This window comes from Nicotiana tabacum, chromosome 11 (assembly GCF_000715075.1).
Source record: "Nicotiana tabacum cultivar K326 chromosome 11, ASM71507v2, whole genome shotgun sequence".
Classification (NCBI taxonomy): domain Eukaryota; kingdom Viridiplantae; phylum Streptophyta; class Magnoliopsida; order Solanales; family Solanaceae; genus Nicotiana; species Nicotiana tabacum.
In genome coordinates, this window is record NC_134090.1 from 105,905,007 (window position 1) to 105,977,095 (window position 72,089).

Sequence of the window (72,089 nt, forward strand, 5' to 3'; positions counted from 1 at the left end):
CAATGACCAGGTTGACCCAGAAGGGTGCCCAGTTCAAGTGGTCGGACGAGTGTGAGGCGACCTTTTAGAAGCTCAAGACAGCTTTGACTACGGCGCCGGTGTTGGTTTTGCCCACATGTTCAGGGCCATATACGGTTTATTATGACACATCTCGTATTGAACTTGGTGCGGTGTTGATGCAGGATGGCAAGGTCATTACTTATGTTTTGCGACAGTTGAAGATTCATGATAAGAATTATCCAGTTCATGATTTGGAGTTAGCAGCCATTGTTCACGCGTTGAAGATTTGGAGGTATTATTTGTATGGCGTGTCATGTGAGGTATTCACGGATCACAAGAGTCTACAGTATTTGTTTAAGTAGAAGGAGCAAAATTTGAGGCAGAGAAGGTGGTTGGAGCTATTGAAAGACTATGATATCACCATCTTATATCATCCGGGAAAGGCCAATATAATGGCCGATGCCTTGAGTAGAAAGTCAGCCAGTATGGGTAGTCTTGCCTATATTCTGGTCGGTGAGAGACCCCTTGCTTTGGATGTTTAGGCTTTGGACAATCAGTTCGTGAGGTTGGATGTTTCTGAGCCCAGCTGTGTGTTAGCTTGCACAGTCGCTCGTTCTTCATTATTTGAGCATATCCGAGATCAGCAGTATGATGATCCTCATTTGCTTGTCCTTAGAGACACAATGCGGCACGGAGATGCCAAGTAGGTTACAGTTGGAAATGATGGAGTTTTGAGGATACAGGGTCGAGTTTGCGTGCCAAATGTGGATGGATTTCGAGAGTTGATTTTAGAGGAGACTCATAGTTCCCGGTACTCTATTCATCCAGGCGCCGCTAAGATGTATCAGGATTTGTGATAGTATTATTGGTGGAAAAGGATGAAGAAGGATATTTTTACATATGTGGCTTGGTGTTTGAATTGTTAGCATGTAAAGTACGAGCATCAGAGACCTGGTGGTTTGTTCCAAAAGATTGAGATTCCTGAGTGGAAGTGGGAGTGTATCACTATGGACTTTGTTGTTGGACTTCCACAGACTCAAAGGAAGTTCGATGAAATGTGGATTATTGTTGATAGGCTGACCAAGTCAGCACATTTCATTCCTGTGGCAGTTTCCTATTCTTCTGAGAGGTTAGCTGAGATCTACATCCGGGAGATTGTTTGTCTTCATGGTATGCCCGTGTCTATCATTTCAAACCGAGGTACGCAGTTTACCTTACATTTTTGGAGGGCATTTCAGCGTGAGTTGGGCACACGGGTCAAGTTAAGAACAATATTTCATCCTCATACGGACGGGCAGTCCGAGCGCACTATTCAAATTTTGGAAGATATGCTCCGAGCTTGTGTCATTTACTTTTGAGGCTCGTGGGATAATATCTTGCCTTTAGTGGAGTTTGCCTACAACAACAGCTACCAATCGAGCATCCAGATGGCTCCTTATGAGGCTTTATATGGTAGGTGGTGTCGGTCACCGATTGGATGGTTTGAGCCGGGAGAGGCTTGGTTGTTGGGTACGGATCTAGTACAGGATGTCTTGGATAAGGTCAGGATCATTCAGGATAGGCTTCGTACAGCTCAATCCAGGCATAAAGGTTATGTCGATCGTAAGGTTCGTGATGTGGCATTCATGGTCGGTGAGCGGGTGTTGCTTCGGGTGTCGCCTATGAAGGGTGTGATGTGATTTGCGAAGAGGGGCAAGCTTAGCCCTAGATTTATTGGTCCTTTTGAGATTCTTGATCGAGTGGGAGATGTGGCTTACAGACTTGCGTTGCCGCCGAGTTTATCAACTATGCATCCAGTGTTTCATAAGTCCATGCTTCGGAAGTATCACGGCGATCCATCCCATGTGTTAGATTTCAGCACTGTCCAGTTGGACAATGATTTGTGCTATGAGGAGGTGCTGATAGCTATTCTAGACCGGAGGTTCGTCAGTTGAGATCGAAGAGTTTTCCTTCTGTTCGTGTTCAGTGGAGAGGTCAGCCTGCCGAAGCAGCTACCTGGGAGTCCGAGTCCGATATGCGGAGCCAATATCCCCATCGTTTCTCCGACTCAGGTACTTTTTTTATGTTTGTTCTAGGACGAACTGTTGTTTTAGAGGTGGAGAATGTTTGAAAGTAAATTCTATATTCCAAGGCCTTAAAACCCTCCTTTTATCTCACCTCGATTTGCGTGCACAGTCCGGGTGCGTTTCCGGAAAGCTTTTATGTGAAAACTAAATGAAATAAGGAAATTGGCTTTTAAAATTGGATAAAGTTGACTTTGGTCAACATTCTTAGTAAACGAACCCGGACTCGTGATCTGACGGTCTTGTAGGGTCCGTAGTAAAATATGGCACTTAGGCGCATGCCCGGAATTTAATTTCGAGGTCCCAAGCCCGAAAAATAAATTTTTAAAGAAAATTGTTTTTTGGAAAATATAAAGCTTTTTAGAAGTGAATTGATGAATTTTCTTGATTGTATCGGGCCCGTATCTTGGTTCCGGAGCTCGGTACAAGTTTGAAATAATAATTAAGTTGAATCTGTAAAATTTGGTAAAGATCAAAATTGGTTGGTATAAAACGGATCTATAGTTGAGAAAATAGTAATTTTGATATTTTTGAGCGATTTCATGAATTTGAGGTTTAATTCATAGTTGTTGATGTTATTTTGATGATTTGGTTGCACGAGCAAGTCCGTATGATATTTTTGGACTTGCGCGCATGTTTGGTTTGGAGCCCCGAGGGCTCGAGTGAGTTTTGAATAGGCCACGGATTGAAATTGGACTTAGGAGCAAGTGCTGGTATCTAGTATTTTTGCCCAGGCCTCTGATCTCGCAATTGCGAGATCAGGCTTCGCAATTGCGAAGTGGATAGGCTTGGTAAATGCGACCCAAGTATCGCAAATGCGAACCAAGCCTGGGCAAGCTCTTTTCGCAAATGCGAACATTGGGTGGGAATTGCAAAGCCCTCCCAATCACAAATGCGATGTTTCCTTTGCAATTGCGAAGGTGGCAGGATTTTTCCATGGTCGCAAATGTGATAAATTCTTCGCATTTACGAAGACAACAGGTTCTGAAGGGGTTCGCAATTGCGAACCTTGGTCGCAATTGCGACATCTGTGACCAGTTAATATGGACTTAGACGCATTTCTCTTCATTTTTCGAACTCTCTCAAACCCTAAGCTCTCTTGGGCAATTTTCTAAAGAAAAGTTCTTCTCCAAATTAATTGTAAGTCATTTCTAACTCGTTTTCTTCAATCCATAACATCTTTTTACATGATTTTAACTCAAAATCAAGGGTTTTCATGGGGGAAATTGGGTGTTTTGGGTAGAAGTTAGGATTTTCAATTTTTGGGAATTTGGACCTCGATTTGGGGTTCGATTTCAAAACAAATTATATATTTGAGTTCGTGGGTGAATGGGTAATCGGGTTTTGGTTCGAACCTCGGGTTTTACCATGTGGGCCCTAGGTCGAATTTTGACTTTTTGGGAAAATCTTTAGAAAACCTATTTTTCATGCATTAGAATTGATTCATTTAGCATTTATTGATATCGTTAAGTAAATTGTGGCTAGATACAAGTGAATTGGTGGTGGAAACAAGAAGTAAAGCGATAGTTGAGGCTTGAATTTTGTTTGTGGCATTGAGGTAAGTGTTTAGTCTAACCTTAGCTAGAGGGATTAGGAGTTGTGTCTTATTTGCTGTGTGTTAATTATTGAGTACGACGTATAGGCATAGTGACAAGCATCGATACATCGGTGTCAAGCATGCCCGTGAGTCTTATCCTATGATTAATGTGACTCCATTTCATATTCTTCATGCTTTATATGATGATTTCTATTGTTGAACAACGCTTGTGGAAGTATTATTGGTAATTGAACATTGCAGAGCGTTGGCTAAAGTTGAGAATTGAGTTGTGAAGTAATTGTGGAAAAGATAAGAGGTTTATGATATTGTCTCCCTTGCCGGGATGTTATTGCTTTTGATATTATCTCCCTTGTCGGGATGTTATTACTCATGATATTATTTCCCTTGCCGGGATATTGTTGTTATGCTATTATTCCCTTGTCGGGATCTTATTGTGATATTATTGATTCCCTTGCCCAAATTGCTTTGTGATTGTTGCTTGCGTGAGGAAGAGTGTAAAGCACGAAAGGTGATGTCGTGCCGATATTGTGAGGAAAAAGCACGAAGGGTGATGCCGTTCCGCACGATGTACAATGTCGTACCATGATATGAGTGATAATGCACGAAGGATAATTCTGTGTCATGATTATGTGAGGTAAAAGCACGAGGGTGATGTCGTGCCGATTCTATTGATTTTTATGGCGAGGATGAGAGTAAAAGCACGAAGAGTGATGTCGTACACATGTTATTGAGTTCTTAATTCTTGCTGATAATTGAATTATGCCTTTCTTTACATTCTTCTATTGGTTTTTTGTTGTTATCTGATATTTCCCGCAACATGTTTCCCTCTCCCATATTTAGCTGTAAATTTCTGCCTTTATTTTTTTTCTGTATATGAATTAACTGCACAAGTTTATTTGGTAGTCTTGTCATAGACTCATCACTACTTCACCGAGGTTTGGCTAGGCACTTACCAGTACATGGGGTCGGTTGTGCCGATACTACACTCTGCACTATATGCAGATCCCGGTGCTGCAGCTTTTGGACCATAGTGAGGTTGCTGCTTTTAGTTCATCAGGCGACCCGAGGTTGTCCTGCTGGCGTCCGCAGGCCTTGGCGTCTCCTTCTATCTTTCCATACCATTTTTTATGTATTTCAAAAACAACTTTGTATTTATTTTTCAGACCCCTATTTGTAGTATTTCTAGACAGTCTGTGAGAATGTGACACCAGTTTTGGGTAGCTTTTGTTTATGGATTTGTAACGGTATAATTTTAAATTGTTACATTTCGTTCTTCCGCTTTATTATTTCTGTTGTTTATAAAATATTAACTCACAATTGTTAAGGGATAAAAATGAAAAGGGTTAAATAACTGTAATGATTGGCTTGCCTAGCTTTCACTAGTAGGCGTCATAACGACTCTCGAGAGTTAGAAATCCGGGTCATGACATGATCCAACAGTTAAGATTAAATCTCTAGGCATTAAAAAATTAAAGAGGAAATAGATTTAAAAATCTTGGGTCGTTGATATAAGAAACGGACAACCCAAATTAGTTATGTCTGTTTTGTGAGTATGGGACACAAGTGACGTGGCATGAGCGGATTAGCTTAGAGAGAAGGTTGTGGATTGCCAAAGTGAAAAGTGAGGGTGTACTTGGACTCGGTTAATTACATATTGGGATTGTGTTGGGGTCAAATTTAATTTAGAAAATAGCCAATTTGTGTTTAGGAGTGCATTTGCAATTATAGCCATTTAGTTTTTAACCTTTTTGTAATTAATTTAAATAAACTTAATTATTTTCTATAAAAATATAGTAAAATTATATTATCAAATATACTACTAATTATTATAATTAATTGCTTATAAAATACTTTGGTTTCTAAATTATGACACTAATTTTGAATTATTAGCATAGTAATCTAATTATTTGAATTTTGATGAATAATTTATTAAATTACTTATAGAGGCCTATGTGATATGTATAAAAAATTATTTTAATAATCTAAAAATAGAAAGCATGGCATTTTTATAATTATAGTTATAACATTGAATTATAAATTTCAAAATCACTAATACTAAATTAATTTTGATAAAATAGGTGTTATTGATTGAAAATATTCATTGTAAATTATTAAGTATAAATAAATTAATTTTAAAAGGATGGGTCAAAATTTGCCGTCGACAGCTACTAACCTATGTAATAAAAATAAAAAGCTAAAAAATCAAGAAGTTAAACAGTAAACTAAGATACTACTACTACTAATCTAAAGAGAGGCCCCTACTCCACACTTGAAAAGTACAGTGTCCCCCTAATGCAAAATTAAACAAAATAGTGGGGGTGGGGGTGAGGGGGAGAGACAAGAAACTCCCTAGTCAATCATCTAGGTTGTCTCCCTCGTCGAAGAAGGCTCTATCAGCTTCCTCCCAGCCATCAACCTCATCTCTGAGGTCCTCTCCAGTGGCATCCTCATCATTGATTGTCAGCTCCTCCTCCTCTTGTGCCGAGTGCTCAGGGGTATTGATATCCTCATCAGAAGGTACACCCTGTCCCACACCATTCCTTAGCAGTTGTTGTGCATGTGTACAACAACATCATCAACAACAACAACAAATTCAGTGTAATCCCAGAAGTTAAATCTGGGGAGAGTAGTGAGTACGCAGCTTTATCCCTATCTTGTATAGGTAGAAAGGTTGTTTATGATAGATCCTTGGCTCCAAGAAAGCATGAAAAATCACAACAATTGAGTCCACTCCTCCAGAGTACCAATTATACCCCATATCTGCAACTATAGGTCTAGCATCCCATAAAAATAAGCCATGAAGCTGTCGTCACGAGCCTGATGCTTGGTGGTGGTCAATGAAGTCCCATCATCCTCATATTTCCCTTGTATACTAGTGATGTCTGTGGCTCGTGGTGCGGCAGGAATTATCATGTCAAACTTTGGCTCCTCAGCTACCTTCTTATCCCCCAAGTACTAAGTCAACAAAGTTTTAAAGAATATCCGGTCAACCTTGCTCCTTCTAGTTTGAGCCATTTGATGGTGCATCAACTTTCCCTTTGTCACAACCCAAATCGGAGGGCCGCAACAGGCAACCAGTGCCTTACTCAACTGAATACCAACGTAACATATCTTTTTTGTCTCATTATCATGCGTAAATGTGCCAGAAAGGTCGTCATAAGATAACCAGAATAAAACATAAGAGAATACTCGACATAGGACGACCCAAGGTGTGCATCTATAGTTCTGTTGTAGTGTGTGTGTGTATATATATATATATATATATGCCATTGGAGCCACACACGAACTCACAATATCATTATATATATGCATTTTCAATATCCATAAAGAGATATGTCGCGACCCGCATCTCCCACCCTCGGGAGTCGTGATGGCACCTACTAATGTGAGCTAGGCAAGCCAATCCTCTAAACTAACTACTTCATTATCCGATTATTTCTTTTTAATAAATATAAGGCGATAACATGATAATATCTAAAATATAAATTTAAGCGGAAGACAACAATAAAATATCTGGAAGCTATGTCTATTATATTTACTCAAGCCTTAATCCTCCAAAACCTGGTGTCACAGTGTCACAGACTATCTAAGATTTCTATATACAAAATTCTGAAGAAATAACAGTACATTGTTTCTGAACAAAGGAAAATGAAACAAGAAATAGGGACAGAGGGAGACACCAGGGCTTGCGGACGCCTGCAGGTCTACCTTGGGTCTCCGCATGGACTGAAGGAAGCCTCCAAGCTACTGTCCAAGAGCAGCTCCGGGATCTGCACATAGTTCAGAGTGTAGTATCAACACAACCTACCCCATGTGCTGGTAAGTGTCCAGCCTAACCCCGGAAAAGTAGTGACGAGGATAGGCCTAGACTACCAAATAAACCTGTGCAGTTCAAATATATACATCGAAAAAGTAATACAGAAATAACCAACCAAGTATGGGAGGGGGAGCATGCTGTGGGGAAGATAACAATAATAGAAGGAACTTCAAATAAACGAAGGAAAATAACATAACTCGGATATCAACAAAGAATCAGAAATCGATAAATGCACGGCATCACCCTTCGTGCTTTTACTCTTGTCCTCACCAAAGCAATCATATAATAAAAATGTGCATGACATCACCCTTCGTGCTTTTACTCTCTTTCCTCACCATATAATCAATAAAATCGGCACGGAATGGTACATCATGCAGCACGGCATCACCCTTCGTGCTTTACGCTCTTTCCTCACAATCATACACGGCATCACCCTTCGTGCTTTACACTCTTTCCTCACAAAACAAACAATGCATGGCATCACCCTTCTTGCTTTAACTCTCTTCCTCACCCAAACAACAATCACAAACAATAGGGCAAGGGAATAAAAAAATTGCAATAAAATCCCGGCAAGGGAACAACAATTCAATAATTAAAAATCTCGGCAAGGGAACAACGTCAATAACGTCAACATCCCGGCAAGGGAGATAACAGATAAATCAACAATAGCCCGGCAAGTGTGACAACATAATAATCTCTTCTCTTTCTCACTTTTGCTTCACTATTCACTTCACAACTCGAGCCAATGCTCTAGAGGTTCAATTATCACTTATACTTTCAGAATTCATTATACAACTTGAGCCAATGCTCCTCAAGGTTCATAGATCACAATTCCTTCCACAAACTTTATACAACAAATAGAGACTACCATTAAGGCATGAAGGATACAACAAAGTCATGATAATCACAATATAAAGACTTACGGGCATGCTAGACACCAACGTATAGATACTCGTCACCATGCTATACGTCGTACTCACAATTACCACATAGCAAATAGGACTCAACTCCTAATCCCTCAAGCTAAGGTTAGACCAAACACTTACCTCGATGCCACGAACACAATTCACGATTCAATTATAGATTTACCCCTTGATTCCACCACCAATTCGCTCGTATCTAGTCACAAGTTACTTAATTACATCAATAAAAACCAAATGAATCAATTTGAATACATAAAAACGAGTTTTCTAAAGTTTTGCCCAAAAAGTCAAAAATTGCCCCCGGTTCCACATGGTCAAACCCCGAGGTTCAAACCAAAACCCGATTACCCATTCCCCCACGAACCCAAATATATAATTTGTTTTGAAATCGGACCTCAAATCGAGGTCCAAATCCCTAATTTTTGAAAAACCTAGGTACTACCCAAAACACCCAATTTCCCCCATGAAAATCATTGATTTTGAGTTGAAATCATGTTAAAAGATGTTAATGATTGAAGGAAATGAGTAAACATTAACTTACAATCGATTTGGAAGAAGCGTTGCTCTTGGAAAATCGTCCAAAGGAGTTTGTGTTTTGAAAAGATGTGAAAATGGGTTTAAAATTGTCTAAGTATAAAGTTGCAGGTCGCTGGTATGGGAAATGCGAACAGGGGTTCACAATTGCGAACCCTGACCTCTACTAAATTGGGAATTGCGAAACAGGGTTGGCATTTGCGAACCCTTCAGGGAAAACTGGACTTTCGCATTTGCGATCAACATGTCGCATTTGCGACTTGGGAATTGCGAAGAAAGGGTCGCATTTGCGACCTAAGGCTGAGCAGGGGAATTTCACATTTGCGATCGAAGCCTCGCATTTGCGAGCAAGACAGGCCTGGGCTGGTTTCGCATTTGCGAGCTCGCATTTGCGATTCGAAGCCCGCTGGGCACACCAGCTAAAATCTGCAACTTTTTTAAGTCTAAAAATCCACCCCGTGGCCTATTCAAAACTCACCCGAGCTCTCGGGGCTCCAAACCAAATATACACACAACCTCAAAATATCCTACGGACTTATTCGAGTACTCAAATCACCCAAATAACTTCATGAACATCGAATTAGACCTCAAGAGCAATGAAATTTCTCAAAACTCCTTAAATATCAAATTGGCATTTAAGGTCCAAATCACGTCAAATGGATTCCGTTTCTTACAAAACTTTACAGAATTATCTTAAATCATATGTAAGACCTGTACCGGGCACCGAAACCAAAATACGGGCCCAATACCAACATGTTCTAATCAAAATTCATTTCCAAAACCTTTAAACAATTTCAGAAAACAATTTTCTTTAAAAAATTCATTTCTCGGGCTTGGGACCTCAAAATTCGATTCCGGGCATACGCCTAAGTACCATATTTTCCTACGGACCCTCCAGGACAGTCAAATCACAGGTCCAGGGTTACCCAAAATGTTGACCAAAGTCAAATTAATTCATTTTATACAAAAATCATCATATTTTACAGATTTTCACGTATAGGCTTTCTAGTTACGCGCCCGGACTGCGCACGCAAAATGAGGTGATGCTAAATGAAGTTTTTAAGGCCTCGGAATGCAGAATTTCATTTTAAAACACGTGATGACCCTTTTGGGTTATCACAAGATATCATTAGCTTATCAAAATAAAGAAGGTCGTTAAACCTCCGAATACGATATGTGAGTTAACTCGTCAATATATAACGTCATAAGAAGTAGGAAATACCATCAAAATATATATCATTAGGAATCAAAGATCAATGATTAACATATCAGAGATACATCATGGAAGACAATTTATGGTAGGCTAGGAACTCACATTGTTAACTATATTTCGCACTCTAATTACTACATTTTGATTATATTTGAGCCTAATTGCTAGTACTTTGTACTTATTTCGTGTGCTATGCTGTGTAGGATGTGATTTCTAGTGGAGAAACAAGTTTGGAGATAAAATGAATGATTTGGAGCTTTGAAGTATGAGTAGAAGCCCAAAGAATTAAGACAAGATCATGTTCGAGGTTCGAGGACCAAGTCTGGATAACAAAAAATGAGAAGAGAAATTTACTATGAGAAAATTGCACTACCTCACCACGGGGCGCGCCGCGGGGTTCAAGGTGGTAGTGTAAAATTACTGCAAAGTGAAAAATTACAGCTCTCAGATAAAAGCCACAAGCATGGCGCATGGGACATGGTATGGTGCGCCGCGCCTGTACAAAATTCTCAGAGTAGTTTCCACTTTGGGTTGGAAAGGGTAGTTCCATTCGGATCCATTTCTACATGGTATAAATATACAGAAAACACGTTATTGAAGGGACTTTGGACCTATGAAAGATTGGAAAAGTATTGGAGACTCAAAGCACAAGGATCCATCATTCTTTCCTCAACCCAACACCCGAGTTTTGATTGAATTCATGTTTTCTTATTCTTTAACTCTATTTGTGATGACTTTCTCCATGATTATGGAGTAGTTTACTTTATGGTTTAATAGATATGGTATTTTGATTGATATATGTGGATTTTAACTCTAGTTCTTTGCATGAACTCATTTATGGAGCTTTGAATTGATCACAACTATATTCACTAGTTTATTAAATTGAAAGAGAAATATTTTGATGATTACACATTATTTTGTTTGGTTTAATTCAGTGATTCTTTTAAGTAATTGAAAGAGCTTGTTGAATTGTTGATTAAATCAAGATAGGAGAATATTCGAGCGACATTTTCCTAAAGACTAATGCGTTCTTTCATATTGTCATACTGCTTTATATTAGTTCACCTCATAGAGTTAAGATTTAATCGAGAGAGGAGTCTTGGCTACACATTTGAACCAATTATCGAGTGAATTCATGAGAATCATTAGAACAGTAGAGTGGATTGAACTAGAGCTAGATCCCAAATATCTATCTTGCACCTATTTCTCTCATTAATTATTTTGGTGTTGATCAACTCTTATCTTTCTGTGATAAATTGTTAATTGCTTTAGTTTTCATAGTTAATTTTAGTTATTAATCATCCCAACCAAAGTGTTTATCGTCCCGAATAGCGTTGAGCCAAAAATTATTTGAACATTATTTAAATCCAATCCATGTGAAAACTATTATTAAACTATACTATCTTTGGCTAGCGAGCATCAATTTCGTGTTGTGTTTTGCGCTCGTCAACAATGAACATGAGCTTCTATACTACTATTAGTAGAGTCATTTGTGAATATCATTCGCTTATATTTCGTTCGTTCGAAATCATGGAAAAAGAAAGAAAGAAGGTGCCTTAACATACCTTTATCATTTACTTAAGGACTTAATGTATATCTTCTCGAAAACTTCAATCTATATTAAGATATTAAAACTTATAGTTAATGTCATACAAGGACTTATAAACATGTTTCTAAGCTAGTAGGTCACTTATAGAAAATCGGACAGCATTTTCTCTATAACTTTCACTTTTATCCAATTCCAAACAACATCAACAACAACCAAAGAAATATCAATAACAACATAGTTCAGCTATACTTATCAATAACAAGCATAAAACATCATTAGCAAGACTATTATTCAACACGTCAACTGACAAGCTCGGATTGGAACCCATTACCATTATACCCCTTTTTGATCTTAACGTCAACCTACAACATAACCATCATATTACCAAACATATTCTTATAACTTTCCATCCTTGTATCCATCATTAACAACACAGTTCCAGCCCAATAAGAGTTTACAACAACAACAACAACAACAACAACAATAACTACTTTTAGGTCCTATATAACCATTCCTTCTTCTAGCTTGTAATAACATCTTCATAACCAACACTTAGACAGGCAATGTAAGGCCCCGTAAAAGTTCGTCAAGAATTTAAGTTTTTATGGTGCCAAGGTAAGCTAATATGCCACAACACGGTTTTTGGATTGCGCAATGCATCGTGGAGTTAGTACAAGAATTTGCAGAAAATGACAATTCTGTGGTCCATTATGCTATAGCGTGTCTATTCCGCTGACCCCCGGAATCACCACAGAATTATTCAGAAGCAACTCAAAATTTGAAGACCATTTTGTGGCCATTTTGCTGCCCGCAGATCTGATTTGCTACCGCAAAATTGCATCGCAAATCTGACCAGTCCGAATCCAGAATTTGAAGACCATTTTGTGGCCATTCTTTTGGCCTCAGATGTCACGACCCCAGTTCACCCTCCATGAACTGTCGTGATGGAACCTAGTCTCTACGACTAGGTAAGCCTAACAAATGCGGAACATAAACGAAACTTGCGGAAGAAATAATCAACAACCAAAATAACTGAATGGGAACAATAGTTATAATGCCGTTTGGCATATACAACAACAACATTCTCAAGGCCAAGTACACTATCCCAAAACCCGAAAACTCACGGAAACACAAGCCTTTGGAATATCTAACAGTCTAACTCTAGAATATCTAACAAGAAAGAAAATACAGAAGGGCAATGTTTAACAGCTAGAATAGAAAGGGACTTCTCGGTCCGTAGATGCGACAGATGTACCTCGAAGTCTCTAGAGCAGTCACCTCCCTCAAGGATGGTAGGCCTGAGTAGCGGTACCTGGATCTGCACATGAAAAACATGCGTAGAAAGGGTATGAGTCCACCACAGCGATACTCAGTAAGTGTCAAGCCTAACCTCGGTTGGGTAGTGACGAGGAAGGTCAGGACCCTACTAAGGTTAAATAAAATATAAAGATCGACAATATAGAACAGAACAATATAAATAAGTGCAGCAGTAAAATAATACAGGATGTACAGGACAACAACAACTATACAGAAGCAAGGTAAACACGGAAAGGAAATACAGCTCAGCACCAATAATAACAATGGGGGATGTCCCAGGATACCGTCCTATAGTCCCATATGTACATATCCAATGGATCTCCCAGGATCTCGTCCCGTAGTCCAACTCACAGTGCGCGGGGATCTACCGAAATCCCGTTCCGTAGTTCCAAATGTAAATACCCAGTACTGGGGGAATCTATCGGGTACACTTCCGTAGTTCCATACAACTATACAGGGGGATCTACCAGAATCCCACATTCGTAGTCCCAAAATAAACAGACAAGGGGGAGCTACCGGAATCCCACATCCGTAATCCCAAAATAAATACACAGCAGCAACAGGAAAATAAACAAAAATGGCAAAAACTTCATATTAAGGCAACAAGTGATTCTAGCCTAGCATGTTGCACATAAGTCAAGTAAGACAGGTTGAGCAAATAGAGCAATTAAGTTACTTAGACATGCTTTCCTAAGCTAACAACAGGCTTAATAGTGCAAGTAATAGAAACAGGAAAGGTAACATGCTAGTAATTACTTTAAGAAAACCGGATTTCCAACAATTAGCACAAGTACGCACTCGTCACCTTACGTACAAGGCATTTCAATTACCAAATACACCAATCCTAAGGAGAAGGTCCCACACACAAGGTTAGACAAGCCACTTACCTCGAACCGGCTCAAAAATCAATCTGAAACCACGCTCTTGCCACGAGTACTCGACTCCAAATGGCCCAGATCTATTCAATTCAATTTCATAATATAAATAACACTTCAAGTAACTAATTCTACAATAATAGTCTAAGCTAATACGCGAAATTATGTAAAATGACCAAAATGCCCCTCGGGCCCACATCTCGGAATCGGGTAAAATTTATAGTTTCAGAATCCTCAAACTCTCACGAGTCTAACCATACCAAAATTATCCAAATCCGATGTCAAATGCCCAATCAAAACTCAATTTCTTGGTCTAAGAACTTTTCCCCAATTTTAATACAAATTTCGAAATTAAAGGATGAATTCATATTTAGATTAATGGGTTTCAAGCAAAAAGGAGTCTAGAATCGTTACCCAATTGATCTCTAAAAATCCCTCAAAATCTTGCTCAAATCCAAGCTCCCAAGCTTAAGTTTTGATAAAAATGGCTAAACCCTCGATTTTGAAATCTTATATCTGCCCAGGTAATTCCTTCTTTGCGAACGCGAGGCTACTATTGCGAACACGATGCACAAAAGTCCTGCTGGCCAAATTCCTCTTTCGCGAATGCGAGGTCCACTCGCGAATGCTTAGCTTACATGGGCAGACCCTACGCGAACGCGAAGATCAACAGGTCCTTACCTTCGCGAACGCGAAGCACATTCCAGCTGCTTCACCCAGATGCTCTATGGAAATGTGAGACGCCATCGCGAACACGATGAAGGTTTTCTCTGCAACACAACAGCAGAAAATCTGCAATCATTCCAGGTCCAAAAATGGTCCGTTGAGCATCTGAAAAACACCCGAGGCCCCCGGGACCTCAACCAAACCTGCAAACCAATCCTAAAACATCATTCAAACTTGTTCCAACTTTTGGAATGCTCAAAACAACATCAAACCACCTATTTTTCATCGGATTCAAGCCTAAGAATTCTAAAAACTCTAAAAACACACTTTCGATCAGAAAGTCTATCAAACCTCGTCCAAATAACCTGAAATTTTGCACACACGTCACATTCAACATTATAGAGCTACTCAAACTTCCGGAATTCCATTCCGACCCTCGGATCAAAATCTCACTATCGGACCGGAAACTTCAAAAATTCAACTTTCGGCATTTCAAGCCTAAATTAGCTACGGACCTCCAAAACACAATTCGAACATGCCCATAAGCCCGAAATTACCCAACAGAGCTAACGGAACTATCTGATTTCCATTCCGAGGCCGTCTTCACACTGCTCCGGCTATGGTCAACTTTCCAACAATTAAGATCTCAGTTAGGGATTAAGTGTCCCAAAACTCTCTGAAACTCAAAACCGAACATCCCAGCAAATCAAAATAGTAGAAATATACTCGGGGAAAGCAATTAATAGGAGATCAGGGTATTAATTCTTAAGACGACCGACCGGGTCGTCACATCATATTGGTTTTTCTTCCACAGAATTGCATCACAGAATTGACATACCATTTTGTGTCCATTCTGCTACCATGGAATTGTATCACATAATTAACATCGGGGAGTTATTTTTAAAAATTTTCTAATCCGAATCTATTTGGATATAAGGCCTTAGGGGGTCATTTTATAAGTCATAACTTGATGTTTAAGAGTAAGGATATCAATTTAGAGAGAGAGGGAGGGAGGGAGAATCTCTAACAATTCAACTCTCCAATTCTTGCTCAAATCTTTGGAATTTAAGAGAGAAACTCACATGACCTTCTACTTACAAGGTAAGACTTCATCCCTAGATTTTATGCAAAGTGTAATAATGGATTTAAGTAGGATTTTATCATGGTGGGGCTTGTGGGATGGTGATCGGAAGACATAAGCCCTTAATCTCGAACTTGGGAGTATGTGAAGACTAGGAAATGTGGTTTTGGTAGGTTTGAAGCAAATGGTCGGGCATGCATGTGACCAATGATGGTTGATGGGTTAAAGATATTGTATATTGGTTGGATGCTTTAAAATTCATAGTGGGGGGTAGAGCAATTTCTATTATGGGATCTTGTAGTCGATTTCACATATTAGGTTTGATGAAATGTTAGAAAGGTCTAAATCTAAGAACACCTTCCTAATTATGGACAAATTCATTTGTGTTTCTATAGATTGAGGTTTCTAGGAGTGTGGGACATTTTAGTAACTCTAAGGGAAAGCTTAATTGAGGTGTGTTGGCTAAACCCCCTTTCTAGAATTGGAATCCATGAGTTCCTCGTAAAATCCAAATGTGGTTGTTTAAAATTCTATTCCTACTATTCCAAATTGCTTCAATGATTGAAATTCTTAAATGTTTGTGTGCTCGAGTCATTTTCAAATTTCCCCTATCCTTTTATGCTCCCCCCCCCCCCCCGTGGGAAAATGTCCAAATATGGTTGTTGTAACTAATGCATAGAATTTGAATCCATGTTTTCATTGTAAATCACCATGCTCTCCTTTGTAAGTGTTTCCAACATGTTTGAGTTCATACATACTCATAAGCTAAAGCTAAAGACATCATTCTCCCCTTTAAGGAAAGGTATTTCGAGAATAAATGGTGTATTAATTGCTTAAGATTCTAACTTATGTTTCAATTGCCAATCATTATGCTCAACTCTTTGAAAGAAATTCAACATGATTAAGTCACTCACTACTAATGAAGTTAAAGCTATGATTTCCGGAATGTCTATATATTGGTGTTTATGATAATGATCATTGGATGTAAAGAAATGAAAGTGTGAAATATGAAGTGCGGCCATCGTGCCATGAATGAAGAACATTATGTATGGCCAAGAGTGCCAACAAAATAAAGATGTTGTGATTGGTTAAAAGTGCTAATGAATCAATAAATTTATATTTCTATTTCCATTATCCTAAATAAATAATAAATATTTTTGGGAGTATCATTAGCGAACCGAGGAAGGGTGGGTTGTTAAGGCCCACACCCGAAACTACATGTGCCAGTGTAGGAGTTGATTGAGGGGTAAATCCCCATGCTGATGTGTTGAGATTATTCCTCTTAATTGAGACGAGATTGATTTATTGAGATTATTCCCCTTAATTTTGATGAGATGATTGCTAGCAGAAGACGATGTCGATCCACATGATATTGTGGTGAAACAACTTAGCTGATCGATCATAAATCAGATGTCATGTCGTGCACATAGTGGTGTTGTATTTTGATGTAGAGCATCATACATTGTGGTGACACGGCTTAGCCGATCGGGCAAAGATCGAACTCCGTACTATAAGCACGGTGGTGTATCGGTGTTGATGATCTCTCAACCAAAATTGTTAATAATTAATTGGAATTGGTTGTGTTTTAACTTGGCATTTAGTATTACTTGAGTTTCGTATTGATTCCATGTTTCTCTCCTTTTATGTTGGTACTCTACTCCATAAGAGGGTATTTAGTTTTACATACTAGTACTATTCCATATGTACTAACGTCCCTTTTGTTGGGGTGCTGCATCTTTAATTGATGCAGGTGGTTCCTCAGCAAGCGACTTTGATCCCTGTTAGTATCTTACCCTCTTCTCAGCTGGTTTGGTAAGCCCTATTCTACTCTAGGGCCTTATATCACTTGATATTGTACATTGTGTTTTTAGGTATAGCCGAGGCCTAGTCACCGGCACTTTCATACTACACTTATATTTCACTTAAAGGCTCCGTAGATATGTTGTGGGTGATATTTCATTTGGGTAATGAACTAGAAATGTTGTAGTTGTCAAACAGGTTTCCTCTCGTAACTATGAACTTGTAATATTTCGAAAATTGTAAATGAGGCTTCTATAAGGGAAAAGGATGTGGTACACTTTACTCTTCATATGTCTAATTCTTGTTACTGATTCTTAAATCGCTCATGGGTAAGGTTAGGTAGAAAGCCTCAAGTAGGCATGCTTGATTGGGGTATCTCGGTTGAGCATCGGTGTCGCTCCCCAAGGCTGAGGCGTGACAAGCTTGGTATCAGAGCCTAAAGTTTTAAAGTGTCCTCGGATGTCTCAGAGCTATATGTAGTAAAGTCCTTGTTATCCGTGTGTTATCGACCACATATATAATTAGGAGGCTACTTGGACATTTAAGAATGTCACCCTTCTTTGATATTCTAGATCGTGCGATAGAGCTCAAGATAGGAAGCTATTTCCCTATCATATCTCCTTTTCCAGATGAGTAGTCATTGAGTTAGAAGCAGTGAGGAGGGAGTGACCCCGTTATTGAATATGGGGGAGATTGCACAAGAGTTCGTTGGGAGAATGGGTCGTCCTATGGAGGGACTAGAAGCACTAGTTGTTAGGGAAACTACCCTTGTTCCCCTTGCAGATCATGTGGTGCGAGCACCTATGAAACAGAAGAGGGTTGTTTGTACCAATAAGCTGGAATATCTGATTTGTAAGAAGCACCACCTGAGGATACGCTCGATGACTCTTGAAATATGTTATGGTTATGGAAAGAGGGGTTAAAAGGAGGACAAATGCCCCAGGCGGGTACCCCCAGCCAGGTCTGTCCGGCGTGCGGAAAGGAACATTTGGCACCATGTTGCAAGTATGCTCAGGCCATTGCAAAGGCCCACTCAGCAAGACGGTACAAAGATTGTTAACCCTCCCGCTCTAAAGGCCAAATGGAAAGGTAGGGTGGACGCTCGTAGTGTAAGAAAAATAGATGGTACCAAAGATCTCATCAGTGAGACGAGCAAGCCTAGCAGATTTTATTCTTGTTGCGAGAAGTGTAGGAGGTGTCATTCGGGGGGTATGCCGCTATCGTACCGATGCATGTTATGGGTGTGGAGTCGAGGGGCATCAGTTAAGGCACTACCCTGGTAACCTAAGGTCACCAAGTAAGTCGCTCATCAGTACATCATTATGAACACCACATAATTTTCCTTATCGTATATGTACTTCTATATTGAAGAACCAACATAAACATGATCTTGACACGACATTGACTCACCAAACATTACCTACTTTCTGAACGAGACATATTATTCATGGAGCCGCTTTACCACAATTCACTTATCTATAATGGTTTCGTTGAATCAAGTTATAACCCTAGGTTAATACTTTTAACTTGCTTCTCCCAATTCTTAACAAAGGACATTGCTTGACAGGTTTCTTATGGATTCTCTATTTCAAATGAATAACATCTTTTGTATTATGCACGTACCCTTCTAGCATTAACCTACATGACATAAAGTCAAATGTAAAACAACCTTGTGTTGAGACCTATCTTAACCCTCTCTCTCTCTCTCTCTCTTTCGCTCTCTCTCTCTCTCCCTCTCGTGTATATGGCTCATAGGATTTAAGGAATCACTTTACTGCTTTTATGAACATTACTATAAGGCCATGTAAAATTTTACCTAGAACCTGGGGTTTCGTGATGCTGAGGTAGGCTAATGTATTTCCGTGGTACGGACTTTTTGGGTTGTGTAATGCATTGGGGAGTTGGAGTAAAAATTATTGCAGAACATGATGTTTTTGAAGTCTGTTACGCGACCACAAAACTACTTCGCGGACCGCAGATCCACCGCGGAGTGGAGCAGAAAAATGGTCCATTTTTGGAGGTCGTTTTGCGGTCAACTATGCGACTGCATAATCATTTTGTGGGTCGCATATCCGTGGAATAACTAACATGAGAAAATTCTGGAGGGAGATTCTATGGTGCATTATGCAACCACATAACTGTTCTATAGGCCGCAAAACGGTCGCAGACTTGACCAGGCCTGCCTAGTTTTGGGACCATTTTTGCGGTCCCCTTTGCGCCGTATATTCGTTTTGTGGTCCGGCCTGTGGTCGCAACCCGATTTTGTAGTCTTAAATTTGAAAAAGTTTTACCCGACCCCATTTTTATTAAACGACCTTGGGGGCTATTTTAGAATATTCCAGCTGATGTTTTAGAGAGAGGGGAGTTCTCTAGAAAGAGAGGAGGAATACCCACACACTTTGTTCATCAATCCTTGATCGAGCCATGGAGAATTCACAAGGAAAACTTGCTAAATTGTCTATTAAATAGGTAAGGTTCTAGACCTAGCTTTCTATTTCGAATTTGGGATAGAAGATGGGTAATGGGCAGTATGATTCTTAGGAATGGGAGTTGTTATTGTGCATGCATGTACCAATAAGGATGGTGAGGAGGTAATCTAACTAATATGGGTAAGCTCTTGGTGTTGGATTGGTTGTGGGGTGAAGGAGACCTTGTAGAAAAACCTTGTAGTTAAATTTGCACACATAGTGTTTGATGAAATGCTTAAATGAGTTGAACCCATGAACTTCTTCCTAATTATGATTCGATTTTGTCGTTTCTCTAATAGATTGAAGTCGCTAGGATTTCCGAAAGGAAAGCTCAAGTGAGGTATGTTGGCTAAACTTCTTTCATAGAATCGAATTACATGATGTTCCCATAAGTTGCAATTATGATTGGCTCAAGTTCCTCTTTCTCATGTTCCGAGTCCTTCCTAGCAATTTTGATTATTTTAAATAAGTGTTGTATTTAAAGATGTATGTACTCAAAATGTGTGAAGGTAACACACCCAATCAACAAGTTATCAAGTAGCTTGAAACTGCAATGACGAGTGACCAGCTCACTACCCTACCACATTTGGTGTTTCCCCATGCCTTTTATCCATGCAAACTCCATAAATCAGTAGCACAATAGGCCCGCAGGAGTCGACTACAACACAATCCACTAAAAGTGGAATAAATCAAACTCATGGCTTCCGATCACCGTCCTGTGAGTTCTAACTATTAGGAAACAAATTTATAAACCTTCCTTAATATTTAAAAGCTTAAATACAGAAATTAGTTGTTTTCTTATCCATGAAGTACAATCCAAAACTCAAACAACAAAGAAAGAGAGAGGCGGTATAATGTTACTTACGTCGTAGGGATTGTTCTAATGTTATTGCTTCTTAACTTTATACCCAGGATGTTAATCTTTATTGAAACCCTTGTAGAGAGCTTAAGGATAGGTTTCTCTCTCTCTCTCTCTCTCTCTCTCTCTCTCTCTCTCTCTCTCTCTCTCTCTCTCTCTATATATATATATATATATATATATATATATATATATATATATATATATATATATATATATATATATATATATATATATAAACTTTTGAAAAGTCAAAGAGTTCCTAGCTTGGCACCCTAGCATTGGCCCATCTTCAGACGCTTATATCTTTTTATCTGGATGTCATATGAATGAAAAGTTAAGTGTGTTGGAAACTACACTCCAAGACCTTCCATTTGATATATAATATGTCCCAAAAAGATATCATATAACACACGAAATGTATTTCTAAAAAAGCTTTGTTACATGGCAAATCCTTAGCCGGTTTTCCGCAACTTAAATCCATTTTTTTCCCAAACTTTATATTTTATATCCAAACATCATATATAGTCATATTGTGAATCATGATTAACAAGTCTCATATTCATTATACATCACCTTGGGACGCACAGGGTGTAACAATCTTTCCCCTTAGAAACATTCATCCTCGAATGTTAAACTCCTAGAGATCTATAGAAATTTGGCTGAGCTTCCTCTGTAATGGTACTACTACCAATCTGTCACATAGCAAACCCAACAATACAAATTCACACGGGGCCATAATCACCAATAACACCAATGGCCTCACACGACCAATGCCAACAATTAACATAAGAATCCAATACCATATACGTACCTAAAGGATGTGATGTCTCAGCCCGATCCTCCTCCGGAAGCGGAAACAAGTAAGGATACCTAGAATTCATGTCTTCTTCAGCTTTCCAAGTCATCTCCTCCACATTCTTGTTTCTCTAGAGTACTTTAACAGAAGCTACGTCCTTAGTTCTCAATCTCCGAACTTGTCTATCTAGTATAACAATGGGAGCTTACTCATTTAATAACTGCTATGTGACCCGAACATCGTCAACTGGAACAACTCTAGAAGGATCTCCAATAAACTTATGGATCATAGACATATGAAAGACTGGATGTACAGACTCTAAGTTAGAAGGCAAGTCTAACTCATATGCTACCTGGCCTACTCTGCGTATAATCTTATAAGGTCCAATGTATCGATGTTACACCCACTATTTTCGTACGTAAAAGTACGCCATATGTAAATTAAGATAAGCTCGGAAATTATATGTTACATCTCGCATTTTCGTATGTTAAAGCTTTGTCGTAAGTTAATCGACGTAAGTTTTGGAATGAGATTATTTTGAGATTATAAGCAATATGCTATTTCAAACAAGTGATGAGTAAATTCGTGAATGTGAGAGGGTAAGAAAATTGAAGAAAATTAATTTCATCAAAGTTTGTCATGGTGGGACAAAATACGGCCCGAGCTAAAATACTCGGTATTTATGGACTTATGTCATACAAGGTACTACGTGACCATGATAGTAAAATGTATAAAATGTGTTAAAAGTAAGTAGTATTTTAAGTAAGTTGAGATAATTCTTAATTATGTGGGATATTGGTTAATGAAAAATTAACAAGTTATTAAAAATGGGTGGATAACTTATTATAATCTTTTGGATAACCTTGAAAATGTGGCAGCAAAATGTGGCAATTAAGATGACTCTTAAAAGTCTTGCAAGATGTCATATTTTGGACAATTAAAGTGGCTTAATCACCACTTGAAGTGGGCCCACACCCATTCAAACACACTTAAGAGATGTGTGACCAATTTACTTCATTTGGTCTCTTAGATTTTCAAGAGATTCAAGTAAATAGTTCTTTCCATTAAGAACTCATGTTGAAGGAAATCATAACATTTTCCTACTCCAATACTAAATAACACATGATGAAGCACTTAGTAGGCACTGGATTTATGTTACTGTTGTGAGATTTTGCAATTATAAGGGAATACAGTGCAATCTTTCTCAAGAAAATCGGTTTAGGTATGCTAAGGCTATCCCTTCTTTCCTTTTGGCATGATCCATACGATACAAACGAAATGAGAAAATGTACAACTTCCATAAATGACTCTATTCATAGAATTGCTAGAGATGCCTATGTTCTTGATTCTCCACGTGTCCTATTATTTTATCATCTGTTCATGGGTCTCAGAAAATACGTAAGTTGATAAAGTTTACTTCATGATATTAATCAAATGTATAATGGTATTATTACACTCCGAAAGATTTTATTGACGTACTTCTCATGCATTGCATTCATTTACATTGACTCATGATCAAATGACGTTATATACGCGTATATATATATGGGAAAAGGTTACGACATTATGTACGCACTACCACCTGACCAGCTGGTATACGTTGATGATTTTGCCCACAGCGGCCGAGATGATATGATGGAATGCCCTCGGAGGCTTGATGATGTTATGAACACATGTACCTATGCAGGACATGACATTCATACGCATATGCATGACACTATAAGTATTTCATGATTTACAGAGTAATCCTGACTTACAGGTTAAATCATTTACTCCATGTTTCTTCCATGTCTTTTATCTATTTATTTATGTGCCTTACATACTCGGTACATTATTCGTACTGACGTTTTTTGTTGGGGATGCTGCATTCATGCTTGCAGGTATAGAAAATTAGTTTGACGAGCCCTCATAGTAGACGAGGTTAGCATTAACGAAGGATCGGTAAGACTCCACCTCTTTCGGAGTGCAGCCGAGTCTTTGAGTCATCATGTCAGAATTTTGCTACAGACTTATGGGTAGGCCGGTACCCTGTCCCATTTGATGTAAAATACTCTTAGAGGCTTTGTAGACTAAGGTTCATTTTGTACATTATGTCAGAGGATTTAACGGCCCATATGTATTCATGTTTTAAGAAAGATGGTTCATTAATACAAGATTTTTATGTTTTATTTCATTTATCTCGTGATGGCGCTTCTGGCCTATTTACATATTGATGGTGTGATAAGAAAGATATGTTACATTGGTACTCGGTTGAGTAAGGCACAGGGTGCCCGTCATGTCCCTTCAGTTTGGGTCGTGACAATCGAGGGCTAAGCTTTCCTTTCTTACCGAATCTCATAACGCCTTTCATCAGTGATACCTTTAAGAATACCCAATCATACCTGAAACTCCAAGTCTCATTGTCGATTATTTGCATAGGACTTTTGACGACTCCTCAATCCATGTGGTAAAAATCCTCTCAAAAATCGCCCAAAAATAAGCTCCCCAACTCAAAATGTGAATAAATGAACAAACCCTCCAAATATATGGAACCTGCCCAAGGCACTTTCGCATCTACGAACCAGTAGCCGCTTCTGAAGAAAAATCACTTAATGCATGACCACTCGCACCTGCAGACCAAGTTCCGCTTCTGCGACATTGCAGGTGAGAGGCTTTCTTGCTTATGTGGAAAACCAAACCAAGATTCCATTCCGCTCCTATGCAACACTTTCTGTTTCTGCGCTCCCATAGATGCGCTTCACATTCCGCATCTGCGATGTTCTCCCTAGCCTAGCCTTTCGCTTCTGCGTCAAACAACCGCATCTGTGCCCTCGCAAATGCATCCCCTACACTGCATCTGCAGACACAACCCATCTCTTCTTCGTAGGTGCGTCCATGACCTTGTTTCTATGACCACCGCACCTGCGTAAAACCAATCGCAGGTGCGCATCATGACTACCAATAGCAACCAACAACCACACATAAAGGGAAAATGGTCCGAAACTCACCCAAGCCCCTCGGGACCCCATTCGAACATACCAACAAGTTTCAAAACATAACATGGACCTACTCACAGGCTCAAATCACATATAACAACATCAAAACCATGAATCATACCTCAAATCAAACTTGATGAACTTTTGAACTTTCAACTTCAAAACTCGTGCCGAATCATATCAAAATCAACTCGGAATGATATCAAATTTTGTACACAAGTTCCAAAAGTCATAACGATCCTATTTCAACTCGCGAAACTAGAATCTAAACATGATATCATCAAATCCAACTCCCGGTCAAACTTATGAACTTTCCCAAAGCTTCAAATTGCCAACTTTCGTCAAATAGTACCGAAACCTTCTAGGAACATCCAAATGCAAATCTGGGCATACGCCTAAGTTCAAAATTACCATCCGAACTTAACGGAACCATCAAAACTCTGATCTGAGGTCAAATACATAAAAGTCAAACTTGGCCAACTCTTCCAACTTAAAACTTCATATTTTTGAATCATTCTTCCAAATAAAAATCGCATCACATGAAAACTAGAACCGGCAATACACACAAGTCCTAATATGATGTAAAATAAGAATCTATGTTAAATGTTATTAATTTTGGCCAAGATCATGTTTTAGAGCTCAAGTCCATATGGACTTATTTTCAAGAAACGCAAGAAATCCAAGAAGCTCAAGATTGATTTCAAGAAGTCGAGATTTTTTCCTTCTTAAAATAGGATTATTTTATTCAGAAAAAAGTCTTTGAATGTTGGTATTACTATGGAAGAGCACAGGGAGGAGGAACATGCACTAGATCCATAAGTTGAGGATTTACCTTCGAAGTTTGATGATGATCCGTTGGAGCATCCCATATGTGAGCTTAACTTTTTACCTAATAGAGATGCTCAACATAATACTGATTTGATTGTTGATTTTATCATTCCAAACGAGGCAACAAATTGCATTAATCCAGAAGTCCATGAAACTTTATAAATACGAGAGGAAGGATTGCTTAAAAAAGAGTCCATAGTGGAGGGTTTTAGTTCATATTTTGTTCCAGCTTTTTTCTTGCCCCCAAAGGATGAATATTTTCAAGAATATGTAGGAATAGTTCTCAACACAAATTCCATCTATGGTTATGATCTAGTTAAATATGAGAGCATTGTTGCTGATGAGTTCTCGAGAAGATATACTTCGATCTTCAAGCTTGATCCAAAGGTACTTGAATTTGATTCTTTTACAGGGTTTTGTGGTACTAAATCGACTTTTTTGGACATGTCCCATAAGCAACACATTGACATAGAGAAGTTTAAGATTCTTGAAGATAAAAATAAAATAACTTATGATTATGAATTAGTGTTTAAAAACCAATTTAAGAGGATTCATTACAAAAATATTGGTACAAAGTTACTATTGAGAAAATGGGATTTAGTTCGGCCACATGCTAAACTTTGTTACAATACAATGAAGCTCTTTGACAAGTTAGAAAAATACAACTTAGAGCCTGGTGAATATGAGTCCAACCAAATTATGGAAGTTGTCAATCTTGTGCCATTTGTGGAGCCTTTAGATTCGAGGACGAGTCTTTCTCAACCAGGGAAGAATGATGTAAAAGAAGAATCTATGTTAAGTTTTACTAATTTTGGCCAAGATAATGTTTTAGAGCTCAAGTCCAAAGATATGGACTTATTTTCAAGAAGTGCAAGAAGTCCAAGAAGCTCAAGATTGATTTCAAGAAGCCACACTTTCCTTCTTAAAATAGGATTTATATTATTCTTTTTAGAATAAGGATTTTCCTTTTAGTAGGATTCTAGTTTCTTTTCCTTGTAGAATAGAGATTTTACTTTTCTTGTCTTTAGTTATTTTATTTCCTTATTAGAATAGGAATTGTAGTTATCAAATAAGAGACTCTAGGCCTATATAAAGGGTTCTCTTGCCTTGTAAAATGCAATTCACGTTTTTGAGGATTGCCCTAGTTTTACAAAAGAGTATATTTCTCTATTTTGTCTTTTTTTATCCTTGTTTTTGGTTCCAAACAAGGTGATGATAGTCTTTATCTTGTTTTCAATTGCGTGTGGTGTTTATTCATCACGATTGCCAAAGAGGAGCAATATCCACTTTGGGGGAACGAATCTGCCTCATAGGATGTCGTCCGTCTTTCAACCAGGACTATGTGCGAATATCGCCAGAATTTGATCCTTTGCCTAATTGACCCGCCAAAGGGAACTTATAAAAATAGTAAGTGTGCGCCATACCTACTCTAATTGATTCCAAGTGGTGACTTTAGGAACTTGTTTAGTTCTTGATCTTTTAAGAACACGTTTCTTGATCTAAATTCGTTGTTTTGATATCATAGAATCATAACTTTCATTGAACTGGTGCAATATCAATATTTACTTATTTCGAACGAGTAAATAGTCTTTCTTATAGTTCAGATCGTCATTTTCACCTTGTTTTTTGAATCATCAGATTCTGAGTCCTAAAACTTGAGATACGTTGTTTCTTGAAATTGGCCCACAAACACATGTTTTCGTTTCAAGATCTTAATCCTGGTCGGTTGGTTCTTTATTAACTCGAAGAATCACATCATAATACATCATACAGAGCTACTCATGTCCTCGAACCATCGAACGGAATGCAAATGCTCAAAATGACCGATCGGGTCATTATAGTCATGTCAAAGAAATCCAGACCTTGTACTATCGATGCTCCAAATATCAAAGTTGAATTACCAATTACCATAAAAAATTCAATGATCATTTTACCCTTAGATACTCCTATCAATATAGAAAAATATAGTTAAAAATTTATATTGGATTATAAAGTTTGCTCTAAAATTATCATGAACTTATTATGGTTCTTGGTTGTCTACGAGTTTCTTCCTTTATTTAGCTAGCTAAATCGTATCGACATTAATCAATTTCATAAACTTACACTTTTGTATACAATTTTTATTTTATAATGTAAACATAGTGTTTATTACCCCTATGTTTCAAATTAGATGATGTACTTTTTTTTTAGTCAGTTCCAAAATAAATGACATACTTCTAAATTGAGAAATAATTAAATTTTAAACTCTTCGTTTTACTTGTTTATTATCCTTAATGAGAAGTTTTTATAATCACACAAATGCCATGGCCTCACAAAACTTTTATCCGTTAAGATTTTAAGACCGCAAGTTTCAAAAGTATTTTATTTTTAAACTACCTCATCTAAATTGGAATGAAATTATACTTTTGAAATTTGAGTTACTCGTTTATGGGGTATTCACGCAACGCCACACTCAGGGCTGAATGCAAATAATTTTTGGCTGAAATGCCAAATGTGCAACTTAACTTAGAGGACACACTCAGAAGTCAGACTGAACAATTCTGTAATCCAGGCACGCACGTTCTGGGAAAAGGATGGGAAGTCTTTTTGGTGCTTCTCACCTTCTAAAGCTAAGTCGATCCACCACTCTTCTCTCAGCTCCGTTCTTCAAAAACCGGATTTCTCACTCCCAATTACCTAATTACTCAAAGACGACGACGTTTCTTACTCTTCGAACTTTCGCAACCATGGCCTCCGGCGCCGATGAATTCGTCAAAGGACATGTCCACCCTAACGGCGTCGCTGTTATCACGCTCGATCGTCCTAAAGATCTCAATGCAATGAATTTAGGTGAACTTTCGATTCTTATACTTCTCTGTATGTAATGTGGAATTGTGGATCCTAGCCGGATAATATTTGTTCAGTTTTTCTTAGTCCTATCAGTTCATTTTTGCAAATTGTTCGTGTCTTTTTTCTGGTTTTAGTGCTAAGAAGTCAAACATTAGGATCAGATGCCAAATGTTTGACTTTGAGGTGCATGAGTCGGCAACTTAATGGAGTTTGTTAGTTTTTTTAATTATAGCCTGAAAAAAAAAAGCTTGTCCAGTAAATCATTTGGCATTTGTTGAATCACTATCTATGGTTATTTGCTTATCTAATTTTTCCTTATAAAAAATACCTGAAGTAATAAATTACAAGCTATGATCAGGATACAAGTTCGTGTAAGCCATATTTCAGAAGCTGTGGCCTTATTCAACTAAACTGTCTAATGAGCAGTCGTAACCTATCAAAGAATATGTTCTAAAGATGACGCGGTTATAATCATGACTCGTGTACTACAACTGCATCGATTATGATTTTAATACTAGAACGATATTGAACCTATGGAAACAGGAGAAAGTATTGTAGTTTAATTTCTTAGGGAGCAAGAACAAGATGACTCACTCCAAAATCAGAAATGAACATATTAAGAAACCTGTTTTAGGCCTTTAGTTTGTCCCAATGATATTTACTTCATTTAACTGATTGGACAATAAGATGTGCTTTGAATTCTTTCCTAAATGAACTTTGGCTACACCTTTTCTTTCTCAACAATCCCCTCCAAGAGTACTATGTTGTGATATCATCAATCAATGTTAGTGTTATTAGCATTATCATTTGCTGAATTTGATCTTTGTTGCATTCATATTTCATTCAAATATGATGCAGATATGGATATCAAATACAAGAGTTTCATGGATGAATGGGAAACAGACCCAAAGGTGAAGTGTGTTTTGGTCGACAGTAGCTCCCCCCGTGCCTTTTCAGCAGGTAACTTTCTTTCTATTATTTACGTGATGGGTGGTGCATGTTATTTGCGGATGACATAGTATTGATCGACGAGATGCATTGCGATGTTAACGCTAGGACCAAGGTTGGAGGTTTGGAGATAGACCCTGAAGTCTAAAAGTTTCAAGTTGAGCAGGACTAAAACTGAATACTTGGAGTGCAAGTTCAGCAAGGTGACTCATGAAGCGGACGGGGAAGTGAGGCTTGATACACAAGTCATTCCCAAGAGAGGGAGTTTCAAGTGCCTTGGGTCAATAATCCAAGGTAAGGGAGATTGACAAAGATGTCACACATCGTATTGGAGCAGAGTGGATGAAATGGAGGCTCGCTTTCGGGGTTTTGTGTGATAAGAATGTACTACCAAAACTTAAAGGTAAGTTCTACTGAGTGGTGGTTAGACTGACTATGTTGTATGGGACGGAGTGTTGGCCTATCAAGCACTCCCATGTCCAGAAGATGAAAGTAGCAGAAATGAGGATGTTGAGATGGATGTGTGGGCATACCAGGAGAGATAAGATTAGGAATGAAGATATTCGCGACAAGGTGGGAGTAGCCCCGTGGAGGATAAGATGCGGGAAGTAAGGCTGAGATGGTACGGGCATGTGAAGAGGAGATGCATAGATGCACTGGGAGGAGGTGTGAGAGGTTGACCATGACAGGCTGATGAGAGGTAAAGGTAGGCCTAAGAAGTATTGGATAGTGGTGATAACTAATATGGAAGGACATAGCAGCTTCAGCTTACTGAGAACGTGACGCTTGATAAGAGGGTGTGGAAGTCGAGAATTAGGATAGAAGGTTAGTAGGTAGCAGTGCGTGTTTTTCTTTCGTGCGGGTAGTTTTGGTATTAGTCTTGTTTTCTTGTATTTTCTTATCTGCACATTTTTTATTGTATTTTATTTATCTTCTCTTGATGTTGTTATTGTTTTGTTGTTTCGGCTTCTTTTTCAACTCTCCTTAAGCCGAAGGTCTATCATAGACAACCTCTTCACCTTCACAAAGTAGGGGTAAGGTCTGCGTACACACTACCCTCCTACCCCACTTTGTGGGATTACACTGGGTTTGTTGTTGTTGTACTTGCTGGACCTCTATTTGGTATTTTTGCACCACCTAGTTCTTAAAGTGGTTTTGATATTTTATCGTTATTCATTATGTTAGAGCCTAACACATTAAGTGACATAGTATCCCCTATGCTTCTAAGATTTGAGGATGACCATTCATTGCCAATGCAGGATTGAATATTAAGGGGGTTGTCGCTGAAGTTTGAAAGGACAAAAGTGCACTTTTGTGCAAAAGGCATTCTTTTATTACATCACTAGTAAATTACACCGCGCTTCGCGCAGTTATAAAGAACTTATTAAATTTATGAGCTTTTATTTCATCATTATATTGAAAAACATATTTTAATGATTCTTTTTAAAATAATGGATTTCAAGTTTTAATCCATCTTATTATTGACACCTGTAGTATTTTGCATTAACTCTTCATGACAAAAGACATGGTTCTTAGGAAATTAGTATGTCAATCCAAAAGGAAGAGAAGGCTACTTAAATTAGCACCATCAAAATATTACCTATTGTTCTTATTTTGTAGTAATGTTCTTTTATTATTTTATTCCCCATAGTGGCAACATTATACATTTATCGAAAAGTTGTATGAATATTTGTCTACAGTATACCCATTACTTTTATGTTTAAGTGTTATTTTATTGTTTCATTCTCTATTGTAGTACATTTATATTTTAGGAATGTGTTTTTGTCTGCCAGATTTATTTTTTATAAATTGTATATTCATCAATGTCGGGACTTTTTCTCCTATTTAAGGTCTATATGTAATCAAGTTATTCTATACATGTAGCTTAAGGCATTTGTTTCTACCAAAGAAATGAAAAAGTAGCAATCACTATAGCACTGTATGCTTCTTTCGTGGTTTGTGCAATCATTCGTGTAATTATTCTGATTAGAAAATAGGAGCACTACCATCACATATCTGTCTTTCTGCAAGGAAAAGAGAGTAAATTAATATCTAAATTTGTCATCTGATTCCACAACAAACAACATTACCATTCCAAATATGACATGAAAAACATAACTTTGGGGGAAAAATCTTTATGACAAAATATGAATTTATATCGGCAAAATGGAGGAATGTCATAAAGTGTCATTAACTTATAAATTAAAATTTAACAGTTTGAGAGTTATGGATAAGGAAGTTGAAGAGGTGAGTTATGTAGCGGTACCTTTGATGTGTATACATATATATATATATATGAGTTTGTTGGCAGAATTCAAATGGTACAACATTACCATATATTAATAATGGTTAACTATAAGTAACGGAAGAAATAATAGAGACAATGAGTTACTTTCGCAACGGTTTGGAAACAAAACGATTTATGGCGAAGAGAAACCAAAATAACACATTAGAACATGACTTTTGGACTTTCTATTAATTTAATTAATAGAATAAATGAAAAATGAGTAAGAAAAGGTAAAAAAAGGAGAAAAAAGATAAATATAGTCCTTGGCTTTAGAGAGGTGCCACATCACTTTTCTAAGTCCCTCCTTTATATATATATATATAGATTATATTTTCCCTACAAGTGTCAGTTCGGCGTATCATGTTATCTTGTACCTTTTGTTGTGTCAAAGCTGGTATCTTCCACAGTGTAGTTCAGAGTTTGCTGTCTGTAGTTTCGTTTGCTTACAGTCTTAATTAGTTGATGCTAATATGATGATGGATAACAAAAGTCCTAGTGTTTTACCTGCAGGTGGTGATATTAAGCAGATTGCAACCAAAAAACATCAGTCAGATATGATTGAGGTTTGTAGTCTCCTTCGAAACATGATTAATTCAAGACTTGCTCTACTCAGCTAAAGAAATCCCAGACTCACAGCAGACTGCACTAGCAGTAGAACAAACACTATGAATGTTGCAAACTTTGCAGACTACCGGCACATGTTGCTAGTTTAGGTCCCAATATGTATCAAAAGAGCCATTGTGTTATCTGCAATTATCAGTTCTGTACACAAAAGTACAGGCAGGCCTTTTAGTCTGTGATGAAAGAAGGAATTAATTAATTGTGTGGGGCCTAAGAAACAACAACAAACCCAGTGTAATCCCACAAAGTGCGGTCTGGGGAGGGTAGAGTGTACGCATACCTTACCCCTACTCTGTGAAGGTAGAGAGAAAGTTTTGTTAGACCTATAGAAAACAACATTGAGCCACATTATAATTGTGCCATCCTGAAGATAGTTTAGTTTTTTCTCTAAGTTCTACTCTTCTGATATAAACAATATCTGTTTTCACAAGTCAATATTTTATGAATGTCGCAAATGGTTTTGCTCCTCCCTAAGTTCTTTTACTACTATCTAAGACTTGTATAAGTGGTCATTGGTTGTGTAAGATTATGTGAACTGTCAAACTCAAATATAAGCATGTTAGAAGACTTATGGGCCTTTCTTTTAGCATGCTTATCTTTAAGTTTGGTAGTGCACTTTATCCGATGCAACCAATTGGGTGCTTATTTAACGATCTTTTATCATCTGATGCAATCATAGAGCTTATCCCTTCATGTGTATGCACATGCGTGTAGCAGTATATGGTACATACATCTTAAGTTCTTTCCATGTGAAAGATAATTTAGACTCTCTTTGTCAGGCACACACGTGTATTGAGGAGCCTCTTAACTCCAAATCATCACCAGAACATGCTCCAATCTGCTCTTCCACTATTTATGCAGATCCTCCTATGTAGTGCTTGAATGTGTTATTTTATGCTTATATTGATTTGAATACTGTGTCTGAGTTAGAAGAAGGGCTTTATGTAAAAGTAGAAATGCATGTAACAGGTATTCACAGCTGAGTATCCTCTAATATGTAAAATCTTGGGGTACAAAAAGCCTTATATCAGCTTCATGGATGGCATTACAATGGGCTTTGGAATTGGTTTATCTGGTCATGGTCGTTACAAGCTTATCACAGAGGTACTTCTCTACGTCTATGGAAGATTACTCGTTTTTGCAAGTACATCTTAGTTACACTTTTTTTTTGGTTCCAGAGGACTGTTCTAGCGATGCCAGAAAACGGAATTGGGCTGTTTCCAGATGTTGGTTTTTCTTATATAGCAGCACATGGTCCTGGAGAAGGCACAGTTGGTATATTTTCTTCTATTCAGTTGAGTATTTCTTGCTGAGAAAATTTCAAAGACCAATCTTGTTGCATGAAACTTCAGAGAGAAATAAAAGATGGAAACTCCTATAACTGGAGGCATGTTTAGACAGATGGATCTCTCTCATAAGTAATAGCTTAAGTTTTTATTAACAAGATGAGACTATAGGAGTTGACTTGGTAATTGATCTCCCTCATCTAGCATGGAAGATTGCAAAAGGTATTGAAGAATATCTAGGTGCTAAAGCGAGCAAGTGAAGCATGCTCTCATCAGTGTCTGTATGTTATATTGAATGCTAGTGATGGGCTTCCAAAATTTAGAGGTAGGAATTATGACCAACATTTCAGAATATCTGGAAGGTGTCCGAGGTGATTTTCCTGCTTTTATGAATTTCAGGAAGAAAAAACACCTCATACCAGTTCATGCATTTCAGCTTGGTGTTTATAAGCACATCCCTTTTATGCATTGGGAAGTTATTATTTCTTTTGCATCAAAAAATTGAAAATTTAATTACTTATTATCTTTTTAATTTCGTTTAGTCCTAAAGCACCTTCTAGAAGCTGAATGACCATTTTCTCTTTATTGGCACTTAGGCTTGCCCGTCTCTTCATTGGTAATTGGACAGACAAATGCAATTTGAATCGAAGTCAGAATAAATACCGCCGTGTTGGGGTACTGAGGCATAGTTGTTGTATCTTGTTGGAGGGAGAAAGCGGTGAAAATGATATATGTGTGGTTCATAGAACTATCTTCCCACTCCTTCCCTATGTGTTTGCTTAATCAATTAAGCAATTGCAGGTGCTTATCTTGCACTTACTGGAAATAGGATATCAACACCTGCTGATGCACTCTATGTTGGTCTGGGAACTCATTATGTCCCTTCTGCAAATTTGAGTACGTTGAAGGAAGCTTTGCTTGCAACTAAATTGTATGTCTCAAAATCTTGCACTATTCTCTAGTGCACTAATTGTCAAATTTTTGACTAATTACTCGTATCCATGAGACGTGAACAGCTCCTTGGCCTTTGAGTCCCTTTATCTTATTTATGCTGCTCGAATAAAAGATATTTTTGCACTTTATAGTGCTTGTAAAGACCTTTGATGTTGACATACCTTGAGTTGTGTCTTTTCTCTTCAAATCCATGTTTTGCCTTGGAGGAAGAGATTCCCCAAATTGAGTAAACTTCTTGGCCCAATGTTTCAAGCTTTTTTAGTGCTTCTATTGTTGGACCCTAATCATCATTTCATGAGGCACATCTGGTATAGAGCATTCTTTCTCAGATGCTTCAGATCATTGTTTCTTATGCCTTCTGATAAATGTGTATTGTGCTACTGATACAAGTCCTTTCAGTTACATGTTGCAACTTTAAAATAGGTTATTCTGTCTTCTTAAAACAGCTCTGAGGATCCAGATGAGGAGATAAAAGAATTGTTGGCAAAATACAGTAGCAATCCTGATTCAGAACCCCGTTTGAAGTCACTTTTACCCAGAATAATTTCTACTTTTGCTGGTAACAAGTCCATTAGAGAGATAATAGAGGAGCTAGAAAATCATCAGCAAAGTGCTGATACATTGGGTAAGGTTTTACAAATAAGACTTTTCTCATAGATGAATTCATGTTCTCTCTATTTTATACTATTTTTTCTCCATAAATGTCCTGTATCTTATTTTCCTATCAATGAGTAAACTTTAGAGCCATGCTTTATTTTCATTTTTCATGTGTGAGTTCATCTTCTTGACATCTTCTTGACATCTTCTTGACAGTGGTAGAATGGGCCAAGGATGCTCTGCAAGGGCTCAGAAAGGGGGCCCCTTTCTCTCTCTGTCTCACCCAAAAGCTTTTTTCTAGAGTTGCATCTGCACGCGGTAAAAATGAGAATGACTTGTCCAGTGTGAGCTTCTCTCTAAGTTGTGTAGTTTTCCTACATCTTTTATATTGATTCTTTCCTTTTCACGAACGTTATAATCTCCCTTTTCTGTCGTTCCCAGCTCAATGGTGTCATGAGAACTGAATATCGCATTGCTATAAGGTCTGCTCTACGGAGCGACTTTGCCGAAGGTGTCCGAGCAGTCTTAGTGGAAAAGGATCAGGTTTGTTTCTTGCGTTGCAAGCCCATGATACTGTAACTGCATAAATGTTGGGTTTGTGGTTTCTTTAGTGTAGTGCATTTCTGGTAAGGAATTTCGACTGAGCTTAGTTGAGGCGTGATTTCGTCTTCTTAAGATTGAATAAAGTTCCTGGTTTATTTATTCTTCTTTTCCCAATAATGCAGCTTGATTGTCCTGTTAGACCCACCATATTGTATTGTCGATAGAGACGACTTACAACGTGCAGGAAACTAAAACCTTTGATGATTTTTGTTTTCAGAGTCCAAAGTGGAATCCGTCTTGCTTGGAGGATGTTAACCTTAGTGAGGTGGAAGCTCTTTTTGAACCTTTGAGCCCGGAAGTTGGAGAACTGAATGTCTAAGTGTGCCTGGATATCCTGCATTTTTCCAGCAGTTAGGGTTGATAAATACTCCTCTGTTGGTCAATCGTAAAACATGCTTCCGTGTCTAATCCCAAATGATGCCTGTTCAGATGTTGACATTATCTCTTAAATGTGATTTATGAGGAAATAAAGTGCAGTTGGTGTGAGGACTCCATTCTATTTCTTAAGGTCGTTAATCCCAAATAATGCACAACTGGTTGCTCGTCTCAAGAGGATTCGCATAAATGTGCCAGCAAACATATACATAATATAAATTTTTCGATGAAGTACTTTCACTCCTGGACTTATGCAAAATCCGGAAGCCATATATATATTAATAAACTAGCAAGGGTAGCTGGGCACTTGAATCTATATCCAGTTTTGGGATCATTATTAAAGTTATATCAACTTTTCACAAAAAAATTTGCAAGTCTTACACACTTTAGGATCAACTTTAGATTTATCGGGTTTGAAGTTGAAGAAATGTTTTTAACTTGAAGTGCAGTGCACATAAGGCCAATTAAGTAAAGTGCAAAAATTGTGCTTGAGATGCATTTAAAGCCAAATAGGTCCGAAGTGAAAAGATTGCACTTAACATGCACTTAAGGACAAATAGGTATCAAGTGCAACCAAAGTTTTCATGCATTTAAAGCCAAATAGGTTTGAAATGCAACTAATGTTTTCATGCATTTAAGGCCAAATAGATTTGAAGTGCAAATTGTCCAGAAATAGAAACTTGTTCTTTGAATTTCAACAATCCAAAGTACGATTTAATAACTAAAACTACTCCAAATGAGCTCAAATTTAAAACATAACCTCCAATTTGTCAAAATCAACGAAATCGGATTTCGATATTTCTGGGACAACTCTTTTCTGAGAGGGTAGAGAATTGGAATTGAAAGAGTTGTCACTTAACGTATTAAGGTGCGTTAGGGCATCTAGAGCAGATAACTCATATAACTAGTTTACATCACCAGAGATCGGGTAAGAGCTCGAAATTACCTCGAGGGGAAGGTGTTATGCACCCCTCAAGATCCACAACGGTGGGTCCTGGCCGAACATAAATTAAGCGAATTAGTCTAAAAAGGAGAGAAAGCAATTGGGACATATACAATATTTAATTTATTTTACACAGGGTATAGGGGGTGATCCTAAGTTTTTTTAGCCTATAGGATCATTCCATGCAATACTTTATAACTCACTCAAGTCGCGGTGTTACTCATATCATTAGCGCACGGGATCTCCTTTATTACCCAATTACTATCTTTAAGTTGTTACTTAAGCGTACTAGTTGATTCTAAACCGTTCCTTATGCGTGCACTACCCGTCACTTACCTATGACCCTGGAGGTATTAGGACCTCTATTTAGGATATAGTTCTAGATCAACCTATATTGCTTAATATGAAATCTAGGCGACAAACAAAACAAGTAGGACTTTCAAATAAAGAATAAGTACGGGCTCACATTGACCTCCACACAGGCAACAAAAGCATGCAATTGGATCAACAAACTTTATCAACTTTGGAATCCTATAGGCAGGATATCTATGTGAGAAAACAGAGTGTAAAGGCAGTTTTATTGAGGACAACATTAAGACCTATTTGTTTGCCTACTGATTTTGTTCAGCATGAATCGGGGCACTTCAGGCAGTAACATGTCACAATTATAAACCCAGAATCGTTATTAAAGCCTACAGATACGTTGCCTAAGTGATTAACAAGAGCGATTGAATTTAGAATCGATTATCAAAATCCTATAGGCATGATTTTTACGAACTTATTAATTAAAGACCTATAGACAGGATTTCTGGGTGTAGTACTGATTTTAGCTCGTAAAAAGATAGATTTTATTTTCCTATAGGCATGCTTTCTAATTGGAGAATTGATTTAAATCTTATAGGCATGATATCTGTTGATTTAAACCCTGTAGGCATGATTTCTAGGTTTGATATTGATTTACATCCTATAGGCATGATATCTATTAATTGTGTACGGGCAGAAATGAAACAAATTGTCACGAAGGATAGTTAATTCAAACAACCAGATCCTATAGGATAATTGCTAATGCACATTTGTTGAAAACATGTATGGACCCTATGAGCAGGATTTTCTAATGTACAGAAGTGAACAAAAGTCCTATAAGCAGGATCTCTAGTATGCAAATATAAGATGCAGAATTGAAACGATCATGAAAGTCCTATAGGCAGGATTTCTGATCACGCCTAACTATGCTTTATAAAAGGACAATGCGGACGTTGCAAATATAACCTGAGTATTTATGCCTAGAGTCGAATCCACAGAGAATTAACCTATCAATTATATTCGTTGGACTTACTAAATTCTTTAGAATCAACATCCCCAAACGTTGTGAATAACAGTTTATGGTATATTTAATAACTAAGATTGAAAGTCAATAAACAGTTGTAAACTAAATATGCTTAAGTTGTGAACAATAATAAGAAGGTTCTAAGGTAGTGATTTCCCCTATTGATGGAATCTCTTCTGTTTATGTTTCATATAGATTTACCAAGATATCTCTATCAATCATGAACACTCTTTTTACCGTGAATCTCTCCCGAGTAATCACGATAATTTACTAGACGCACTCTCCCGAGATACGCTAGCTGGATTTGTTTATTACAGTTCACTTTAGATTGCACCCAAGACTTCGTTATCCCTAATCCCACCTTTAAACCTGCAGTTATAGATCCCTCTTATACTTTGGGAGTGGTGTTGTTCAACAATCACCTAAATATGCACTCTCTCCCGAGTTATGCACACTAATTAGGCACAGCTAATTGAGGATCCTGTCAATTAACTACAACAAACACGTAGTTGAACAAATAGAGATTAAACTGGCAAACTATATTAACATAATCAATAAGTTCATCCTTCAATAGGTTCCATCAAAACCCTAGACAAAGGATTGATCTACTCATGACAATAGGTAAATCACTACTACAAAAATCAGGGTTTAGCGACAGACAAATTCTGTACCTAAATAGAAAAATTCGTCGCTAATCTCATTTAGCGACGAATTATCAAAAGATTCTACTAGCTACGAGCGTTTAGCGACAAATTAGCGACGACGTTCGGAGCTAATTCCAGTATTTTTTGTCGTGAATAAACTATGAAAATATTCATGATCAAAATTGCCAGAAAAATAAAGAGAAGAAGAAAATATGATGTTTTGGGTGATCTCTCACACTTGTTTTTCTTGCCAAAGTACTCTAAAAACATTACATGCCTCCCTTGGACGAGTTCTATTGTTTAATATAGGGTTTTGGGCTAAAAATCCCGTGTTTTGCACTTCAGTCCCTCAAGTTTTTGCTTCCTATCGCGGTCCTACCGCGGTTACGCTAGGACCGCGGCCAACTAGCCTCTTAGAATCCGCAACAGCCTTCTGCCGCGGTCTGACCGCGGTTACGCCGGGACCACGGCAGTCCATCTCCAGTTCTGGTTTTGCTGCCTTCGCGTGGTGCACTTAGCGGATATTGTAGGATTGGCCTCTTTTTCTCCGTAATTGATCCCAAAAGTACTCCATAGACTTCTTTTATTGTATATAGCCTGTAAAGCATGAAAAGCACTAATCAGAGCATTTTGTCATTACTTTTTATCATAAAAACTATACAAGAAGGTGGTTCTTTAGGGCCTAATTATAGTCCAATTCACCTATTATCAACACCCCACACTTAAATCTTTGCTTGTCCTCGAGCAAGCTGAACCACACTTCTAGGCCTAATCGTTCGATGCATTACCCAGTTTATGTCACACCTGCTATTATGAAAGAACAACCTAAGCAGTGCAACAACCACACCTCAGATGAAGACTCTAATGCCATGCCACATTCGTGCTTACTCTAGTTACTCTAAACAGAGGTGAAAACTTGCTTTTTCTTCCTGAGTCACATGCCCTCACATCACATTTCTGAGAGAAGTTCCACACACATAAAATCAAGCAACAAGGAACTATAGATAGAACGAATCCACTCACTCTCAGCAAAGAACATTCACATGCCACACAGATACACCATAAGCTTGCCCTTAGTGTAATACTCTACTAATCGAGTTGTTCAGTCCAAGATCAAGAGGTCTTTATTTGGTTATAATGTAGGCTAAGGGATGGGTAGGATATATTTGGATATAGTGACTAACCTCCCTAAGCACTTTTAATGCAATCGTTCCCTTTATTCCAATTTCCATGTTCAACCCAATCATTCTTCCACACTTGTTTCATAGGCTACCCCCACTTTTTTTTTTGGTTGACCACTAGGCAAGAGCCTAGGGCTAGTTTTTATATATATAATTCAAAAATCCAAATTTAAATACAAAGTCGGGAGGTCTTAGACGATGAAAGAAATAAACATTGTTGATTACATAGATCCTATTACCAAAATTGAGCAATGAACTCAAAATTGATATTATATTATGCATACTAAACTTTGTAATTATTAAAAGTAGCCCAAGTGAGTCCATGTCCACGTTGTATCTCCAGTCCATAACATCCCAACCCATGTCCATGTTGCATGTCCAAATTTCTTCAGCCCAATTCCAGTACATAAATTGTTTGCATGCATATCTGACGTCCAGCTTTCCAAATGTAACCCTATTTCCTTGTTCATTCCCGCATATTAAACATACCAAAAATTGGTCATGATGCCTCCAAACGGCCATGACCATACTTCTGTGTATGTTTTGAACCAGGTGTGCATTAAACAAGGATAATTTAATTCCCATTGTTTCATTTACCAAGGAGAATGCTTGGAATTTAAAAATCTTCCTTGGATAGACAATCACGTGAGCTTTCTTTGCCAATTTTAAAAGCATTAGCTCCTCCTTCCAATGTCCATTGGTATAGTCGATGCAGTACACTTTCTTTATTGTAACCATTGTTAAATTGTTGGCATTTACACCCACGCTTTATCCTTGAGTTCTGCAGATAAACACACAAAAGCGTGAATTTAAAATTCAATACCAGTTGTGTCTTGAACTCGGCAGATTTAAAGTGCAGTAGGCGTGCGTTTGAGAAGCATGCCACATTGAATCCATGCGTGAATCCATATTTTTGTTGTATTAAATATTGCCTCCAGTGGTCTATTCCTATTGAACTGTGCTCCCCCAAAACAATATTTAATACCACAAAATTGTTATGTACCATCCCATGCGCCATAAACTTTAAACCTTTGCCTATTTCTCCCATGTTTTCCATGCATGTGTGTTTCTTTGGGCAGTGCATTATCACCTTATGTTGTCGAGCTATAGGTCTCCATATGTTTGTCTTGAATTTCCCATCTTCAGTCCACACCTTGTCTTGCATGATTATGATAATGATACCAACCATCACATTTTTTATTGTTCTTTTGTGGTACCGTTTCTCTATGCTCTGTCTTAGCGTGCTTTCCAGGTCTCCCTTTCTGGAAATCATGCCATCCCTTAGATATATTTGAGTTTTATTCAAACTAGCATAGCATCTCAAATAGCTCCTCATAGCAAAGTCATGCTCCCAGACAGGCGTGCACTGTTGACCACAAAAGCTGTCTCCAAAGCTCCTTTTGTCTAGAAGTCCATCTCTCCTTTCCCATGTGACATTGTGCTCACTTATTGCATTAGCTATTTGGCGTAGCATTCCACTCCAGACTTCTTCTTTCTCCTCTTCCGGTTTCTTATCTTTTGTTCGAGAGAGCCATTCTCTTCTTGATCTGCCTCATGAAATGGTCGATCAAATTCCTCCAAAGTTCCAGCAATTCCTTTTGATGTAATTGCCTGCCTTGAAATGATCTTTGTACATATGCCAAAGCCAACCTTTAATGTCCTCCCAGTGGATTTAATGCAAGGCATTAATACCACCACTTGAGATTCTACTATAACATAAGGCTTTAGCATCGATGAGATACCTGCAAAAAAGTAAACAATGTTAGCTGAAAAATTGCTAACCAATCTCTCCTCAAGAATGATTCGAGTCCGATAGCAAATTGTAGCCTCTTTTCCTCCTAATTGCTTGCAACCTTCACTCTTATGTAAGGACATTGCATCTTGTCTTCTTAATAATCCTCCTTCCTTTTGAGTCCATATCCCAGAAGCCATGACATTCAATATTTCCTTCATCTAGAGCATAGTTGGCAAGGTGGTCTGCTAATGTATTCCCTTCTCTGAGTATGTGTGTGACCTTGATGATACTTTATTCCTTCAATCTTAAAATCTCCTCAACGTGATCAGTAATACGCCAAGGAGGTTTCCATGATTCCTCTATAATGTTCTTTAATAGCAAGGAATCTGTCTGCAGCCATATCTGAAAATAATTAAGATTTTTGCACATCTTCAATGCCTCCACAATAGCTACTGCTTCTGATTCATTATTGGTTCCTTCAGAAATCTCCCTTCCTTCTGCATATATCAAATCACCTACCTCATCCCTTATGCAAAAACCAATTGAACTCCTCTCTGGGTTCCTTCTAATAACCAATTGAAATGCTCCATCCGTATTTACTTTGATCCACCCTCTTGGAGGAAATTCCCATAACACATTTTCATATTTCAATCGAGGTGTGTATTACTCCATTATTGTCAGTAAGTCCAGTCACTTGTGAGGCACATGCAGTCCAGGCTTTTTTAGTTGGACTAGACCTTGCAGAGTAGATGACACCTGGTAAATAACTCTGCTCACTGACACTGCTTCTCCATATTTCAAACTGTTTCTTCTCTTCCAAAGTTCACATACAATGCATGCAGGTAAAGCTTGTAAGACTGGCTTCAATCTGGGAACAACTGGTGCTGTCCAACACTTTGTAATTGCTTGTTGTAAAGATAACCCTTCTAATGCAATTCCTGCTCTCCTCAGGAAGTAATTCCAAACACTCCTAGCTGCATTGGATGTGAAGAACAAATGTACTAATGACTCCTCCTTAGGATCAGCACAGCACCAACATTTTGATGGCATGGAGTATCCTATTTTACGCAAGAAATCATCAAGTGGCAGTTCGGCTTTCCACACCTTCCACAGGAAGAAGGATATCTTGAAAGGTAAGGCTTTGACCCATATCATCCTGTAGCCTAATCTTGGGCTGTCTCTTCTTCGCAGGTAATCCCATGTGTGAGCACGTGATTTTTGCCCTATGTGAGAATTACTCCCAAAAATTCAAAATAAAACAATTTTCCTTTGTGTGCAATTTTGAGAATTTTCGTGGCATTTTTGGATAATTATTTGTATTTGTCCGTGCATGTTTATTTGTTAAATTATTAAAAAATACAAAATATGTCGCATTTGCATTTAGGATTTGATTCTACAATTAGGAGTAATTAAGTTTGTTTTACAAGAACAAAAAATCATAAAAATATTGTACGTTGCATTTTTAGCATTTAATGTCCAAATTGTGTGATTTTATCGTAATTGCCATTTAATTATGTGTTAATTGTTATTAAGAGTTAATTAGCATTTTTTATAAATTAATTTAGTTTTATAGGCTAATTTAGGATTTTTAGAATTTTAGTTTTATTTAAAGAAAAATAAAAGAAGAAAAAGAAGCAATGGAAATAAAAGAAGAAGAAAATCGTATTGGGCCTTTTCTTCAATTTTAAACCACAGACCCAAAGAACCAAACCCCCACCGGGTCGACCCGACCCGGTCTGCCCCATAACCCAAACGAACCCCACCCCCCCTTTTCTATTTTTCATCCCCTAACCAAAAGAGAACCCTAAACCACTCGCCCCCTCTTCTTCTCCTTCTCCAAACAACCCCTCAAGCTCCCACTTCCATGGTTGCTTGCCTCCTTCATCTTCACCAGCGAAAGCCCACACCTGAGCCCCGTCCCCATCGTCCCAAACGACCATCTGCTGCTTCACCCCTCGTCCTAAACGACCCCTCCATCTCCAGCTCCAAGCCACCACCCTCATGGCTGCTGCTGCTTCACCTCTGCTGCCTCACCCATCATCCCCAGCTGAACCTCCATCTTCAACCTAAAATGGCGGAACCCTAGGACAAAAGAAAGCAGCGACAGACCTCTAACCTAGGACCCCTAACATACAACACCGCCGCTGTCTCTTCTCCAAGCCACCAGACTAGCTGAACGACCAAACAATCTCACCTCGACCACTCTTCAGTCGAGCAACTGCCCCTCCTCCTTCTCCGTCGACTCCATCAGTTCTCCAAACCACCAACCAGCCTCACCACCGTTTCCACCCCAGCTCCCCCACGACCTGAAATGGTCGTCTCCCAGGCAATACGTCGAGGTCATGCATCCGAGGTCATGCTCAGTCATACTTCGAGGCAGTACGTTGAGGTTCCGTTCAAGTCCTTGTTTGTTAGTCAAGCATCGAAACAGTGTTGCGAACGAAGTTGTGTTTCATCGGAAGTTCAACATTGTTCGACGTCGGATCGTTAGCATAAAGGTCAGCCATAGTTCGTTCATAGATTTTTGTTGCTTTGTCTTTGGTTTCGCTTTAATATGTGGTTTCATTTTTGAACATTTTCGCATGATATTCCTACTGCATATTCGTTGAAATTGTGTGTGTGTGCGCTTTGGACGACTTTCCTACTGTTTTGAGTTCGATTGATGCTCAAGTTAGTGATTGAAATCTACTCGCTTGTTCTGTTAAGTTTGTTCGGATATGAATTTGACTCTGTTGTTAATTCATGAACGTTGTCGATTAGGAGTTTGTTTGGGTGAGTTTGTTATTCAGAGTTTGATTATTAATTGGAAATTGATTAGATGAATTGTTTATAGCTGCTAAAGTTTGATTAATTGACTTAGGAGGATTGGATATAGCTGATGGGGTAGAATGGTAAATTTCAGTATTTTCAGGGGCATTTTTGGGATTTTAAGTTTTAAAAAATGATTAATTTGAGTGCTCTGTCCACTAAGTACTAATAATATTAAAATAATACATTATTTAATACATAGTAGAGGACAAGACATGTGGTAGTGGAAATTAATACATTGTTTAATATAGTGGGGGACAAAACATTCAGTAGTGGGGAATAAGGGAATTAAATAAAGAAAAGACATGTGGTAGTGGGAATTAATACATTTGTTTAATGTAGTGGGGAACAAGGCATGCAAGAGTGGGGAACAAAACATAATGGTATGAAAAGATTAAAAAGGATTGATTAAAATATGTTGCCCATACCTGTTTTGGGTTATAAATAGAGTCATTAATAGGCAGTAAAGGAGGGGGTTTTGGGAGAGGATAAGAGGATTTTCTGAAAAATCTGGAGAGGATAGGTTTTACACAGAGGGGCTGGTTTTTGGAGGAAGAAAAATCGTTTCTCTTCCAGTTTTTCTTAGAGTCTAGGCTGGATTTTTAACATTTAAAAGTTCAGTAATTTGAGAGTAAAAAACAGGCTGGTTATTTCTGGGTTTTCACTGAGGTTTTAAGTGGTTGTTGAGTTTGTTATTTCTGGTCAGCGTGGGTTGGTGTGGGTGCTGTTTTCATTGGGTTTGCTGGAACTCTGCTGGTTCCTTCATTTTAATCTGTCACTAGGTTGTTCTGTTACTGCGTTGCTGTGTTATTACTGTTGCTGACCGCTCCTTCATCTTCTTGTATTTCCGTTATCCAGGTACATGTTCTACAGCTCTCAAATTTAAAGGAAAGGAAGTAAAGAGTTGTTGGAATGGATTTTTGAAAATAACTATTTCTTTGTGTTTAATTTGATGTATAAGCAGTAGTTCATTTGATATTTCATAGTATGTATTGGAATGATTTTGGAATGCATAAACTAGACTGTTGAATCTATTTCTACAAACATGAGAATATAAATTGTAATTAATCTTAGTTTGTGATTACTAGTTATGAAATATAGTGTAGTTAATTTTTTTCCCAGTAGTCGTGTAATAGTTTCAAATAGGTTATGCCATGAAACAGGTTCAAATAGTTCATGGAAATCAGCATGTTGGTTTAATAGGGTTAGTTCTGAAATTGCGAGTTTGCCTGAGTAAGTAGCATCATTTTAAATAGCAATGTGAATAATGTTAGTAACTAATATTCTCAAATGTTAGTGATTGATGTTAGCTTAATGTCAGTTTTTTAAGCAATGACGCATTTCTTCGACAAGTCGTAAAAAGAGTAAAAAAAATAGCTTTGTATTACACATAGTTAGTTCCAATAGTTCAATTCATCTAATAATGTTAGTTTAAATTAATCAAAGAATAGTTAGTTTGTTTTGATATTACTGGGTGTCAATCTCGTGTTCTATTCATAATCTCAACTTTAGTGTTATTAACTAATAGAATAAGGAACAATCCAATCTCCCTTGAGTAAGCTCTGTTGCAATTTTCCGTTTGCATTTGTCTTAATCTAATAAACAATAAGAGGCACGAGCTTGTAAACATGTAACTAATTAGGACCTCTTCTCTTTTATTTTAGAGACGAACTTAATAGAAAATGTAGTCTCTTTAGGATATCCTTGAATAAAAAATGAGATGAGCCTCGCCGAATAAAAAATACAAAATTGTGGGGCCCTCAATAAATATTTGTTTTAAAATACTTAGACTTAGGGACGGGCCGTTTAGCCAATTCCACGGCCTTCACCAAAAGATAACAATGCGTTAGTAACTGTTAGGCGCATACTTTTAATAATTTACTTTCTTAAACTCGGGTGCACATTTATGTGACCCAAATCCAAATCTCAACGAAGTCGAAATGTGTCGTTAATCACGGGTACATTGATTGTGACGTGGTTTGAGATGCATTTCCATGACGTTGCAAATTCCTTAAAAAAATAATGAATGAGACGAGCCTCGACAAACAAGAATAGACAAACTGCGGGGCCCTCAACGGACAGTTATTTCAAATGCTTAGATTTCGAGACAGGCCGCCTAGCGAACTTTACGGCTTTTCTCAAAATAACAACGCGTTAGTATCTTTAGGCGCGTATTAATAAGGTTATCTTCCTAAACTCGGGTGCACATTTATGTGACCTAAATCCAAATCTCAACGAAGTTGGAACGTATCGAAAATTGTGGGTACATTTATGTGGCGCAATTCGAGATGCATTCTCACGACGTTGCAATTCTTTGAATAAATGATAACAAAAGCGGTAAACAGTTAAAATTTGCACATAGGTTCATAATTGTATAAAATCAGATAATCAAGCCGAATATGACAGTTGAGCGACCGTGCTAGAACCACGAAACTCGGGAATGCCTAACACCTTCTCCCGAGTTAACAAAATTCCTTATCCAAATTTCTGGTGCACAGAGTGTTAAACAGAGTCATTCTTTTCCTCGATTCAGGATTCAACCGGTGACTTGGGACACCGCAAATCTCCCAAGTGGCGACTCTGAATCTTTAAATAAAATCCTGTTTCGATTGTCCTTTAATTGGAAAAACTCCCTCTGCGCCCCTTTGCGGCGACACGGGTGAAAAAGGAGGTGGGACAGCTCTGGCGACTCTGCTGGGGACTATAACCCAGAATCTCTGGTTTAGGGTTCAAAATTTGAGCTTAGATAAATTGTTATATTTGGCTTTATCTGGTTTTGTTACATGTTTGGGCCTAATGTGCTAAATGCTGCTTTTACCGCTTTGATATTATCTGAACTGTATATTAATTGTGCTGAAACCCTTCTCTTCTTACCTCTGGGGATGTGCTTTCTGGTCGAGACTCCCTATTCTATTAGTGTCAATACCTGAAATAAGAAATAGGCCGGACAAGTTACTAAGCCGGATGGTCTTTTGGTTCCCGGTACGTAGCCCCCTCCTCGACTCGAGTTGTCCGCTCGGGTACACAGTCTAGAACAAATACCCAGGTCATGAACCTAGAATAACTCAGCTTCATGCCGGATCCCTAGTAGGAACGTTTGTTTGCATCACGTGCATTTGACTTTGGAGGCTCAACACAGGGGTTGGGTCTGTCTAGGACAGGTGTACCAAAATATGAAAATGACCATCCTGATGCATCTTACTTGCTTCTACTTGTGCATTTATTTGCTTCGGACACGCATGCTGACCGACTTTTTAAGGAAAGCGAAATACCAGTATGAGGGTTAAAGAGAGTTAATCGCCTGTTTTGAAAAAAAAAAAGAAAAAAAAACAAATGTCCAAATAGTGTCGAAACTCTGCCAAATTTTTGAGAAAATGAAAGGAAAAGACAAAAAAAAATATAGTTTTATTTGCCAATAAAAAAGGAGTTTCGTTTTCAAAAGAAGTTTGTTTTATCGGCCCGAACTACGCCGGTTTGATTCTCACAGAGTGTGAGATACGTAAGCAACCCTCATCGGGTCCAACCTCCCCTTTTGCAAAAATAGCCAAAAGAACATAATTTACTTTTATTTGAAAAATAGTTAGAGTAATGCCGTTCTTGTCAAAAATAGCCGAATGTCCTTAAAAGGGGCGCCGGAAGGCCGTTTTTGCAAAAACGACCACCTGTGGTCATTTTTTGCAAGGCTTTCATCAGTGAGCCAACACAGCCTTAAAATCTTCGTTCTCGAAGTGCTGAAAGGCCGTATTTGCAAAATCGGGTTTTTATTTTATATTTGAAAAATGGGTGTTAATTTTATTTTGAGTCAAATAAGTCTTAAATTTTAAACACCCTAATAAATGTGCAGAATGAGCACAAATCAAAATTTACACGTAACAATAGTGAACAAGATCCCTTTGGGAGTTGCACATGTGGTGGGATGACTTGGGCAAATCAGGGCGCGACACGGTTAAGCTATACCTGGGAGACCTCACTGGGTTGCTGAAGATTAACCCTAGAGGGATATCATAAAGGCTCCGTGTTACATTTTTTGGGACACGGCCCACAATGTATTCCACTTCTCAGATTTCAAACTCACCCTAGAAGAGGTAGCAGGTTATATGGACATTACTGAGGGGCTAAGGCACAAATATCTGATTGCCCCAAGAGCCGTCAATATGCGCCAGTTCATGGATCTACTGAAGATAAGCAAGGGAGTCCCGTACGCTGAGTCGGATAAAGTTTTTCTACTCTACAGTTCATGGGCATATAGGGTGAATCAACGATCCAAAAAGCGGGGTTTGCAGTAAAGGAAATCAGACAAAATGGGATGAACATAGGCGGTTCGCCTTCATGGTAGCATTCTGGGGCATTGTGGTGTTTCCCCGGGAAGACAGAAATATTGATTTAAAGGTGGCAGGAGTCGTCAAAACCCTGATTACCAATAATAAAAGCACGCTTGCCCCTATGATGATATCCGAGATATACCGAGCTCTCACAGCTTGTAAAGCCGAGACCGACTTCTTCGAGGGGTACAGAAGCGCGAGCAAAGCCTATGTGGCGAATAAATAGGGACTACGAAGGGAGAATCACTATATTGAGCAAAACAATATCCACTCTCAAAGAGTGGATCTTTAGACAAGCCCAAGAGACCAGAACAGATAGGAAGCGCTGCTATGATCCGATGGCCCGGATGGAGAAACGGATGAATGGGTTTCAGGATCAACTCTTTTACAACGCTCAAAGTGCTGGGGATACGGAATCAACAAATAGAGTGATTGCTTATGGAAAGGGACAGAGTCAAGGGAAGAATCGACGATATCAGGCACTACATCACCATAAAGTGCCTAGCTTGTGAGGATATGTCCCGTACCACCTTCTTTGCTTCAAAAATGATTCATGTCCACCAGGTTATGGAAGATTTAAAAGATCTGGAAAGGGATCTCACACCTAAGCCCGCGGCAAGGCCGAACGATGCCTCGCGGGCACCAACTTTTGGAGCTTTAATGTATTCATAGTTCGAGTCAGTGTTTTGTTTTTAGAGTCTGTTGTCTGTCTGTATATTCTCTTTTGCATCAAAATGTGTCAGTAGTTTTTTAGTCCATAATTGGTTTTACTTCGGGTTTGTTCTCCTTTCCAAAAAATGTCTAGTTTGTATTATAATGTTTCAATAAAGAAAGTGGAAAATTCCCAAAATTTGCTTTCGCATTTATGTGGCAGAACTACGCCCGGTCTGATTCATGCGGGGACATGATACGTAGGCAATCCATATAAGATTCGACCTCCATTAAAAAAAAAAAAAAAAGAAAAAAAAAGAAAAAAAAAGAAGAATAAAAAGAAAAAGAAAAAGGGAGCACAATTACAAGAAGCCGGAATGACGCACATAACTGAAGCAAATACATGATAGAAAGGGTTAATTGCCTAGTTGCATTGCATCCTTAATGTGTGTTTTCTTATCTGTTGAAAACCCTAACGCTAACAGGTTGCTTCCATTTTGTCCTCTTTCAATAATCAGAAAGGTGGTTGGTTGTGATTCTAAAGTAACGCTTCCCTGCAACACAAAGGCAAAAGACAATGGCAAAGAACAACATAACTTAGTGGGTTGGTACCGATGCCCGAAAGAGGTTGGTTGAACAGGACTACAGGTTGGTAGAAGAAGTGAAAATGTTGAGACAGCATGTGGCAGACATGTATTAGGCATGGATGACTGGGAAAGCACCACCCCTGCCACCGCCTAGCTTCTTGAACTCTGTCCTTACCCAAGCACCTAACACAATAACGGATGATCCCCATACTCTCCATATCTACCCACTTATAACAGCTTTCCCAGCCACCCGAGTAGCTCCATCACTCGTCGTCCAACTATATTCTCCCAACACTACTCCCCTCCCCGATGCCACTTCTCTCCACAGGACTCCCAAAAACATGCTTCACTTTCTCAGTACCCAGCTCCACAAAATGCCTATCCACCCTCGCAAGCCTACCGAAAGCCCTCTGGATCAGGTTTCCGGCCCAATCAAGCATTTAAGAATGAGAGGTTGCTGAAGAAAGAAAAGGCTTTCACCCCTGTTGGAGGATCATATGCCAGTTTGTTCCAAAAGTTGAAGCAATTAGACATGCTGAAGCCGATTCATATAAAAATGCCAAACCCTCTGTAAAAGAAGTTTGATTTTTCTCGAAGGTGCGCATATTGCTCAGACGCCCTGGGGCATGACACAGAGAAGTGTTGGAAGCTAAAGAAAGCAATTCAGAAGCTTATTGATGCAGGTGACATTGTCATGCAAAATCCAGATGCAACAGACACTAGCCAAAGTCCGTCGCCTATTCGTAATGAGATGCATATGTTGAATATGACTTGTTTTGAAAAGGAATATGAGAAGTCTTCTGAGATCCTCGGAGGTCCGCGCGTTGTAGAGTTTTCAGTGCTATCAGAGGTTGCTCTTAAGAACGAGCCCGCAAAGGGAACCCAAAAGAAATTTGTTAAGAACAATGAGATTGAAGTTGGTGGAGGTCCCAGTAATGTTGATGCCGAATTCAGTGGCTAAGATGCCGAGCTTGGCAATTGGAAAGACGCTCCTTTCTTGGTTTGTCAGGGAGGAGTTTTGGTGGTTCATTTTGTTATCATTTCTGTTGTCCGGGTTATTTGCAGGGTTGTAATCCGGACATTGTCTTGTGTCAAACCCTCTTATCCTTCCATTTTTGTCATAGTGGTTTGTTTAATGTGGTCTAGGGTTGTTTTAGGGTTTGTTCGAAGGTTGTACCCCAGTTGTTTTGCTTGTTTCGTTATACGAACCATTTCACCGCTTGTCTAATGCAAATTCTGGTCTTTTGTTACCTCTGGTCATCTTCTTTGTTTAGTTTTTTTTATCCTTTTGTTTTGTCCTTGTTCAACGCCAATTCTAGTGACATGACATGCACGCACAGTTTGGGCCTAATCTTAAGAGTTAATTATAAAGTCATTAGGGGATGATCGGGATACTTAAGGGAAATAGGAACAGCTTGAGATCCTTTGAAGCCCGAGCCACGTGAAACTGGGGCAAGTAAAACATAAAGGAAAACCATAAAAACAAGTAAGCCATATTGACAAGGGGGCCGTTCATGGTAACGAAAGTAAGATATTGCCCCAACGGTGCTTTAAAAATGACAAATGAAAAGGCAAATGTGTGGATATGGTTATCAAGTCCGGCACAATCAGAAGATGTGGCGAATGTTTAATTGTGTTGTTTGTGCTTGGCATGTTTTGAAGATTGGAATGACAAAGGCATTTTATTCTTCTATCTAAACACTTTATCCTTCGTTAACCCTTTGAGCCTTATTGGTTTTCTTTCATACCCCTCGTTTGGAATCAGTAGCAAAGACTAGAAAACACAAGCATAAGAAAATAAAAGAGGAAAATAAAACAACAGAAACAACAAAACAACAAAACGACAAAGGAGAAAGGAGAAATGAGAAAGAGAAAGAAAAGAAAAGAAAATAATAAATAAGTGAAAAGGAAAACAAAAAAAAAGGAATTGGGAACTACGTTTGACCTGATTCCTCAAAGAGGATACGTAGGCGCTTCACGGCTCGGTCATAGTGTAACATAGTGTGCATAGTATAACATAGTGTAACAATAAAATTAAAAAAAATCCCCAAGCAAGAAGCTGGGGCAGAGGTTGTGTTTGATGTAAAGAAATCTGGTTCCGAAGGTTGTAAATTTTGAACCCAAATTGATTCGTTTGAGCCGTTAATACCTTTTCTTTCTAGCCTTATCCAAAACCCCACGTTACGGTCCAAAGAAAGACCTTTTGACCAGTCTTCGAAAGATGCCAAGTCATGCAAATGGAAGTTGGGAATAACACTCTGATCCCCGACAGAAAATTAATAAAATGAGAGAGTCTTATCGGTGAAAACCTTCACGGGCACCTTGAGGCAGCTATAAGTTGAGAGAAAAACCAAAATGAGAGAGGCTTGATAGTGAAAACCCTTCGAGCACTACAAGTCGAATAAAGATTGAGAATCATACAGGAAATCAACAGACGAAGATTGTGAAAGGCGATTAACGACGGGGGATAGGCCACGTGTGCATGTCATGGCCAATAGAGTTGGTATCCACATCTGATAGGTTTTACTTTGTAGTTTTCTTGTTAGGAGTCATCTCTTTCTTTTGCCTTTTACTCTGTTCCTTTTACCTTTGTCATTTCCTCTTCTTGAGTCTCTTTGGTCAGAACAAGCGAGAAATGATTTCAAAATTTACCATCAGCTTTCCAATTATGCAAGACAAGATCTGACTAGTACATCAAAGTGGTATAAGTCAGGAAAGAACAAGCGCAATGAGCTGGTAATAGTCAACGTGCTTTGAGGTTCGCGCAAAATACCCAAGATTGGTCCATATCAATTCAGGGACAGTGCAACAAAAAGAGCGCCAGGGGGATTGAACCGAGGGTATATTCGATGATGAGATTGACAAAAGGATGGACCAGTGTCAAGAAGGATATCCCCAGTAGAAATCGAGGGTTATAAGGCCAAGGCCAGCGAAAAATCAAGAAAGAACAGCAAGGAAAGCAATGGACATAATTGGGAAATTCATAGGAGACTCAAAGGTTGGGGAAACGCCAGTTCACGGACAGTACCGCAAAAGAAGATATTGGGTCTGCACCGGAAAAAGGTATTTCAGTAACACAGACAATGGAGGGAGTGGTTAATCAATGAACATGCAAGATCTTCAAGTGAAATCAACTGTCATGAAAATACATGAGGTCAGATAAGGAGACTGGGAAAATGGTTAAGAGGTTTGTGAATAAGGAATCGTCAAGAAGGTCGGAAGGTATCAGCCTGGTTCAAGATGGTCAGACAACGCATAGATGGAAAAATGGTTGCTAGCATCCCCAGCAGGAGTATCACAACCAACCACCACGTTTTAAACTGACCAAATTTTCTTTGATTTTCAGCAGGGACAGGGAATGTTACTGATGACGGAAAGATGCGCCACAAGAAAGATTGTCAAACTGGGGCAGAAAATTTTCGCTCATTTCGAAAATTTTCGGGAAGTCTAACACAAGTTGGTGAAAAGCGGTATCCCCAGCAGTTTTTTGGGAGAAAGCCAAACAAGTTTTAAAGAATGCAATGCCAGGAGGAAGATAACACGAGTTTTAAGGGAGGTAGTCTTCGAAGGAAGATTATATAAAAAAAAAAGAGAAAAAAGAGGAAGACCAGTTTTGTAAAAGGAAACGGTTTGAAGAGGAATGAAACATCAGTCTTAAGGGAAGTAGTCTTTGAAGGAGTAAGATAACATATTTTTGAAAAATGTTATCCCCAGCGGTTCGCATAGAAGACAATACAAGTTTTGAGGAAAGTAGTTTTGAAGAAAGATAATTCAAGTTAGAAGGAAAATGGTTGTTGAGGTCAGGAGCCCCGCCTGAAGAACAGAATGACGATTTATTTTTTGAAGTTGTTGTTGAAGTCTTGCCCGCCTGAAGAAAGGAATGGCGATTTATTTTTCGAAGTTGTTGTTGAGGTCAGGAGCCCCACCTGAAGAACGGAATGACGATTTATTTTTCGAAGTTGTTGTTGAGGTCAGGAGCCCCGCCTGAAGAACGGAATGACGATTTATTTTTCGAATTTGTTGTTGAAGTCTCGCTCACCTGAAGAAAGGAATGGCGATTTATTTTTCGAAGTTGTTGTTGAGGTCAGGAGCCCCGCCTGAAGAACAGAATGACGATTTATTTTTCGAAGTTGTTGTTGAGGTCAGGAGCCCCCCCTGAATAACGGAATGACGCTTTATTTTTCGAAGTTGTTGTTGAAGTCTCGCCCGCCTGAAGAAAGGAATGGCGATTTATTTTTCGAAGTTGTTGTTGAGGTTAGGAGCCCCCCCTGAAGAACGGAATGGCGATTTATTTTCGAAGTTGTTGTTGAGGTCAGGATCCCCAACTGAAGAACGGAATGGTGATTTATTTTTCGAAGTTGTTGTTGAGGTCAAGAGCCCCCCTGAAGAACGAAATGGCGCTTTATTTTTCGAAGTTGTTGTTGACGTCTCGCCCGCCTGAAGAAAGGAATGTCGATTTATTTTTCAAAGTTGTTGTTGAGGTCAGGAGCCCCCTGAAGAACGGAATGACGATTTATTTTCGAAGTTGTTGTTGAGGTCAGGAGCCCCTCCTGAAGAACGGAATGACGATTTATTTTTCGAAGTTGTTGTTGAGGTCAGGAGCCCCCCTAAAGAACGAAATGGTGATTTATTTTTCGAAGTTGTTGTTGAGGTCAGGAGCCCCCCTGAAGAACGGAATGACGATTTATTTTTCGAAGTTGTTGTTGAGGTCAGGAGCCCCTCTGAAGAACGGAATGGCGCTTTATTTTCGAAGTTGTTGTTGAGGTCAGGAGCCCCGCCTGAAGAACGGAATGGCGATTTATTTTTTGAAGTTGTTGGTTGAGGTTGGGGGACCGCCCATATAACAGAGGAATACATTTCAGTCTTTAAATTTCAAGTCCGGAAGTTGGGAGCCTGCCCATATAATAGAGGAATACATTTCAGTCTTTACATTTTAAGTTGAAGAAGTTGGGAGCCCGCCCATATAACAGAGGAGTACATTTCAGTCTTTACATTTTAACTTGAAGAAGTTGGGAGCCCACCCATATAACAGAGGAATACATTTCAGTCTTTACATTTTAAGTTGAGGAAGTTGGGAGCCCGCCTATATAACAGAAGAATACATTTCAGTCTTTACATTTTAAGTTGAAGAAGTTGGGAGCCCGCCCATATAACAGAGGAATACATTTCAGTCGTTACATTTCAAGTATGAAAGTTGGGAGCCCCATATGACAGAGGAATACATGGAAGTTTGGAGTCAGTAAAGCGGAGGGTTACAACAAAAACCCCAACAGAAATCAGAAGGAAGACCACAAGTCGAGCCAGAAGTAAAGAAACAGCAGAGGGGAATACAACCGAAATCCCCAGCGGGAAACAACAAAAATCCCCAGCAGAGGAAGGAAGTTCAAGATTCTATGGAAAAATAATGCGAAGCTCACGAGAAGGAAATAAGTAGTTCGAGATCGGCAGTCAAGGGAGAATACAAGACAAATCAGAAGTAAAGAAATACCAGAGGAGTCACCGAGACATCAAAGCAACAAGTGATACAAGAGCACGGCTGAAGGTCTAGATAAGATTTTGTAATTCATAGACTATTGTTTAGTCTAGCTTCTTGTTTTCTTTCAGAATGGTGTAATAAGGAGGTCGGCAAGCAGTAATAACAGCATGCAACAGCAGTAACATTGCAGTCCCATAGTAGTCCCAGCTACCAAAACTTCCCGAACTACATTAACCTGATTCCCTTCTAGCCATGGATATGTAGGAAACCTTTGAAGCAAAGGTTCGGTTAAATCTTTCAAATAATTGCTTCACACGGAGTACTCGGATGGGCAAAAATCGCTCGTATCTGCTCACTTTATCTTTGCACGAAAACTCTTTGTGTTTTCGGACAAAGAGGGGCAGCTGTGAGCACGTGATTTTTGCCCTATGTGAGAATTACTCCCAAAATTCAAAATAAAACAATTTTCCTTTGTGTGCAATTTTGAGATTTTTTGTGGCATTTTTGGATAATTATTTGTATTTGTCCGTGCATGTTTATTTGTTAAATTAATAAAAAATACAAAAATATGTCGCATTTGCATTTAGGATTTGATTCTACAATTAGGAGCAATTAAGTTTGTTTTACAAGAACAAAAAATCATAAAAATAATGTACGTTGCATTTTTAGCATTTAATGTCCAAATTGTGTGATTTTATCGTAATTGTTATTTAATTGTGTGTTAATTATTATTAGGAGTTAATTAGCATTTTTTATAAATTAATTTAGTTTTATAGGTTAATTTAGGATTTTTAGAATTTTAGTTTTATTTAAAGAAAAATAAAAGAAGAAAAAGAAGCAATGGAAATAAAAGAAGAAGAAAATCGGATTGGGCCTTTTCTTCAATTTTAAACCACAGGCCCAAAGAACCAAACCCCCACCGGATCGACCCGACCCGGTCTGCCCCATAACCCAAACGAACCCCACCCTCCTTTTCTATTTTTCATCCCCTAACCAAAAGAGAACCCTAAACCACCCGCCCTCCTCTTCTTCTCCTTCTCCAAACAACCCCTCAAGCTCCCACTTCCATGGTTGCTTGCCTCCTTCATATTCACCAGCGAAAGCCCACGCCTGAGCCCCGTCCCCATCGTCCCAAACGACCATCTGCTGCTTCACCCCTCATCCTAAACGACCCCTCCATCTCCAGCTCCAAGCCACCACCCTCATGGCTGCTGCTGCTTCACCTCTGCTGCCTCACCCATCGTCCCCAGCTGAACCTCCATCTTCAACCTAAAATGGCGGAACCCTAGGACAAAAGAAAGCAGCGACAGACCTCTAACCTAGGACCCCTAACATACAACGCCGCCGCTGTCTCTTCTCCAAGCCACCGGACTAGCTGAACGACCAAGAAATCTCAGCTCGACCACTCTTCAGTCGAGCAGCTGCCCCCTCCTCCTTCTCCGTCGACTCAATCAGTTCTCCAAACCACCAACCAGCCTCACCATCGTTACCACCCCAGCTCCCCCACGACCTGAAATGGTCATCTCCCAGGCAGTACGTCGAGGTCATGCATCCGAGGTCATGCTCAGTCATACTTCGATGTAGTACGTCGAGGTTCCGTTCAAGTCCTTGTCTGTTAGTCAAGCATCGAAATAGTGTTGCGAACGAAGTTGTGTTTCATCGGAAGTTCAACATTGTTCGATGTCGGATCGTTAGCATAAAGGTCATCCATAGTTCGTTCACGGATTTTTGTTGCTTTGTCTTTGGTTTCGATTTAATATGTGGTTTCATTTTTGAACATTTTCGCATGATATTCCTACTGCATATTCGTTGAAATTGTGTGTGTGTGTGCGTTTTGGACGACTTTCCTACTGTTTTGAGTTCGATTGATGCTCAAGTTAGTGATTGAAATCTACTCGCTTGATCCGTTAAGTTTGTTCGGATATGAATCTGACTCTGTTGTTAATTCATGAACATTGTCGATTAGGAGTTTGTTTGGGCGAGTTTGTTATTTAGAGTTTGATTATTAATTGGAAATTGATTAGGTGAATTGGTTATAGCTGCTAAAGTTTGGTTAATTGACTTAGGAGGATTGAATATAGCTGATGGGATATAATGGTAAATTTCAGTATTTTCAAGGGCATTTTCGGGATTTTAAGTTTTATAAAATAATTAATTTGAGTGCTCTGTCCATTAAGTACTAATAATATTAAAATAATACATTGTTTAATACATAGTGGGGGCAAGATATGTGGTAGTGGGAATTAATACATTGTTTAATATAGTGGGGGACAAAACATGCAGTAGTGGGGAATAAAGGAATTAAATAAAGAAAAGACATGTGGTAGTGGGAATTAATACATTTGTTTAATGTAGTGGGGGACAAGGCATGCAAGAGTGGGGAACAAAACATAATGGTATGAAAAGATTAAAAAGGATTGATTAAAATATGTTGCCCATACCTGTTTTGGGTTATAAATAGAGTCATTAATAGACAGTAAAGGAGGGGGTTTTGAGAGAGGATAAGAGGATTTTCTGAAAAATTTGGAGAGGATAGGTTTTACACAGAGGGGCTGGTTTTTGGAGGAAGAAAAATCATTTCTCTTCCAGTTTTTCTTAGAGTCTAGGCTGGATTTTTAACATTTAAAAGTTCAATAATTTGAGAGTAAAAAACAGGCTGGTTATTTCTGGGTTTTCACTGAGGTTTTAAGTGGTTGTTGAGTTTGTTATTTCTGGTCTGCGTGGGTTGGTGTATGTGCTGTTTTCATTGGGTTTGCTGGAACTATGCTGGTTCCTTCATTTTAATCTGTCATTGGGTTGTTCTATCACTGCGTTGCTGTGTTAATACTGTTGCTGACCGCTCCTTCATCTTCTTGTATTTCCGTTATCCAGGTACATGTTCTACAGCTCTCAAATTTAATGGAAAGGAAGTAAAGAGTTGTTGGAATGGATTTCTGAAAATAACTGTTTCTTTGTGTTTAATTTGATGTATAAGCAGTAGTTTATTTGATATTTCATAGTATGTATTGGAATGATTTTGGAATGCATAAACTGGACTGTTGAATCTATTTCTACAAACATGAGAATATCAATTGTAATTAATCTTAGTTTGTGATTACTAGTTATGAAATATAGTGTAGTTAATTCTTTTTTTCAGTAGTCGTGTAATAGTTTCAAATAGGTTATGCCACGAAACAGGTTCAAATAGTTCATGGAAATCAGCATGTTGGTTTAATAGGGTTAGTTCTGAAATTGCGAGTTCGCCTGAGTAAGTAGCATCATTTTAAATAGCAATGTGAATAATGTTAGTAACTAATATTCTCAAATGTTAGTGATTGATGTTAGCCTAGTGTCAGTTTTTTAAGCATTGACGCATTTCTTCGACAAGTCGTAAAAAGAGTAAAAAAAATGGCTTTGTATTACACATAGTTAATTCCAATAGTTCAATTCATCTAATAATGTTAGTTTAAATTAATCAAAGAATAGTTAGTTTGTTTTGATATTACTGGGTGTCAATCTCGTGTTCTATTCATAATCTCAACTTTAGTGTTATTAACTAATAGAATAAGGAACAATCCAATCTCCCTTGAGTAAGCTCTGTTGCAATTTTCCGTTTGCATTTGTCTTAATCTAATAAACAATAAGAGGCACGAGCTTATAAACATGTAACTAATTACGACATCTTCTCTTTTATTTTAGAGACGAACTTAATAGAAAATGTAGTCGCTTTAGGATATCCTTGAATAAAAAATGAGATAAGCCTCGCCGAATAAAAAATACCAAATTGTGGGGCCCTCAATAAATATTTGTTTTAAAATACTTAGACTTAGGGACGGGCCGTTTAGCCAATTCCACGGCCTTCCCCAAAAGATAACAATGCGTTAGTATCTGTTAGGCGCGTACTTTTAATAATTTACTTTCTTAAACTCGGGTGCACATTTATGTGACCCAAATCCAAATTTCAACGGAGTCGAAATGTGTCGTAACCACGGGTACATTGATTGTGACGTGGTTCGAGATGCATTTCCATGACGTTGCAAATTCCTTTAAAAAAATAATGAATGAGACGAGCCTCGACAAACAAGAATACACAAACTGCGGGGCCCTCAACGGACAGTTATTTCAAATGCTTAGATTTCGAGACGAGGCCGCATAGCGAACTTTATGACTTTTCTCAAAATAACAACGCGTTAGTATCTTTAGGCGCGTATTTAATAAGGTTATCTTCCTAAACTCGGGTGCACATTTATGTGACCCAAATCCAAATCTCAACGAAGTTGGAACGTATCGAAAATTGCGGGTACATTTATGTGGCGCAATTCGAGATGCATTTTCACGACGTTGCAATTCTTTGAATAAATGATAACAAAAGCGGTAAACAGTTAAAATTTTCACATAGGTTCATAATTGTATAAAATCAGATAATCAAGACGAATATGACAGTTGAGCGACCGTGCTAGAACTACGGAACTCGGGAATGCCTAACACCTTCTCCCGGGTTAAACAGAGTCATTCTTTTCGTCGATTCGGGATTCAACCGGTGACTTGGGACACCACAAATCTCCCAAGTGGCGACTCTGAATCTTTAAATAAAATCCCGTTTCGATTGTCCTTTAATTGGAAAAACTCCCTCTGCGCCCCTTTGCGGCGGCGCGGGTGAAAAAGGAGGTGTGACACCATGCAGACTTCATTGAAAAATGACCTCTTATTTCAAGCATCCAGAATGGTGTATCTAATTCTGCACATTCGTTTGGTGGTCTAATATTCTGCACAATGTGGTTTGCCAAATCTTCAGGTAGAGTCTGAAATATTTTTTCCAAGTTCCACATACCATTTTCAACCAGATAATTGACATTTTGAATATCCTCATCGATACCAAACTCTGAAGGCACTTGGAAATATAAGGTTCCCAACTTAGTCTAATTGTCGAACCAGAATTGAGCTGATCCCATTCTCGGTTTCCAGTAGATTTGATTCTCAATCAAGTCCCTACATTCTAGCATTTTTCTCCACATGTGGGATCCACGGTTCCAAGGTACAATTACTGGATTTAGTTTCTTGCAGTACTTTTGACTAATAAATGCACTCCATAAACTGGGCTTTGTCCTGAAATTCTACCACAATTTACAGAATAGTGCCTTGGATACATCATGTAGGGACCTGAAGCCTATGCCTCCCTCCTCATAAGGCATACAAAGGTTAGTCCACGATGACCAATGTCTAGAGTTGCCTCCCACATTGCTGCTCCAGAAGAATTTGGCAAAAATGCTATGTAATTTATTGATCACATAAATTGGTGGATTAACTGCTGACAACATATGAATTGGGATACTCTGCATGACATTTGCGATCAATACAGCTCTGCCTCCTACAGATAGGAGTTTGCCTTTCCACGACTGCTGTTAGTCCATGGCCTTAGTGATTGATCCCTGGTAATAGTCACTCCTTCTTCTTTCATAAAAAATAGGGCAGCCAAGATAGGTCATAGGGAAACATTGTCTTCCTATACCTGTAATCCTTTCAAACTTGTTAATCACTTCATTATCCGTTAAATGATGCAGGTATATGGCAGATTTGGCTTTATTCACCAGTTGACCAGACGATGATTCATAAGCTTGCAAAACCTCCATGACAAGTCTCAGTGAAGTTTCATCAGATGAGGAGAAAATGATTGTATCATCAGCGTATGAGAGATGATTTATTTTTGGGCTCCTTTTTGGCATTCCAAATCCACAGAAATACAGGTTAGTGTATAGTGAATTCAATCCCCGAGACATTGCTTCTGCTGCTAGAATGAATAGGGTTGGTGACAAAGGGTCACCCTGCTTAACTCCCCTCGAAGATTTGAAGAAACCATTTGGCTGCCCATTTATAAGAATAGAGTACCAATTATTCCCAATCAAATCAAAGATCAATCCAATAAACGCTTCAGGAAATCCCATCTTCCTTAGCATTTTGGCCAGGAATAGCCATGATAGCCTATCGTAAGCTTTTGTTATGTCGAGCTTAATCACAACATTTGGGCCTGCTTTTGTTCTCAACCTGATATCCGTAATGATTTCTTGAGTTAACAGTACATTCTCAACTATACTTCTTCCCTTCACAAAACCTGCCTGTTCCTGTGAGATTATGTTTGGTAAAAATTCAACCAACCTTTCATGAATAACCCTCGAGAAAATCTTGTTAACAAAGTTGCTGAGACTAATTGGTCTCATGTGTGCAAAGGTCATAACTTCTTTTTTCTTTGGTAATAAAACCAGGTTTGTGTGTGTCACACTCTTTGGCAATTGCTGACCGCAAAAGAAAGCCTTGACCATGCCTACTACATCTTCTTCAATGATTTCCTAGCATGTTTGGTAAAAGGCTCCAGTGAAGCCATCCGGTCCACCTGCTGAGTCCCCATTCAACCCCATAACTGCTCTCTTCACTTCTTCATTGGAAGGCAAAGCCATCAATGTTTCATGTTGATCACTATCTACCATTGAAGGTACATGATTTAGAATATCAAAAGCATTAGGAACTTCACTCTTAGTAAATTGATCCTTGTAGAACTTTAGTGCTTCTTCTGCTATTAAGCGATCTTCTTCAATCCAGTTACCAAGGCTATTCTGGATCCTTGATAATTTCAGTCTCTTCCTTCTCCCATTAACTTGAGCATGGAAGAATTTAGTGTTTCTATCGCCATCTTTCAACCATAACATGCCAGTTTTTTGTCTCTAGAATTCTTCTTCTAATGCAAGATATTTAATCATTTCAGTTTGTACCTGTTGTAATCTTTGTTTGTTCATCTGTGTAGGATTGACTTCAAATTGCCTTTCATGAACCAAGACCACCTCCTCCGGGCTTGCAATCTTCTGGAATATAGCCCCATATGTAGCTCTGCTCCAAGTAGATAGTGCTTTCTTAAGCTTCTTTAACTTGTAGTTAAAAATGCAGAAATGGTTAGCACTAAAATCGGCATTCCAATTCTCCTTTACTACATCTTTGAAGGTTTCATGCTTAGTCCAGAAGTTAAGAAATCTGAAAGACTTCTTAATTGGAGGAGTTTCTATATCACATTTCAGCAGCATTGGGCAATGATCAGACCCAATTTTGGACATGTGAGTTACCTCCAATCCAGGAAAGGTCTGTTGCAATTCATGATTGCCAAAATATCTGTCCAATCTTTTAAAAATACAGTCTTCCTCTGATCTTCCATTCCACCATGTAAATATGCTTCCTTTAAATCCCAAATCTGTCAAGTTGCAAGTATTGATGTAGTGCCTAAAGTCATCTACTTCAATGAGAGAAACTGGTAAGCCTCCAAATTTTTCTTCCTTATCCCATATCACATTAAAGTCACCTCCAACTAGCCGTGGTACTGTCATATCTGATGCCATTGCATACAAAGAATCCCATTGTTCAATTCTTTCAATGCGATCACATTTGGCATAAACTAGTGTAAGGATGAGCTCAACATGTGTTTTAGTGTGCGTTAATCTCAAAGTCAGATGTTGAGTCATGTTATACAAAATATTAACCTCAAATATTTCATCAATAAAAGCCCAAATCTTGTTTGATACATTCACAACAGCCTGTACCAAACTAATTCTTGCTCTATACCTCTCCATTTTGTGAGACTGTTGCATAGGCTCAAGGATTCCTATGAACTCAAAGTGATGTTTTCTGTACATTGTAATCAGCCTTTCAAATGCTTGCATTGTATTTACTGACCTGACATTCAATATAATTGCATCCATTAATTGTTTTGGGGTTTGGACAGTGTTCTCCTTGTTTGTAATCCACTGGCTGGGACAGTAGAAGTCTATTTTGACTGTTTCTTTTTTCCTTTTGTTGCAGATTTTACTATATCAATAAGCCTTGGCGACAGATCACCCTGCTTGGCAACATTAAGGAAATTTTGTGAAGTGGATTCCTCATCCATGTCTCTACCTTTAAGTTCTGCGTTACCAACTTGGTCATGTACTTCTATTGCTTCTTTTGATATCACAACATCATATGCCTGATTGGTATGTTCAGTATCTTTTTCCTGATTGGTAAGTTCAGAAGCTTTTTCCTCATGTTCATTGGTCAACAACTATGTATTGTTCGATGGAGCAGCACTTCCTGCTACATCCTTCACTGTGCTCAATGGTACAACACTTCTTGCATAGACTTGCATTGTCTTCTCTTGGTTCTTGTCTGAATTTTTCTCTTGGTTCTTGCCTGCATTTTCATCTTCTTTCAAGACATTACTAACATCATTATGTAAAGTCCCTCCTGGATCTATAATATTGATGTTCCCCTCTTTTGTCTTTTCTACTGCTGCATTTGTGCATTCATTTATGATTTGAATATTGATTGCATTGGCATTACAATTAACACTTTGATCTTCATCTTCCACTTCATTTCCTCCAATTTCTTCTTCACTAAGCATTGTATCTGGAATCTGACCATCTGCTAAGACTTCCTATGTTTGGTTGATCCATAATCTCCCTCCTGCCCATTTATCTTTTTCATTGGTCCTAAATTTCTCAAAATCTGTATCTTCAATTAATTCAATTTCTTTATTGTTTGCTAAATGTTGTTCAACTTTGGTGTCCTGTGAAGGAATGTCTTGACATGAAGTATTGACCTAAACTACATTATTTTTGAATGCTTCTTGAACCCATTGGGCAGTTGAGTAATTGTCAAAATGCTACTCATTCCCCAAATCTTGTTGTACACAATCTGCTGTTGATTCCCTATTTGCTGCATGATTTCTTATTGCTGTAGGATTGAAAGTAGGTGCTGCATGGTTCAGTTTCTTGAGTTGTGTCTTAGATGATTGTCTCCTAGAAGAGCTAGGAGAAGTTACCTTTTGTACCACTTGTCTAGTTGAAAAATCAAATTCCTGCTCCTCTGACTCATTTTCCACACCTGCTGTGCAATTATTTTGCTGAATATCATTGTTGCCTGTAGTTTTTTGAACAGGAGATTCCTCCACAACTGCCAGTTGGTTACCTTCATTAGTCTCACCATTTTCAATTTCTAAGACTGCAAATTGGTTAGTTGTTTGTATTTGTTTTGTCACCGGGGTATTGTTAACAGGAACCATTTCTTTACCTTCTACATTAGAATCTTCAGTTTGTTTGCCTTTGTTTAGTCCCCTATTGTCGCGAACTTCCTTCCATTGAGGGCCTACATTACCAACTACCTTACCACTAGTAAGGATCATCACAGGAGCATCATGTTTTGCAGGTTTATTATTGCCTTGTTGCACAGTTGCAACATTTTCCTACTCCTGTAGATTTTTGCTTTCCCTTAACTCAGGATTAATTCTCCAACATTCAATCCTATCATGTCCTTGTAACTTTCATTCTTTACAGCAATTTGGTAGGTAATCGTATCTAATCGTCACCCACTCAGTTCTCACTTCCCCAGTTGGCTCATTAACAATATCCATACGAATTTTTTAGGGAGATCAGTTAATAAATCAACTAACACCTTAACTCGTGCACAACTTGGCCTTGCCTTGTTAATAGTAGCCAAATCAAGATGCATTGTCTTTCCCACAACATAAGCCAATGAAAACATACATTCTTTCGCAAAATAAGTAGGCACCAAATTTGGAAACGAAATCCAAGCCATTACCTTAGGTGTTTCCTCATCTACTTTAAATTTAGCATCATATATGAAAGTGCGCAATTGGTATTCATTTTCAGCCTTGTCTTTTATATAATAAACACTCTTCGATAAGAATTCAACAAAATCTTGCCATAATGTCAATCGTATCAACACATGCCTGTCACGAAGGTGTCCAATAGTACACTCGCCTTTGATTCCACATTGAATCGGGACAATTCGACGCAATTCATTAAGATCAGGCCAACCATACGAAAATTTGCACACCACAGCATACTGTAGATTTTCAATCTTATTCATTCGATCTACCTCGGCTTCAGTGAAACGTACCATTGGTTGTCCTTGAAATAAAACTGGTCGACGCATTGGAATAGGCTCGACAATACATTGTGCTTGAACTGGGGCATTTATCGTGGCTGGTTTCAGAATATTTGAATAATCTAGAGGCTTAGGTATTGTTATGGTGTTGTTAGGACTGGAAGGGGATGCTTGGGAGGGCTGACCAGCCATTGGAAGTGACTGGTCGCCGGCCTTAGAGGCCATGAACGACGACAATGTAACAGATAACTGAAGAAGAACTACGTGCTACAGTATTTCGAATTTTTTCAAATCTGCCCAGATATACTACATATGTGCAGTATGATTGCACCTCAAAATGCAATATTTCTCTCACTAGTTTCCAGCTCAAAAATATAACAAGAAATTTGATATAACTTCAAACCTTCAAACAGAGAAATATCGTAGCCTTTCCTCGATGCTTCAGTATAGCTGCAGCTCCTTACACCCACTTTTTTTTTGGCAGTCCGCTAGGCAATGCCTAGGGCTAGTTTTTATATCTATAAATCAAAACAAAACGAAATATACAATGTCAGGTGGTCTTGCAAAATGGAAATAATAACCTATGTTTATTACATAATACCTATTACCAATATTGAGCAACGGACTCAAAATTGGTATCACATATGAACTGATGTACACATTGATGAAAAATCCTAGCCCATGCATCAGATTAGCACGCGTGTCCAATTTCAAAACTTGCATACTGCACATAAAGCCCCTTAGCCTTGTAGCCACTGCCCAACTTTTGACTTTGTAGCCCCCTTGTATTTGAATTCTTGCTTCTGCCTAGTTTTGTTGATGGTGTTTGCTTGTATATGCCCTCATGATCCTCCATAGTAAAGTAGAAATGCAATGGTTCGTCAACTGAATATCCTCAGCATTTGTGTATCCCAATTCCTTAGCATGTGGTAATATTGATGCCCATCGCCTGCTGTGTGTGCTGCTCGTGTATTTTGTTGTCCACAATTGAAGGATTATCCAAGTACTAAAAAATGTACAGAAAATGAGACCCCAAGTTCCTTGTTTTAATATCTCAATGAGCTTGACTACACTGTCCACAACATTACTTGGTATATGAACCCACGCCTGACAGCCTTTTCCTCCTTTTGATACATGAGCATGTAGTGAAGTTACAGCATGATTGCAAAGCTGAATGCGTTGCATATCCCAAGTATTAAAACATTTACCTTCTTCAGTTTTCCAGAACCTCATGGTGACTCCATTTACGTATACCGTATCTTTGGTCGTTGTTGAGCTCCTCGTCTGTTCTTCAGCTTTGTACCAGTAGGTACAGTTATTTTTAAGCGCAATTGAGTTCTTGTACAAAGCTCTGTTTAAACTTTGCTGTGATGTTTCCTTTATACATGAAGAGATGTCCTTGCCATAACAGCCATTTCGATTTGATTGATGTTGTGTCCTGCTGTTTCTGTATCTTCCGTTGGTGACTCTTGATATGTGACTTCTTGTAGTGCATTTCTGTAATAAGGTCATATTTCTCACCATCCAAATGTTATCTTTATGTCGTTGACACATCCTGCAGCAAACTATCAGATGCTTACAGGTGAAGTTCCAGTTCTTACAGGTGAAGTTCCAGATCCACTTCCCTAAACCATTGTATCCTATCGATGCTTTCATGCTTGAGCTCACCACTGATTTCACTACCTGGGAGTGAGCAGACCATGCTAATACCACCCAAGTAAGTTTAATCAGTTGGTGAGCCATGGTTACACCAATGATCCCTACAACAAAGAACACGACGTTAGCTAAAGTACATAACATTGTGATCTCCTGTAAATAATCACAGCATTCCTCTTGGTCCCCTTTCTCTCCTTTATTATCCATTTGTTTCCGTCTTAGTTCTTGGCAGCCTTCACCCTCAAATAAGGACATTGCGATTTATCGGAGTTCACAATCCTCCTACTATTTGAATCAAGTTGTGCAAATCCTTGAGCTTCAAAGTCACCACTATCCAGTGCACAATTCGCTATATAATCTGCTAGACTATTGCCCTCCCTTAGAATATGAGAAACTCGAACATTGCATTCCTCCATTAGTGTTTTAATCTCCTCAACGTACTCATTAATATTCCACGGAGCTCCCTATTTTCCTTCTAAAACATTCTTCATGAGCATGGAGTCTGTTTGTAGCATAACATTTGCGAGTCTATTGTCTACACAGTGCCTCATTGCTTCCAAAATCGCTACTGCCTCTGCCTCATTATTTGTACCATGTGTTATTTCCTTTCCTAGTGCGTAGATTACATCTCCTTATTCATCTTGCATCACATAACCTATGGAACTCCTTCCGGAATCTCCTCTGCTCTCCCCATCTGTATTGACCTTGATCCACCCTTCATTAGGTAGTTCCCAGATCACTTTTGTCACCTTCAAATATAGAGTATACTTCTATAATTTTTGAATCAATTCAGGCCATTTGTGAGTTACATTTTGCATGCTAGGTTTCCTTATTTTGACAAGCGACTGTAAGGTAGTAGAGACTTGGTATATAACTCGACTTATTGTCACCACCTGCCCATACTTCTGGCTATTTCTTCTTTTCCATAGCTCCTATACGATGATAGCTGGTAACACTTGTAGAATATGCTGCAGACGATATACAACTTTTGATGTCCAGCATTTCACAATTACTTGGTGCAACGACAAACCTTCCATGGTAATTCCTGCATTCGTTAGAAAGTAGGTCCATACTCTTGTTGCTGCATCAGATGTAAAAAATAAATGAGGCATTGATTCTTGTTCTTGAGCGCAACACCAACATTTGGATGGCATAGAATAGCCCAATTGTCTCATCCAATCATCTAAAGGTAGTTTTGCTTTCCAAACCTTCCACAAGAAGAAGGATATTTTAAATGGTAATCCTTTTGTCCACAATTTACTGTACGCAATGGATGGATCATTTCTCTTTCTCAAAAACTCCCAGGCAGACTTCACACTAAAACTTCCTCTTGTTTCCAACATCCAAAATGGTTTATCCAAAATATCAGATGCAACTGGAGGCTTTATGTTCTCTATGATATGTGTAGCATACTCCTCTGGCAATAGCTCCTTTAATTTGTCTACATCCCATGCACCTTCTTGTACCACATCGTGCACATTATTAACAGATTCATCAATGACCAAATCTGGAGGAGTAATAAAATATAATGCTCCAAGCCCCATCCAGTTTTTATACCAAAAGAGAGATGAACCCATTCGTGGATGCCAACCAATTTGATGTTCGGCAATATCCCTGCATTCTATCATCTTTGTCCATATATGAGATCTACGACGCCAAGGGACAATAATAGGATTGAGTTTCTTGCAATATTTTTGACTCAGGAATGAACTCTACATGGTAGGTTTCGTTCTAAAATTCCACCAAAACTTACAGAATAATGCTTTGGAGCCATCATGAAGAGATCTAAAACCTATTCCTCCCTCATCACATGGAAGACATAGGTTAGACCAATAAGACCAATGTCTACTCATTCCACCCACAGTACTACTCCAGAAGAATTGTGCAAACATCTTATCCAACTTGTTTATAACATTTGTAGGGGGTTCACAGCAGATAGTATATGAATAGGCATACTTTGCAGAACATGCGAGATCAAAATATAGTTTCCTCCGATTGAGAGTAGTTTACCTTTCCATGCCTGTAACTTGTCCATAACTTTGGTGAGTAAATTTTGGTAATGATCCATCTTTCTTTTTGTATAAAAAATAGGACACCCAAGGTAAGTAAAGGGAAAATCTTGCCTGTTAATCTCAGATATCCTCTTAACCTTATTTACCACCTCTACAGGAGTATTATGGTGCAAATATACAATAGATTTCGACTTATTAATAAGCTGTCTAGATGCAGCTTCATAATCAAATAGGACTTGCATTATTAATTGCAATGAAGTTGCATCTGAGGAGGAGAAAATAATAGTGTCATCGGCATATGCAAGATGGGTAATCTTAGGACTCCATTTAGGCAATCCAAATCCACAGAAATGCAAGTTCAAATGTAATGCATTCAAACCTCTTGATAATGCCTCAGCTGCCGGAATAAAAAGAGTAGGGGATAGAGGGTCTCCTTGTTTCACTCCTCTTGTCGACTTGAAGAAACCATAGGGCTGCCCATTTATCATTACAGAATACCAATTGTTTGAGATGATACCAAACACCAGACCTATGAGTCTTTCTCCAAACTCCATCTTTCTCAAAACCTTAGTAAAAAAAAGCCAAGAAAGTCAATCGTAGGCTTTAGCCATGTCTAACTTTATCACCACATTTTGCCCTGCTTTAGTCCTTAGTCTAATATCTGTAATTATTTCTTGAGTTAGCAGCACATTCTCAACGATGCTTCTCCCTTTAACAAATCCTGTCTGCTCATCTGATATTAGATTAGGAAGCATTCCAGCTAGCCTTTCATGAACAACCCTCAAGAAAAATTTATTTATAAAATTTCTAAGGCTAATGGGTCGCATATCAGAATAAGTCAAAATCTGTTTCTTCTTAGGTAATAGCACCAAATTTGTGTGAGTCACAAACTTTGGTAGATTATGCCCATTGAAGAAAGCTCTAACCATGTCATAGACATCATCTCCGACTATATCCCAGCATGCTTGAAAGAAACAACCAGTGAATTCGTCCGGTCCACCTGCACTGTCTCCATTGAGCCCAAACACTGCCTCTTTCACTTCGTCTTTGTTAGGTTGCCTCAAAAGCATATCATTCTACTCATTATTCACCATGCGTGGCATATGATCCAGTATGTCAAATGCATCAGGAACCTTATCTTCATGAAATTGATCAGTGAAATATTTTACAGCTTCCTCTGCCTTAGCCACTGAATCTTCAATCCAATTGCCCTCGCTATTTTGTATTCTCTTCAATTCCAACCTTTTCCTTCTTCCCATGACTTGCGCATGAAAGAATTTTGTGTTCCTATCTCCATCTTTGAACCATGACAATCCATATTTTTGTTTCCAAAATTCCTCCTCTAGCATTATGTATTTTATGAACTCAGCTTGAACTTTCATAAGTCTTTCAATATTCTGAAAAGAAGGATTCAACTAGAATTGTACTTCATGAACTAAGACCACCTCTTCCAAACTAGAAATCTTTTCAAAAATGTTTCCAAATATAGCCTTGCTCCAGATTGAAAGAGCTTTCTTCACCTTTTTGAGCTTGTAATTGAACAAAGTGAAAGAATTCGAATGAAAGTCTGCTGTCCAGTTTTCTGCTACTGTATTTTTGAAAGTTGGATTTTTTGTCCAGAAATTCAAAAATTTGAAGGACCTCTTGATTGGGACTGTAGAGGCCTGTACACTCAACATCATCGGGTAGTGGTCAGAACCAATTTTGGAAAGATGGTTTACCTCTAAACCTGCAAACATCTATTGGAATTCTGCTTTTGCTAGTATTCTGTCTAGTCGTTTGAAAATGCAGTCATCTTCACCTCGACCATTCCACCAAGTGTAAATACTTCCTTTAAATCCAAGATCGATAAGGTTACAAGTATTTACATAATGCCTAAAATCAAGAACCTCATTCATGTGGACGGGTCGACCTCCAAATTTTTCTTCTTCATCCCAGATAACATTGAAATCTCCTCCCACTAGCCAAGGAAGATTCATATCTCTCGCAAGTGTATATAAGCTGTCCCACAATTCAATTCTTTCAGTAGAGTCACATTTTGCATATACAAATGTAACAATAAGTGACCTTCCAGAATCCATGTTTGTTATTTTTAGTGTCATCTGTTGGTCCATATTGATAATGATATCAACACCATGATCTTCATCAACAAATACCCATATTTTGTTTGAAACATTTGCGTAAACTTGTAGCATTCCGATCTTTCTTCTATACCATTCTAATTTCGTGGCTCTTTGCATTGGTTCCATGATACCTATGAATCGAAAATGATGTTGCCTTTGCATAGTGACCAGCCTCTCAAAGGCTTTCATTGTATTCACCGATCTCACATTCCAAAATAGAGCATTCATCATTGATTAAGCGATTTGGATTGGGTCCTTCTTGTTTGAGCCCCAGGTGGAACTACACTTTGATTTTCTTTAGATTAATTCTTTTTACCTCTCCCAGCAGATTTCCCTTTCTCAATTGCTCTAGGTGAAAGATCACCTTGTCTTGCTACATTCTTAAAGTTTTGAGTCGTTGATTCTTCATCCATGTCTCTCCCTTTGGTTTCCACATTTTCATCATCACCATGGCCCTTAGGAGTAGTAATGATTTCATTTTTTCCCTGATTAGGAATCAACGATCTCCCTACACTCTTCTTTCCTTAATCTCCTTTAGCAGTAGTTATAGTCAATGGAACAATGACTCTTTCTAGAGAAAGCTGCCCTGCATCATTGAGCTGTACCGTTCTAGTGACTTGTTTTTCTCCTTTATCACTGATTACTTCATCACCTATACCACTTAAGTCTCCTCTAGTGCCCCTCGGATCACCCGTCAATGAAATAACTGCATTACTCCTATCAAGAATGGAGGTACCTTCAGGGGGTTTAAGGCAAGCGTTCTGCATCTGACCAAATTGTTCAGTACCTTCACGCATTTTTGATGCTTTTGTTAATTGTGGGTTTTCATTTTGGTGTATCACAGCTTGTAAACCTTGTCCATTCACGCTTTGTTCCTCCTCTCCATCTTGATCATCTTCAGT

The 72,089-nt window shown here is 38.5% G+C and overlaps 3 protein-coding genes and 1 long non-coding RNA gene across 8 annotated transcripts; 2 read left to right on the forward strand and 2 right to left on the reverse strand.

Moving 5' to 3' along the window:
* Positions 1–27,757: 27,757 nt before the first annotated feature.
* Positions 27,758–35,933, forward strand: LOC107823336 (3-hydroxyisobutyryl-CoA hydrolase-like protein 3, mitochondrial). Of its 3 annotated transcripts, XM_016649960.2 has the most exons (11): positions 27,775–28,151; positions 29,010–29,111; positions 31,897–31,949; positions 32,977–33,111; positions 33,186–33,301; positions 33,890–34,011; positions 34,095–34,224; positions 34,694–34,872; positions 35,061–35,188; positions 35,286–35,387; positions 35,665–35,933. In XM_016649960.2, the coding sequence occupies exons 1-11, from the start codon at positions 27,896–27,898 to the stop codon at positions 35,764–35,766; spliced, it is 1,425 nt and encodes a 474-aa protein (XP_016505446.1). In that variant the 5' UTR covers positions 27,775–27,895; the 3' UTR covers positions 35,767–35,933. The 3 variants fall into 3 exon arrangements, with proteins under 3 accessions (XP_016505447.1, XP_016505446.1, XP_016505448.1); XM_016649961.2 differs by lacking the exon at positions 33,890–34,011 and having other exon boundaries at positions 27,758–28,151; positions 33,186–33,282; XM_016649962.2 differs by lacking the exons at positions 33,890–34,011; positions 34,095–34,224.
* A 5,061-nt stretch (positions 35,934–40,994) lies between these two features.
* LOC142166335 (uncharacterized) lies at positions 40,995–45,494 on the forward strand. 3 transcript variants are annotated; one of them, XR_012696670.1, is made up of 3 exons: positions 40,995–42,411; positions 42,495–44,150; positions 45,319–45,494. It is a non-coding gene; the product is annotated as an uncharacterized LOC142166335 (long non-coding RNA). The 3 variants fall into 3 exon arrangements; XR_012696669.1 differs by having other exon boundaries at positions 41,003–42,411; positions 42,495–42,785; XR_012696671.1 differs by having other exon boundaries at positions 41,004–42,494; positions 42,604–42,785.
* Positions 45,495–67,984: 22,490 nt separating this feature from the next.
* On the reverse strand, positions 67,985–69,618 carry LOC142165966 (uncharacterized). The gene is made up of 2 exons (XM_075224359.1): positions 69,176–69,618; positions 67,985–68,699 (listed from the first exon to the last, which is right to left on the reverse strand). Exons 1-2 carry the CDS (start codon positions 69,616–69,618, stop codon positions 67,985–67,987), a joined length of 1,158 nt encoding a protein of 385 aa, XP_075080460.1.
* Positions 69,619–70,140: 522 nt separating this feature from the next.
* LOC142165967 (uncharacterized) lies at positions 70,141–70,803 on the reverse strand. The gene is made up of 2 exons (XM_075224360.1): positions 70,510–70,803; positions 70,141–70,461 (listed from the first exon to the last, which is right to left on the reverse strand). The coding sequence occupies exons 1-2, from the start codon at positions 70,801–70,803 to the stop codon at positions 70,141–70,143; spliced, it is 615 nt and encodes a 204-aa protein (XP_075080461.1).
* Between the last annotated feature and the right edge of the window lie 1,286 nt (positions 70,804–72,089).

What these genes read in the sequence shown, in the direction of transcription:
- LOC142165967 (XM_075224360.1), bottom strand. Translation starts at nt 70,803, where the DNA reads ATGTTTGCAGGTTTAGAGGTAAACCATCTTTCCAAAATTGGTTCTGAC. An exon ending in AGATTTCTAGTTTGGAAGAG is followed by an intron (nt 70,462 to 70,509) that starts GTGGTCTTAGTT and finishes CCTTCTTTTCAG; the next exon opens with AATATTGAAAGACTTATGAA.
- LOC142165966 (XM_075224359.1), bottom strand. Translation starts at nt 69,618, where the DNA reads ATGGAGTTTGGAGAAAGACTCATAGGTCTGGTGTTTGGTATCATCTCA. An exon ending in AGGATATCTGAGATTAACAG is followed by an intron (nt 68,700 to 69,175) that starts GCAAGATTTTCC and finishes TTGGCGTCGTAG; the next exon opens with ATCTCATATATGGACAAAGA.
- LOC107823336 (XM_016649960.2), top strand. Translation starts at nt 27,896, where the DNA reads ATGGGAAGTCTTTTTGGTGCTTCTCACCTTCTAAAGCTAAGTCGATCC. An exon ending in TCTCAATGCAATGAATTTAG is followed by an intron (nt 28,152 to 29,009) that starts GTGAACTTTCGA and finishes AATATGATGCAG; the next exon opens with ATATGGATATCAAATACAAG. An exon ending in TCTTAGTGGAAAAGGATCAG is followed by an intron (nt 35,388 to 35,664) that starts GTTTGTTTCTTG and finishes TTTTGTTTTCAG; the next exon opens with AGTCCAAAGTGGAATCCGTC.